We start from the raw sequence: 71,063 nt of genomic DNA on the forward strand, positions 1-71,063 counted from the left end.
AGTGTTTTATTGTGCCAAGTAAAGTCGTTGATAGTAAAGTTCATACTAGATTTGGATTACTGCGCAGAAACAGATTTCTTTGCTGTCACGAATCTGGGCTGTTTTCTCTGTAGGTAACTCAGAAAATTATGCCAATTTACGTGAGTGATCCTCAGATATGTACGCAACTTTCATTCAATTTGAGCATTTTCATTTGAGCAAGTCTGGTGCCTCAATAAAATTCGTCAATACGAACTGTTCTGTTTTGACAGATTCTGCCTTTTATTTCGCATTGCCGGTTTTGTTATGTTCGATGGATATTTCGATTCCATTGACTTTCAGTAGCTTTGTGCAATGTCCAGAAGTATTAAGAATGATTATGTCACCTCTGAACATGTATATTTTGATTGTGCACTAACCCTCTAATGAGTTGTTCTAAGTTTGGTGTGGAGGAAGTTTTCAAGGATCAAGAGAGGAGATGATACAACATGATCAAGGAGAGTGAAAGCTCTAAGCTTGGGGATGACCCGGTGGTTCACCCCTGCATATATCAAGAAGACTCAAGCGTCTAAGCTTGGGGATGCCCAAGGCATCCCCTTCTTCATCGACAATATTATCAGGTTCCTCCCCTGAAACTATATTTTTATTCCATCACAGCTTATGTGCTTTGCTTGGAGCGTCGGTTTGTTTTCATTTTTGTTTTGTTTGAATAAAATGGATCCTAGCATTCATCGTGTGGGAGAGAGACACGCTCCGCTGTAGCATATGGACAAATATGTCCTTAGGCTTTACTCATAGTATTCATGGCGAAGTTTCTTCTTCGTTAAATTGTTATATGGTTGGAATTGGAAAATGATACATGTAGTAATTGCTATAATGTCTTGGATAATGTGATACTTGGCAATTGTTGTGCTCATGTTTAAGCTCTTGCATCATATACTTTGGACCCATTAATGAAGAAATACATAGAGCATGCTAAAATTTGGTTTGCATATTTGGTCTCTCTAAAGTCTAGATAATTTTTAGTATTGAGTTTGAACAACAAGGAAGACGGTGTAGAGTCTTATAATGTTTTCAATATGTCTTTTATGTGAGTTTTGCTGCACCGCTTCATCCTTGTGTTTGTTTCAAATAGCCTTGCTAGCCTAAACCTTGTATCGAGAGGGATTACTTCTCATGCATCCAAATACTTGAGCCAACCACTATGCCATTTGTGTCCACCATACCGACCTACTACATGGTATTTCTCCGCCATTCCAAAGTAAATTGCTTGAGTGCTACCTTAAAATGTCCATTCTCTACCTTTACAATATATAGCTCATGGGACAAATAGCTTAAAAACTATTGTGGTATTGAATATGTACTTATGCACTTTATCTCTTATTAAGTTGCTCGTTGTGCGATAATCATGTTCACTGGGGACGCCATCAACTACTCTTTGTTGAATTTCATGTGAGTTGCTATGCATGTTCGTCTTGTCTGAAGTAAGAGCGATCTACCACCTTATGGTTAGAGCATGCATATTGTTAGAGAAGAACATTGGGCCGCTAACTAAAGCCATGATCCATGGTGGAAGTTTCAGTTTTGGACATACATCCTCAATCTCATATGAGAAAATTAATTGTTGTTACATGCTTATGCATAAAAGAGGAGTCCATTATCTGTTGTCTATGTTGTCCCGGTATGGATGTCTAAGTTGAGAATAATCAATAGCGAGAAATCCAATGCGAGCTTTCTCCTTAGACCTTTGTACGAGCGGCATAGAGGTACCCCTTTGTGACACTTGGTTAAAACATGTGCATTGCGATGATCCCGGTAGTCCAAGCTAATTAGGACAAGGTGCGGGCACTATTAGTATACTATGCATGAGGCTTGCAACTTGTAAGATATAATTTACATGATACATATGCTTTATTACTACCGTTGACAAAATTGTTTCTTGTTTTCAAAATCAAAGCTCTAGCACAAATATAGCAATCGATGCTTTCCTCTTTGAAGGACCATTCTTTTACTTTTATTGTTGAGTCAGTTCACCTATCTCTCTCCACCTCAAGAAGCAAACACTTGTGTGAACTGTGCATTGATTCCTACATATTTGCATATTGCACTTGTTATATTACTCTATGTTGACAATATCCATGAGATATACATGTTACAAGTTGAAAGCAACCGCTGAAACTTAATCTTCCTTTGTGTTGCTTCAATGCTTTTACTATGAATTATTGCTTTATGAGTTAACTCTTATGCAAGACTTATTGATGCTTGTCTTGAAGTACTATTCATGAAAAGTCTTTGCCATATGATTCATTTGTTTACTCATGTCATATACATTGTTTTGATCGCTGCATTCACTACATATGCTTTACAAATAGTATGATCAAGGTTATGATGGCATGTCACTCTAGAAATTATCTTTGTTTATCGTTTACCTGCTCGGGACGAGCAGAAACTAAGCTTGGGGATGCTGATACGTCTCCGACGTATCGATAATTTCTTATGTTCCATGCCACATTATTGATGATATCTACATGTTTTATGCACACTTTATGTCATATTCGTGCATTTTCTCGGAACTAACCTATTAACAAGATGCCGAAGTGCCGCTTGCTATTTTCTGCTGTTTTTGGTTTCGTAAATCCTAGTAAGGAAATATTCTCGGAATTGGACGAAATCAACGCCCAGGGTCCTATTTTGCCACGAAGCTTCCAGAAGACCGAAGAGGAGATGAAGTGGGGCCACGAGGTGGCCACACCCTAGGGCGGCGCGGCCCAGCCCTGGCCGCGCCGACCTGTAGTGTGGGGCCCTCGTGCCGCCTCCTCGACCTGCCCTTCCGCCTACTAAATAGCCTTCATCGCGAAACCCCCGCACCGAGAGCCACGATACGGAAAACCTTCCAGAGACGCCGCCGCCGCCAATCCCATCTCGGGGGATTCAGGAGATCGCCTCCGGCACCCTGCCGGAGAGGGGAATCATCTCCCGGAGGACTCTACGCCGCCATGGTCACCTCCGGAGTGATGTGTGAGTAGTCTACCCCTGGACTATGGGTCCATAGCAGTAGCTAGATGGTTGTCTTCTCCTCATTGTGCAATCAATTGTCGGATCTTGTGAGCTGCCGAACATGATCAAGATCATATATCCGTAATTCTATATGTTGCGTTTGTTGGGATCAGATGAATAGAGAATACCATGTTATGTTGATTATCAAAGTTATATCTATGTGTTGTTTATGATCTTGCATGCTCTCCGTTACTAGTAGATGCTCCGGCCAAGTAGATGCTTGTAACTCCAAGAGGGAGTATTTATGCTCGATAGTGGGTTCATGTCTCGCATTGACATCCGGGACAGTGACGAAAGTCTCTAAGATTATGGATGTGATGTTGCCACTAGGGATAAAACATTGATGCTATGTCTCGAGGATGTAGTTGTTGATTACATTACGCACCATACTTAATGCAATTGTCTCGTTGCTTTGCAACTTAATACTGGAGGGGGTTCGGATGATAACCTGAAGGTGGACTTTTTAGGCATAGATGCATGCTGGATAGCGGTCTATGTACTTTGTCGTAATGCCCAATTAAATCTCACTATACTCATCATGATATGTATGTGCATGGTCATGCCCTCTTTATTTGTCAATTGCCCAACTGTAATTTGTTCACCCAACATGCTCGTTTATCTTATGGGAGAGACACCTCTAGTGAACTGTGGACCCCGGTCCAATTCTCTATACTCGAAATACAATCTATTGCAATACTTGTTCTACTCGTTTTCTCGCAAACAATCATCATCCACACTATACAGTCTAATCCTTTGTTACAGCAAGCTCGGTGAGATTGACAACCTCACTGTTTCGTTGGGGCAAAGTACTTTGGTTTGTGTTGTGCAGGTTCCACGTTGGCGCCGGAATCCCCGGTGTTGCGCCGCACTACATCTCGCCTCCATCAACCTTCAACGTGCTTCTTGGCTCCTCCTGGTTCGATAAACCTTGGTTTCTTTCTGAGGGAAAACTTGCTGCTGTGCGCATCATACCTTCCTCTTGGGGTTCCCAACGAACGTGTGAGTTACACGCCATCAAGTACACAAGATTCAATCAAGGAGATTGCCAAATGTCAACGTGTTATTGATGATGCTAATAGAAGTCCTCAATGATTCTATGTAATTTTTTTGTTTGGGCACATTAATTGCCTTGTAATTTTCCTACCTGTTTTATTTGTGTATGTAATTGTGTGTATCATTGATATCAGATTTTAGGCTCATGAAATGTAATGCAAGTTGACTAGTCAAACAAGTAGGGCACTACAACAGATTGGGCCGGCCCACGTACAGTAGTGTGGGACCCACTTTCATTTTGGGCCATCCCACTTCTTTAGTAGGCCGGCCCGGTTACACGATAGTGGGACCCACTATCTTGTTGGGCCAGCCTATTTGCTATATGGTGGTCCCACATGGTAAATGGGCCGGCCCTTTAACAGGAAGGTGGGACCCACCTGTGTTTTTGGCCCGGCCCACTATCTTGTTGGGCCGACCCACTTGCTATATGGTGGACCCCACATACTAAATGGGCCGGCCTTTTAACTGGAAAGTGGGACCCACCCGTGTTTTTGGCCCGGCCCACTATCTTGTTGGGCCGGCCCACTTGCTATATGGTGGACCCCACATACTAAATGGGCCGGCCTTTTAACAGGAAGGTGGGACCCACCTATGCTTTTGGCCCGGCCCACTATCTTGTTGGGCCGGCCCACTTGCTATATGGTGGACCCCACATACTAAATGGGCCGGCCTTTTTACTGGAAAGTGGGACCCACCTGTGTTTTGGCCCGGCCCACTATCTTGTTGGGCCGGCCCACTTGCTATATGGTGGACCCCACATACTAAATGGGCCGACCCTTTAACCGGAAAGTGGGACCCACTCGTGTTTTTGGCCCGACCCACTTGCCATATGGTGGACCCCACACACTAAATGGGCCGGCCCTTTAACGGAAAGTGGGACCCACTCGTGTTTTGGCCCGGCCCACTTGCTTCTTGGGCCGGCCCGATTGCCGTAAGGTGGACCCCACATGTTAAATGGGCCGGCCCATTTAAGTTTTGACCGACCAACCTTAGAGGTTAGGCCCGGCCCATGTAACTAATGGACCAGCCCAGCCATATAGTTGACCTGGTCAAACTATGTCACTGGCCCGGCCCGCTTAAGACGTGGCAGGCCTCGTGTGGGCCTACCAACTACCACGGGGTTTCAGCCGGTTAACGCCGTTAACCGCCGCTAACGGCGTCTCGCCATGTGTCGGCTTGCATGACGTCGCAGATCAACGGGCTCCCGGAAACACTTGGGCAACGGTCCGATTTTCCGTGGCGGAAGGGCGCCCAAGCGCGACGGACCGAAAAAAATCGTCGTAGGACTTTGCCTGACGCAGTTTCCACAACAGAACCCATATCGTCGGGTTAGGCCCATAGGCGACGAAAAATACCCCTTAGCGGACGATTTTGAGACGTTGTCTATCAGAACTTTTCTTGTAGTGAAACTCGTCTACCAAATTATACTGTGTTAAGTGAATCAAACGAGAGCGAAGCCTTGAAACAAAGTGCCTTCAAATGTATCTCTATTTGCGGCACACTTCCGTATTTGATAGTTTCTACCACACTAGCCATGCCGCTGTCAGCGCATAGCTTAAGCACGGTGCTAAAATTGTGTGAGAGATATCGAGCAACCCAAAGTGTCATGAAAAAGTAGTTTGGATAGCACACTTTCCATTACAAACTTTCGCTGGTCGGAGCCTGTAAAATGCTATCCAAACTACTTTTGCAGCACTTAACCATCTAATCCTGTGAATTTAAGTATCGTCTATACCTATAGTTTTAGTAGATAGATATTTATATAGCAAAAAACTTTCCTATAATGACCTAAAAAGAAGGATTCGTCTCGTCATGTTGGTCCAATTTCATCCCACCTGAACAACCAAAAAAAGAATCATAAAAAAGAATCGGGAGAGAAGTTTCCCCTACTGAATTTCGAACAAGATTCCCTTAAGCGGAAGCTATTGATGAGCTAGCTCACTTTGGTAAACTCTTCATGAAGACAGTACCTGGTGCCATTATCTCTATGGAAAAATGGGCTGGTGATATTCAACCAATCTCTGTGATGGAGGAAGCTTGGTTCAGAGTCAAGGGCATTCCTATGAACTTCAGGAACAGGTCCACTGTGTTTTATGTTGCCAGTCTTGTGGGTAAGCCTCTTGCCCTTGATAAGAATTTCTTGAGGAATTTTTTATATGTGAGAGTAAGAATTGGTAGCCAGGATTTGTCCCTGGTCCCAAACACACGTATTGGTGAGATCAAAGTGGGTTCTATGAATTCCAGTATACCAGGGAGCTGTGTGAACCAACTCCTAACCCTGGCACCAGAATTATAGTTGCTGATTCTACTCAAGGTGGGTTGGGTGATCATGGGACCCCAAAGAGACAGAGGACTGGCAAAAATGATTCTGATGCAGGATCCTAGTCTGCTCCTCCAAAGATGAATAATAACTCTGACAGGTATAATGGTTCAACCAGGCAGACAGCTGCTGCCATATATGTTGCTGCTGGCAGGGACAATGGTAAGAGGAAGTTATTTGAAATGTGTAGAGATTCGTTGCATAGAAAACAAAAAATTTCCTACCGCAAGAACGCAATCCAAGCCAAGATGCAATCTAGAAGATGGGAGCAACGAGGGGATGATCAAGACTAACCCTTGAAGATTTCCAAAGCCTATAAGAGTAGGCTCTTATTGCTGCGGTAGACGATCACTTGCCGCTTGCAAAAGCGCGTAGAAGATCTTGATCACGGTGTCACGAACGGGCAGCACCTCCGTACTCGGTCACACGTTCGGTGTTGATGAAGACGACGTCCTTCTCCCCGTTCCAGCGGGCAGCGGAAGTAGTAGCTCCTCCTTGAATCCGGCAGCACGACGGCGTGGTGGCGGTGGCGATGGAGAACTCCGGCGGAGCTTCGCTAAGCGTGCGGGAGAGGTGGAGGAGAGAGGGGGCGGCTAGGGTTTGGGAGAGGGGGTGGCCGGCCTCAAGGGGTGCGGCCAAGCTATGGCTCCGTGGTGGCCGGCCCCCTCCCCTATGCCCCTCATTATATAGGTGGAAGCCCCAAGTGTTGTAGTCCAAGTCTTCGAATAAGACCCCAACACCAAAACTTCCCAAAGGTGGGAAACCTACTCAAGGAGGGAGTCCTACCCAAGGTGGGACTCCCACCTTTTCCTTAGGTGGGGTGGCCGGCCACCATGGGTGGAATCCACCTGGGATTCCTTCCCCTTAGGGCTAGCCGGTCATGCTAGTGGAGTCCCTCCGGGACTCCACCTTCCATAGTGCCATTCTTCCGGACTTTTCTAGAACCTTCTAGAACCTGCCATAAATGCACCGGATCATTTCCAAACTTGGAATATGACTTCCTATATATGAATCTTATTCTCCGGACCATTCCGAACTCCTCGTGATGTCCGGGATCCCATCCGGGACTTCGAACAAAACTTCGAACTCCATTCCATATTCAAGTTCTACCATTTCAACATCAAACCTTAAGTGTGTCACCCTACGGTTCGCGAACTATGTGGACATGGTTGAGTACTCTCTCCAACCAATAACCAATAGCGAGATCTGGAGATCCATAATGGCTCCCACATATTCAACGATGACTTCAGTGATCGAATGAACCATTCACATACGATACCAATTCCCTTTGTCACGCGATATTTTACTTGTCCGAGGTTTGATCATCGGTATCACTCTATACCTTGTTCAACCTCGTCTCCGACAAGTACTCTTTACTCGTACCGTGGTATGTGGTCTCTTATGAACTTATTCATATGCTTGCAAGACATTAGACGACATTCCACCGAGAGGGCCCAGAGTATATCTATCCGTCATCGGGATGGACAAATCCCACTCGTTAATCCATATGCCTCAACTCATACTTTCCGGATACTTAATCCCATCTTTATAACCACCCATTTACGCAGAGTGGCGTTTGATGTAATCAAAGTACCTTTCCGGTATAAGTGATTTATATGATCTCATGGTCATAAGGACTAGGTAACTATGTATCGAAAGCTTATAGCAAATAACTTAATGACGTGATCTTATGCTACGCTTAATTGGGTGTGTCCATTACATCATTCATACAATGACATAACCTTGTTATTAATAACATCCAATGTTCATGATCACGAAACCATGATCATCTATTAATCAACAAGCTAGTTATACAAGAGGCTTACTAGGGACTCTTTGTTGTTCACATAACACACATGTATCAATGTTTCTGTTAATACAATTATAGCATGGTATGTAAACATTATCATAAACTCAAAGATATTATAATAACCATTTTATTATTGCCTCTTGGGCATATCTCCAACAGTCTCCCACTTGCACTAGAGTCAATAATCTAGTTTACATTTGTAAAGATATAACACCTTGGCCTTCCGGTGCTTTATCATGTTTTGCTCACTGGAGAGGTTTTAGTCAACGGATCTGACATGCTCAGAAACGTATGTATTTTGTAATTCATTTGCGTCTCAACGCATCACTCATTTCCAAATGAGTTGGCATTAAATATGTTTGATCTACTGGTGGAACCTTAATTCCGTGGTCTGAAATATGTCACTAATATTGTCACACACAATATAGCTTCAAAGTTCTGACTCTGTCGGAACTACACCAAGTTCTCAAAGAACCTCTTGACTTAACATCTTTTGTCATTGTCAAAACAATGACATACTCGCCTTCTTTTGTAGAATCCGTCACAATATTTAGAACTCTTCTAAATCTAGCATAGACAACTTCTAGCTCATTGTGCTACCTTTTAAACAACACTTAGTCTAATTTGAGATTTGAAATTTTATTTTCATATGTGACAAAACTAATATCGGTGCAACACCTTACAGTGATTTGTTTTGTCATTTCTCCATACAAAACTATATATATATATATATCCTTGGTTCTTCTCAAGTACTCAAGAATATTCTTACTGTTTTTCAATGATCATCACATGAATCATTCTGGTACATGCTCATAACATTTTTAAGAGCACATGACATCTGATTGTGTACATATTATTTGTGATCTATAATCACTCATGTGTTTTTACTCATTGAGTGTCAGATACACTCAAGTCTTGTTAAAACTTCACATGACAAAAACATTTTCTTAATATTTCTATATTGAACTATTTCAATATCCATTCTATGTACTTTGACTTAAACTTATTTTTGTGTTTCAATCTATCTTCATAGATTTTGACACTAGATATGTTTCAGTCCATATCCTTTCATTGAAATTAATTTCTCAATGAAACCTTTTAATCAAGTATATAATTACATCATTTATAACCAACTATATGTCACCTACATAAAGTATTATAAATATGTCTTAGCGCTCCCACTTAATTTCTTGCAAATGCAAGCCTCTTCATCATCTCTGATGAAATCAAAAACTCTTTGACTATTTTATCTGGTGAAGATTTCAACTCCGCGATACTTACTTCATCCAATTGAAGTTCGTATACCTATCTAGTATTCCACGGACCAGCAAAACTCTTGGTTGTATCTTGTATACACCTTTAATACACACTTCTGATAAGTAATGTATTTTGCCATCCTACTAACATATCTCATAAAAGAAATATGTAGTGATTACTAGAATAATCCACATAGACTATAAGCATTGCTACAGAAGATCTAATCTTATCGTAGTCAAGTCTTTGAACTTTGTCGTAAACAACTTTTCGACAAGTTGAACTTCTTCAAGGATATTTCATCCAAGTCCATCAATTTTATAGATCCATTTACTTTCAAAAAGTATTCATCTATCTTGGATTTCATGGCGTATAGCCATTTTAACGGAGTCAGGGCCCATCATAACTTCTTTGTTTGTAGTTGGTTTATCATTGTTGAAAATCAATCCTTTGTCCACAAATCATTTATTTGATCACAAAGTAAACCATACCTACAAGGTTCAATATGTACTTCGATCTCCATGGCTAAAACACTTTGTAGTCATGGGAGCCATGATCGTCGTGGCCGCTTCCGAAACAAATTCCGATGCTGCGCTACTCTGATCATTATGCTCAGGTTCATAAATCTTATCAAATTATATTGTCCTCCCACTCAAATACTTCACTAGAAACAATTTCTCGGAAATAAGAAACATTGACAAACACTTTTGTCTTTGTCTCGTGGGAAGAATTCCCAATTAAATCTCCGGGATAACCAACAAAGACATTCATCCGATTTTGGTTGTAAACTCTTAGACCAAAATTTAAAGAAAAGACTATTAGGGTTTATACCCATACCATAACTTGTATGGTGTCATTTCAACGGATCATGATGATGCTCTATTCAGTGTAAAAGCGGTAGTCACTAAAGCATAATCCACAAAAATATAATGGCGTCATAATATTTTATCTCATCATTAATCCAACAAGGTTTGGATACATCTCTCGGATATTATATCATCATTATGATGCTCCAAGAAATGTGAGTTGTAGAACAATTTCATGACTCTCTTAGATGTTCGCTAAAATTCGTAATTCAAATATTTTCACCATGATCCAATCACAGATATTTGACTTTTCTATTACGATGATTTCCACTTCATGCTGAAATTTATTTGAATCCATTCAAATGTTTCAAACTTCTTCCTTATTGAATATATCCACATATATACTCAACTCATTGTTGAAAGTTTTCATGAAGTAGAAGAATCTCCCGCACACAACTATGCCTAGTGAACCACATACATCATCATGTACTTTTTCACTAAGTTTGTTGCCCGTTCAACTCTTGGCCTATGAACGGTATTTTAATCATTCTCTTTAGAAAAGATTTGCAAGCGCCAAATGATTCAAAAATGACTCCAAAAATCCATTTGCATGGAGTTCCTTCATGCGTTCCTTTCTAACATGACCTTAATGGCGGTTCCACAAATAAGTGGAATTCAAATCATTTGCCTTATGGCATTTTAGCGTCAGTGTTATGTATGTGTGTTTCACCATTAAGATTTATAATAACTTATCCATCGTACATGGAGTAATGTCATAATTTGAACAACTCATTGTTTTCATTTGACCAGAGCAAAATAACAATTATTAAGTTCTTTATTATAAATTCTAAGGGCTAGATAGAATGCTAACGACGAACATAATAACAATTTATTTTGTTCCAGACGTGCATTCTTATCATATTCCTTGTCAGTCACTTAGGCCATTGTATTCTTTTATTGTGTTGTTTTGTATGACACTTCATACCAACCAATATAGTACTAATACCCAAGAATTTCATAGTGTGACTTAACTAGGAATACAACCATAACATGTATATCATTTATATACACCCGAGCTAGACTTTCTAGTCTTTTCTTTTCTTTTTGCCAAAATATCTTTTGCGGTTTCTCTTTTAGCTTTCCTCATTATTCAGAAAACACTTTAACATTATTAACTTCTAGGTTTGTTGGTCAAATACCAATAACCTTGAGGTTCTTACTTTAAGTTAATCATCATATGACAAGTGTTTCAGATTTCACTATTAGTAATTTTGTAATATGATGAACAATTTCACTCATAATTTTATCCATTGTATCATGATGACTTTCTGAGACCATGTCTGTACATGCTAGGCTCATAAAGTTTAACCTTAGTATTCGCATGTGCAAATCTGGCTTGCACCCGTTGTATGCACACGTAGAATCTATCACACCCGATCATCACGTGATGCTTCGAAACGACGAGTCTTAGCAACGGTGCATACTAAGGACGATTACTTCATGGATATGCGAATATTGTTAGTGCCCCAATAGTTGGAGGATTGGTACGCCTTGCGTCTTCAACCTTCGTACATTCCCATAAAACTTATGAGTTTATGTAGTCTCACTAAATTATATTCTATCATCTTGTAATAAGGTCTTAGATATCACATATATCTCATACCTTGATTATTTCTGAAAACTAAATTTTCAGCTCCTTACTTTTCAAACAGATTTGAACTTCAAGTTTCACGGAGACAAGATAACTTTAGGTACTAATTGAAATCATAGCTCTTTGAATCAACAATGTGAGGTTTACTAAAAGTTTGCAATAGGACTTAAACAATTCTTGATTCTTTAACAATACGGTACCAAACCGTAAAGTTTCTTGTCAGATTTTAACAGTATTTCTATCTCAGTAACAAGACTAGCGCATGGTAGAAAAATGGATGCCAATACTACAAAAATTAATTCAAAATACTACTCAGACTATGTTTATGATAATTAGTTCATGTTTTAATCTAATTACTAATGAACTCCCACTTAATACAACATCCCTCATAGTTGTTAAGTGGAACACGATCCAAATTCACTACACCAAAACCGATCATCACGTGAGATGATGTAGCTTCAATGGTGAACATCAACATGTTGATCATATCATCCATATGACTCGTGTTCAACCTTTCGGTTTCTGTTGTCCCGAGGCCATGTCTGTACATGCTAGGCTCATCAAGCAAACCCAAGTATTCCGCGTGTGCAACATGGCTTACACCCGTTGTATATGAACGTTGAATCTATCACATCCGATCATCACGAGATGCTTTGAAACGACGAACTTTGGCAACGGTGCATACGAGGGGAGAACACTTTATTATCTTGATATTAATGTGAGGGGTCATCTTATAATGCTACCGCCGCGTTCTAAGCAAAATAAGATGCATAAAGGATTAACATCACATGCAATTCATATGTGATATGATATGGCCCTTTTGTCTTTGCGCCTTTGATCTTCATCTCCAAAGCACGGACATGATCTCCATCATCAACGGGCATGATCTCCATCATCGTCGGCGTAGCTTCAACGTCCATGGCGCCGTCTTCATGGTTGTTCACCTCATGTAGCAACTATTACAACTACTTTGAAATACTACTCAACATGAAATTTAAAGACAACCATAAGGCTCCTGCCGGTTGCCACAATACAATAATGATCATCTCATACATATTCATCATCACATTATGGCCATATCACATCACCAAACCCCGCAAAAACAAGTTAGACGTCTCTAATTTGGTTTGCATATTTTACGTGGTTTAGGGTTTTCGAGAGAGATCTAATCTACCTACGAACATGAACCACAACGTTGATACTAGTGTTTTCAATAGAAGAGTAAATTGAATATTCACTATAGTAGGAGAGACAGACACCCGCAAAGCCTCTTATGCAATACAAGTTGCATGTCGAACGAGGAACAAGTCTCATGAACGCGGTCATGTAAAGTTAGTCCGAGCCGCTTCATCCCACTATGCCACAAAGATGCAAAGTACTCAAACTAAAGATGAAAAGAGCATCAACGCCCACAAAACCATTGTGTTTTACTCGTGCAACCATCTATGCATAGACACGGCTCTGATACCACTGTAGAGATTCGTTGCATAGAAAACAAAAAATTTCCTACCGCAAGAACGCAATCCAAGCCAAGATGCAATCTAGAAGATGGGAGCAACGAGGGGATGATCAAGACTAACCCTTGAAGATTTCCAAAGCCTATAAGAGTAGGCTCTTATTGCTGCGGTAGACGATCACTTGCTGCTTGCAAAAGCGCGTAGAAGATCTTGATCACGGTGTCACGAACGGGCAGCACCTCCGTACTCGGTCACACGTTCGGTGTTGATGAAGACGACGTCCTTCTCCCCGTTCCAGCCGGGCAGCGGAAGTAGTAGCTTCTCCTTGAATCCGGCAGCACGACGGCGTGGTGGCGGTGGTGATGGAGAACTCCGGCGGAGCTTCGCTAAGCGTGCGGGAGAGGTGGAGGAGAGAGGGGGCGGCTAGGGTTTGGGAGAGGGGGTGGCCGGCCTCAAGGGGTGCGGCCAAGCTATGGCTCTGTGGTGGCCGGCCCCCTCCCCTATGCCCCTCATTATATAGGTGGAAGCCCCAAGAGTTGTAGTCCAAGTCTTCGAATAAGACCCCAACACCAAAACTTCCCAAAGGTGGGAAACCTACTCAAGGAGGGAGTCCTACCCAAGGTGGGACTCCCACCTTTTCCTTAGGTGGGGTGGCCGGCCACCATGGGTGGAATCCACCTGGGATTCCTTCCCCTTAGGGCTGGCCGGCCATGCTAGTGGAGTCCCTCCGGGACTCCACCTTCCATAGTGCCATTCTTCCGGACTTTTCTAGAACCTTCTAGAACCTGCCATAAATGCACCGGATCATTTCCAAACTTGGAATATGACTTCCTATATATGAATCTTATTCTCCGGACCATTCCGGAACTCCTCGTGATGTCCGGGATCCCATCCGGGACTTCGAACAAAACTTTGAACTCCATTCCATATTCAAGTTCTACCATTTCAACATCAAACCTTAAGTGTGTCACCCTACGGTTCGCGAACTATGTGGACATGGTTGAGTACTCTCTCCAACCAATAACCAATAGCGAGATCCGGAGATCCATAATGGCTCCCACATATTCAACGATGACTTCGGTGATCGAATGAACCATTCACATACGATACCAATTCCCTTTGTCACGCGATATTTTACTTGTCCGAGGTTTGATCATCGGTATCACTCTATACCTTGTTCAACCTCGTCTCCGACAAGTACTCTTTACTCGTACCGTGGTATGTGGTCTCTTATGAACTTATTCATATGCTTGCAAGACATTAGATGACATTCCACCGAGAGGGCCCGGAGTATATCTATCCGTCATCGGGATGGACAAATCCCATCGTTGATCCATATGCCTCAACTCATACTTTCCGGATACTTAATCCCATCTTTATAACCACCCATTTACGCAGTGGCGTTTGATATAATCAAAGTACCTTTCCGGTATAAGTGATTTATATGATCTCATGGTCATAAGGACTAGGTAACTATGTATTGAAAGCTTATAGCAAATAACTTAATGACGTGATCTTATGCTACGCTTAATTGGGTGTGTCCATTACATCATTCATACAATGACATAACCTTGTTATTAATAACATCCAATGTTCATGATCACGAAACCATGATCATCTATTAATCAACAAGCTAGTTATACAAGAGGCTTACTAGGGACTCTTTGTTGTTCACATAACACACATGTATCAATGTTTCGGTTAATACAATTATAGCATGGTATGTAAACATTATCATAAACTCAAAGATATTATAATAACCATTTTATTATTGCCTCTTGGGCATATCTCCAACAAAATGGACTCTCTAGATGCAACTGAGAAGGATTTAGCTGCTGGGACTTCTAGTTCTCCTCCTCCTCAAAGTAAAAATGTTATTTCTGGATCTCTGTCTGATGTGCACAAGTTAGTGACTGATGCTTTTGCCCCATCTGTTTTATCCCCTGGGCAAGCTTCTTCCAGTGCCTCTGCTTCTCCTTCATACACTCAGTTTCTTCACACCCTAGCTAAATCTGGTAGTGACAAGGCTTACATGTTTCAGAAGAAATACAAGAAAGAGCTAGGACCCATTCTAGAAGTTGTTAATGAAGATGATATCTCTGAAGAACAGGTTGATTATGACACTACTGATTCTGAGAGTGCTGCAACCTCTAAGAGGTATATTAATCCTGGTACAGGTATAATGGCTTTAGCTGCCCCCTCTAGGCAAGCAAGGGATGCTGCTAACTTGATGGCTGAAGGCTCTCAACCTGAGATTGATGGCACACAAGATCCTCTTTCTCAAGTTGATAATCCTACTGACATGGAGATTAATGTTGGTGTTGATATTAATGAGAATATACATCAAGTAGGTGGTGGCCCTCAGAATGTCAGGATGAGCTCCAGGATTATTTCCCAAGACTTACACTCTACAAGAATTCCTGAGAGGGCAAGCAGATCTGCAGCTGCAAGAGATGTTACAGGTACTAACCTTACCTCCCATAATTCCTTTGCTTTACTTGATGATGATTCTATTCATAATAGGGCCCTTGAAATGGGGGTAAATCCTGAAACTTTCACCATGGAAAAAATTAATTACCTGAAAGATCTTGAACAAGGTAGACATGCTATTACTATAGCTCGGAATTCCCATGAGAATGAAGTGGAATCAGATTCAGAGAGAGTTTTGCTTTTGGGCTTTGGGAGAGATCAAGATCTGTAGGATGAGAATGAGTTTACTATGGTTGTGTCTAGAAGGAGCGGGAAGAAAAAGAGGAGTGCTGGTAAATCTGGAAGATGGAGAGAGACACCAACAAAATAAGGTGGTTCTCTCAGAGGGGCACAATCAAAATCATGTGCTGCCTCGGTGAAAGTATGCAATAATCACCCTTTGAGTGATATTGTTATTGGAACTAGGTGTAGGCAAAAAAACCAAAGATATTTATGATAGGAGCCACTTTTAATTGCAGAGGTGTGGGCAAGAAAGGCATGAGCAAATTTCTGTCAGACTTTATCAGTGAGTAGGATGTTGATTTATTGGGTTTGCAAGAGACTATCAAGAAAGAATATTCTCCTGCCTTTTTCAGGACCATTGATCCCCAAGGGCATTTTGATTGGAAATGTATTAGTTCCATTGGTAGAAGTGGGGGAATTCTCGGTGGTTTTAGGCTATCCAGATTTTCCATTACTGATACTGTGGTTGGTAATTTTTTTATCAAAGTTTCCTCGCTGGATTTGAAACTTAAGCTGAATTGGTGCTTGGTGATTGTATATGGTGCTGCTCAGATATGTGATAAGGATGATTTCCTGACAGAACTTGGTATGGTCTGCAATGATCAGAGACTCCCCCTTCTTATTGGTGGTGATTTCAATATTTTGAGATTTTCCTCTGAGAAAAATAAAGGGATGAGAAACAATAGATGGTCAGATATGTTCAATGCTATTATTAATACTTATGCTCTCATGGAAATTCACATGTCTGGTGGCCAATACACATGGACAAATAGTCAGAATGTTCCTACACTTGAGAAATTGGACAGATTCCTGATGAGTAGTGCCTGGGAAGAGCTTTTTCCCTTGACAACTGTACACAAGTTGAATAGAGACATTTCTGATCATAATCCCCTCATTCTGGACACCATGGAGAACAAACCAAAGAAGACGCATGAATTCAAATTCAAGAAGAGTTGGATTAAAGAAGAAGTTTTCCTTGCTAGGGTGGGCAGAGCATGGAAACAAAATGTTAGAGCTACCAACAGCCTTGATAGACTGCAAAAGAAGCTAAAAATGTTAAGAATTGCTTGAAAGGGTGGGGCCACAATTTAAGAGGGAAGAATTAAAAAAAGAAAGTGTGAGATTTCTCTCTTTCTAGCTGAGCTGGAAATGAAAGAAGAACTTGCCCCTTTATCCCCTGCAGACATTCAGAAGAAGACATAATTACAGCAGGAAATGTTTGGTATCCTTGACAAGGAAGAGAGCTTCTAGAGGCAGAGATATAGATATAATTGGTTGCCGCTTGGAGATTGTAATACAGCCTATTTCCATAGAATAGCAAATGGTTGTAGAGAAAATCTAATTTTTTTTCTTTGAAAATGGAGATTCTGTGATTCAAGGGGATGAAGACTTGTTACAACATGCTACATATTTTTACAAAAATTTGTTTGGTCCAGTTGAGGACAGAGGTGTAAGACTAAGGGAAGATGTGTGGAACAAGGATGAGACGTTGGATGACAATGAAAGAGAAAACCTAGACAGCAGATTTACAATGGAAGAAGTAAAAAGTGTTGTTGATCAAATGGAAAAAAATAAAGCTACATGTCCTGATGGAATTCCTATTGAATTCTATCAAGTGTGTTGGGAGATAATTAAGTTTGATATCATGGCTGTGTTTGATGATTTATTTGATCATAAGATTGATGTGGCCAGAATCAATTATGTCATTATCACTTTGATTCCAAAAGGAGAGGGGGCAGATAGAATACAAAAATTCAGACCTATTTTCCTATTGCAAGTTCTGTTTAAAATTTTCACCAAAACACTAACTGTCAGAGCTGCTCCAGTCATGGAAAAACTATTAGCCCAATGTCAAATAGCTTACATCAAAGGCAAATACATCACTGATGGAGTAATGTTGTGATACGTCTCCAACGTATCCATAATTTCTGATGTTCCATGCTTGTTTTATGACAATACTTACATGTTTTGCTTGCACTTTATAATGATTTCATGCATTTTCCGGAACTAACCTATTAACAAGATGCCACAGTGCCAGTTCCTGTTTTCTGCTGTTTTTGGTTCCGAAAAGGCTGTTCGGGCAATATTCTCGGAATTGGACGAAATCAACGCCAAAGATCTTATTTTTCCCGGAAGGCTCCAGAACACCGAAGGAGAGTCGGAGGCGGGCCAGGGGGCCACCACACGCCAGGGCTGCGCGGGCTCCACCCTGGTCGCGCCGGCCTATGGGGAGGAGGCCCCAGGCGCCCTCCTGCGCCGCCTCTTCACCTATATAAGCCCTTTCGACCTAAAAACGCAATACCAATTGACGAAACTCGAGAAAGACTCCAGGGGCGCCGCCGCCATCGCGAAACTCCAATTCGGGGGACAGAACTCTCTTTTCCGGCACCCTGCCGGGACGGGGAAGTGCCCCCGGAAGCCATCTCCATCGACGCCACCGCCTCCATCATGCTCCGTGAGTAGTTCCCCCATGGACTACGGGTTCTAGCAGTAGCTAGTTGGTATTCTCTCCTCCATGTACTTCAATACAATGATCTCATGAGCTGCCTTACATGATTGAGATTCATCTGATGTAATCAGTGTTGTGTTTGTTGGGATCCGATGGATGATACATTATGATAGTCTATCTATAAAGTTTGTGAAGTTATTGTTGCTGCAATCTTGTTGTGTTTAATGCTTGTCACTAGGGCCTGAGTGGCATGATCTTAGATTTAAGCTCTATACTTATTGCTTAGATTGTATCTACAAGTTGTATGCACATGTCACTGTCCGGAACCAAAGGCCCCGAAGTGACAGAAATCGGGACAACCGGAGGGGATGGCGGTGATGTGAGGATTACATGTTTTCACGGAGTGTTAATGCTTTGCTCCGGTACTCTATTAAAAGGAGTACCTTAATATCCAGTAGATTCCCTCGAGGCCCGGCTGCCACCGGTCGGTAGGACAAAAGATGTTGTACAAGTTTCTCATTGCGAGCACGTATGACTATATATGGAAAACATGCCTACATGATTAATGAATTGATATTCTTTCTTAATGCTTTGAATCCTATCAATTGCCCAACTGTAATTTGTTCACCCAACACTTGTCACTTATTGGAGAGTTACCACTAGAGTAGATCACTGGGAACCCCGGTCCATCTCTCATCATCATATATTCGTTCTATATGTCATTGGAAGTAGTATCAACTATTTTCCGGTGCCATTGCTCATGTGTTACCGATATCGCTGTCTGCGTTCATTGTTACTATTGCTCTCATATTACTGCTACTTTCACATCACCCTCGTTGCTAGTGCTTTTCCAGGTGCAGCTGAATTGACAACTCAGTTGTTAAGGCTTATAAGTATTCTTTACCTCCCCTTGTGTTGAATCAATAAATTTGGGTTTTACTTCCCTCGAAGACTGCCGCGATCCCCTATACTTGTGGGTTATCAAGACTGTTTTCTGGCGCCGTTGCCAGGGAGGCATAGCTCTACTCATAAGTTCACCTGGGGAGTACACTCTACCTCTCTCTCTGTTTTGTTTTATTTTATTTTGTTTTTCTTAGTTTACTTTTGTTTAGTTTATTTGTGCTTAGTTTACTTCTGTCTAGTATTACTTTGCTTAGTTTCTTTTTGTCTTATTTTACTTTTCTCATATACCCAAAAATCCATAAAAATTTGAAAAACCAAAAAATTAAAAACTGCTGTTATGGGAGAACCTACGACCTATTTGGAGCTTATAGAATATTATAATAATTATAGAGAATCAAGAACTGGTAAAGTAATGAGTGTTGTGATAGAAAAAGTGAATACAATTGCTAAAATTTTGCTTAAACGCCATGATATAAATTGTTGCTCTCAACAGGATACTAAACATCTGAAATTTCAATGTCGCTTTAGTGAAGAAGTTTTAATTAAGAACTATAATTGGAATAGCTATATTCATCTTGGGTTCGAAAAAGTAGAATAATTTGTCATATTTATGGGAGCCTCTGAGATAGAATCCTTCATGGCTAAAAATTATGAAACTTGTGTTGTTTGTAAGGACCTTAAAGATTATGTCTCTTCTATCCTTAATTTTTGCAATGAAAGTTACATTGATAATCCTTATATCATTGACTATAAAGAGAGACTCATTAATGCACAAGAATGCACTCACAATTTGCAGGAACTAGTGGAAGAAGAAATTGATGAACCTGAAAGCTCATTGGATGAAAAAGAGGAGGAAATTGATGAACCTGAAAGCTCATTGGATGAAAAAGAAGAGGAGAGTGATGAACAAAAGGAGGAAGAATGGATTAGCTACCCATGCCAACCTTCTAATGAGAGTAACTCTTTATCTCTTACACTATTTGATTGTCCTCCATGCTTACCGAAAGAGGTTGAATGTTATGTTCATGTGGATTCTCTTGAAATAGTACCTATGAGTAATACTTGTGAGAATAATTATGCTACTGTTATTTATGATAATCCATGCTACTTTGATAAATCTTATGATAATGCTTTGTTTGTGCTTGATGTCGAAATGCATGGTACTAAAGAGTTTTGCGTAGCAAATGTTTATGATAAGGCTCTAGATGATGGTCCTATGTTACTTGATAATATTAATTGTAGTACTAATGAAAATGGGATTGGAGAATTCTTGACTTCATGTATGAGTCCCATATCTCTTGAGATTGATCAATCATCCTGTTATATTATTGATAAAAGTGGATTTGAATGTTTTAATCCCACTATTTTTGAGCTTGATAAGAATTATGTGTTTATGGATCATGAGAAACATGCTTTATGTGATAGTTATATTGTTGAGTTTGTTCATGAAGCTACTGAAAATTATTATGAGAGAGGAAAATATGGTTGTAGAAATTTGCATGGTACTAAAATACCTCTCTACATGCTGAAAATTTTGAAGTTACACTTGTTCTATCTTCCTATGCTTGTTACTTTGCTTTTCATGAACTTGTTTATTTACAAGATTCCTATGCATAGGAAGCATGTTAGACTTAAATGTGTTATGGATTTGCCTTTTGATGCCCTCTTTTGCTTCAACTCTTATTTCTTGCGAGTGCATCATTAAAACTGCTGAGCCCATCTTAATGGCTATAAAGAAAGAACTTCTTGGGAGATAACCCATGTGTTTATTTTGCTACTGTTTTGTTGTGTCTTGGAAGTTGTTACTACTGTAGCGACCTCTCCTTATCTTTATTTTATTGCATTGTTGTGCCAAGTGAAGCCTCTAATCGAAGGTTGATACTAGATTTGGATTTCTGCGCAGAAATAGATTTCTATCTGTCACGAATCTGGGCTGTTTTCTCTGTAGGTAACTCAGAAAAATATGAAAATTTACGTGCGTGTTCCCCAGATATGTACGCAACTTTCATTAGTTTTGAGTTTTCTGATTTGAGCAACGGAAGTACCTTTTTAAAATTCGTCTTTACTGGCTGTTCTGTTTTGGCAGATTCTGTCTCTGTTTTTTGCATTGTCTCTTGTGGACTTTAAGCAAGGCTTTCTAGACGTGGAGAGCTGTAGCTAATGTTTTATTGAGTTCTTGCAATGTGTCACTACAGGACCAAGGTGAATTCAAGTTTTTTGAGTACTAACCCCTCTAATGAAGTTTATAAGAAGTTTGGTGTGAAGGAAGTTTTCAAGGGTCAAGAGAGGAGGATGATATATGATCAAGAAGAGTGAAAAGTCTAAGCTTGGGGATGCCCCCGTGGTTCATCCCTGCATATTTCAAGAAGACTCAAGCGTCTAAGCTTGGGGATGCCCAAGGCATCCCCTTCTTCATCAACTTATCAGGTTTCTTCTATTGAAACTATATTTTTATTCGGTCACATCTTATGTCCTTTACTTGGAGTGTCTGTGTGCTTTTATTTTTGTTTTTGTTTGAATAAGATCGGATCCTAGCAATCCTTTTTTGGGAGAGAGACACGCTCCGCTTTTTCATATGAACACTTGTTCTTCGTTTTACTTTTAATGTTCAATGACAAAAGTTGGAAGCTACAACACTTATGGTTATTTGGTTGGAAACAGAAAATGCCTCATAATGACTTGGATAATTTGACATTTGGCAATTGTTTTGAGCTCTCAAGTAGATTAGGATTAAGTTTTTTCATGTAGTTTAAACCTATTATTGGAGAACTACCGTAGAGCTTGTTAAAATTGGTTTGCATGATTGGTCTCTCTTAAGGTCTAGATATTTTCTGGTAAAAGTGTTTGAGCAACAAGGAAGACAGTGTAGAGTATCATAATGCTTGCAATATGTTCTTATGTAAGTTTTGCTGTACCGGTTCATACTTGTGTTTGCTTCAAATAGCCTTGCTAGCCTAAGCCTTGTATCGAGAGGGAATACTTCTCATGCATCCAAAATCCTTGAACCAACCACTATGCCATTTGTGTCCATCATACCTACCTACTACATGGTATTTATCCGCCATTCCAAAGTAAATTGCTTGATTGCTACCTTTAAATAATTCAAAATTTATTACCTCTGATTTGTGTCAATGTTTTATAGCTCATGAGGAAGTATGTGGTGTTTATCTTTCAATCTTTCTTGGGCAACTTTCACCAATGGACTAGTGGCTTCATCCGCTTATCCAATAATTTTGCAAAAAGAGCTAGCAATGGGATTCCCAGTCCCAAATTAATTAACCAAAATAGACACTCCTCCATGGTATGTGATTGTTGGATGGCACCCGAAGGATTCGGTTAGCCATGGCTTGAGAAAGCAAAGGTGGGGAGGAGTGTCATCATAATAAAACTAAAATAAAAGGGCACTCCTTCATGGTATGAGATTGTTGGCAGGCACCCGAGGATTCGGTTAGCCATGGTTTGTGAAAGAAAGGTTGGAAGGAGTGCCACCCAAAAATAAAATAAAATGGGAGCCGCTCTTTGAAGGTTTGTCTGGCAAGGGGGTTAGAGTGCCCACTACCATTCGTTGACAACAACAAACACCTCTCAAAACTTTACTTTTATGCTCTCTTTATGTTTTCAAAACCAAAGCTCTAGCACAAATATAGCAATCAATGCTTCCTCTGCGAAGGGCCTTTCTTTTACTTTATGTTGAGTCAGGTTTACCTACTTCCTTCCATCTTAGAAGCAAACACTTGTGTCAACTGTGCATTGATTCTTACATACTTGCTTATTTGCATTCATCATATTACTTTATGTTGACAATTATCCATGAGATATGCATGTTGAAAGTTGAAAGCAACTGCTGAAACTTATATCTTCATTTGTGTTGCTTCGATGTCTTTACTTTGAATTTATTGCTTTATGAGTTAACTCTTGTGCAAGACTTTTGATGCTTGTCTTGAAAGTACTCTTCATGAAAAGTTTTGCTATATGTTATCTATTTGTTAGCAACTATAGATCATTGCCTTGAGTCACTTCATTCATTTCATATGCTTTGTAATAGTATGATCAAGGTTATGTAAGTAGCATGTCACTACAGAAATTATTCTTTTTATCGTTTACCTACTCGAGGACGAGTAGGAACTAAGCTTGGGGATGCTGATACGTCTCCAACGTATCCATAATTTCTGATGTTCCATGCTTGTTTTATGACAATACTTACATGTTTTGCTTGCACTTTATAATGATTTCATGCATTTTCCGGAACTAACCTATTAACAAGATGCCACGATGCCAGTTCCTCGTTTTCTCGCTGTTTTTGGTTCCAGAAAGGCTGTTCGGGCAATATTCTCGGAATTGGACGAAATCAACGCCAAAGATCTTATTTTTCCCGGAAGGCTCCAGAACACCGAAGGAGAGTCGGAGGCGGGCCAGGGGGCCACCACACGCCAGGGCCGCGCGGGCTCCACCCTGGCCGCGCCGGCCTATGGGGAGGAGGCCCCAGGCGCCCTCCTGCGCCGCCTCTTCGCCTATATAAGCCCTTTCGACCTAAAAACGCAATACCAATTGACGAAACTCGAGAAAGACTCCAGGGGCACCGCCGCCATCGCGAAACTCCAATTCGGGGACGGAACTCTCGTTCAGGCACCCGCCGGGACGGGGAAGTGCCCCCGGAAGCCATCTCCATCGACGCCACCGCCTCCATCATGCTCCGTGAGTAGTTCCCCCATGGACTACGGGTTCTAGCAGTAGCTAGTTGGTATTCTCTCCTCCATGTACTTCAATACAATGATCTCATGAGCTGCCTTACATGATTGAGATTCATCTGATGTAATCGGTGTTGTGTTTGTTGGGATCCGATGGATGATACATTATGATAGTCTATCTATAAAGTTTGTGAAGTTATTGTTGCTGCAATCTTGTTGTGTTTAATGCTTGTCACTAGGGCCCGAGTGGCATGATCTTAGATTTAAGCTCTATACTTATTGCTTAGATTGTATCTACAAGTTGTATGCACATGTCACTGTCCGGAACCAAAGGCCCCGAAGTGACGAAATCGGGACAACCGGAGGGGATGGCGGTGATGTGAGGATTACATGTTTTCACGGAGTGTTAATGCTTTGCTTCGGTACTCTATTAAAAGGAGTACCTTAATATCCAGTAGATTCCCTCGAGGCCCGGCTGCCACCGGCTGGTAGGACAAAAGATGTTGTACAAGTTTCTCATTGCGAGCACGTATGACTATATATGGAAAACATGCCTACATGATTAATGAATTGATATTCTTTCTTAATGCTTTGAATCCTATCAATTGCCCAACTGTAATTTGTTCACCCAACACTTGTCACTTATTGGAGAGTTACCACTAGTGTAGATCGCTGGGAACCCCGGTCCATCTCTCATCATCATATATTCGTTCTATATGTCATTGGAAGTAGTATCAACTATTTTCCGGTGCCATTGCTCATGTGTTACTGATATCGCTGCTGCGTTACTGTTACTATTGCTCTCATATTACTGCTACTTTCACATCACCCCTGTTGCTAGTGCTTTTCCAGGTGCAGCTGAATTGACAACTCAGTTGTTAAGGCTTATAAGTATTCTTTACCTCCCCTTGTGTCGAATCAATAAATTTGGGTTTTACTTCCCTCGAAGACTGCCGCGATCCCCTATACTTGTGGGTTATCATGTTGCTGCAAGATGTCCTGAGAGAGAGCAAATTCAGGAAACAACAGGGGGTAGTGTTGAAGATAGATTTTGAGAAAGCATATGACAAAGTTAACTGGAATTTTCTGTTTGACTGCTGCTCCCAGAAAGGCTTCAGTGATAACTGGATGGTTTGGATAAAAAAAATTGGTAACCAATGGTACTCTGAGTGTGAAAGTTAATGATAAAATTGGTCCTTATTTCTCTAGCCACAAAGGTGTTAGGCAAGGTGATCCATTTGCTCCTTTTCTGTTCAACATGGCTGCAAACAGTTTGTCCAAAATGGTTACCCTAGCACTGCAAAGTGGTCTCATCACAGGTTTGGCTAGTAATGTGGTGGAAAATGGTATTGCTATCCTCCAATATGCTGATGACACTATCCTTCTCATCCAAGATAATGAAGAACAAGCTGTGAATCTGAAACTTATCCGGTACATTTTTGAATCAATGTCTGGCTTGAAGATTAACTTTGAAAAGAATGAGGTTATGATGATTCTAGAGGATGATTTGAAAGAACATAATTTTGCCTCCCTGTTCAATTGTCAGCAAGGGAGTTGGCCTATAAAATATCTAGGCACTCCTGTGTGTGCCTGGAAACCATCTGTTGCTGAAATGAGATTTCTGGGGGATAAAACAAAGAAAAAATGGGTGGATGGATGGGAAATACAATGTCCATTGGTGGGAGAGTGATTAATATTGATGCATGTCTATCAAGCATTGCTGTTTATCAGATGTGAATGAGATTGCTCCATAACACAAATATTGAACAGATGGATAAGCCCATTAGAACTTTCTTTTGGGCTGGGAGTGCAGAGAAAAAGAAATATCACTTTGTGAAGTGGAAATGGATCTGTAAACCCAAGCAAAAAGGTGGTTTGGGTATAAAAAATGTTCACAAGTTCAATATTAGTTTGATGTGAAAATGGTGGTGGAAATTGGAGAATGGCTCAAGCCGTTGGCAAAAATTAATGAAAGCAAAATATTTGACACATGGTGGTGTTTTCTTCACAAAAAGAAGACCTGGAGATTCTCCTCTGTGGACTGATATGCTACAGGTCAAACAAATCTATCTGGCTGGTAGAAGGATGAATGTGGGGAATGGTAGAGATACAAGTTTCTGGTGTGATTCTTGGTGTGATCAGGTACCACTAAAAGATAGATTTCCAGTCATTTATGATATCTGTAATGAACTGGAGGTATCTGTGGCTGAGGTAGCTGCCATGCATTGGAACTTCTCCTTCAGGAGATGGATGACCCCTGACCTGGCTTGGCAAATTCATAGGTTGCATCAAATTATGGCTCCCACCATACTCACAGATGCACATGACAGAGCTATCTGGAAATGGACAAAAAGTGGAAAGTTTTCTGTTAAGTCTATTTATAATCATTTGTTTGGAGCAGGCCTGGACAGATCCTTTAAACACCTCTGGAAGAGTAAGATCCCTTTGAAAATTAAAATTTGGCTTTGGATGATCTGGCATAATACCATTGCTACAAAGGACAACCTGCTGAAGAGGAACTGGCAAGGAGGAGAAACTTGTCAATTTTGCGCTTGCGATGAAACCATTTCTCATCTATTCTTTTCCTGCCCAGCTGCTAAGTTTGTGTGGAGTGCTGTGGGGGAATTGATTGGGGCCCCTTCCAGACCTGGGTTCTTCACACAATTTTTCTGGTGGCTCCCCCAATTCTTGCCTGCTAGCAGAAACACGCAAATTCCGGGGTTGGCTGCAATCTGTTGGGCCATTTGGAAACTCCGAAATCGTGCTTGTTTTGAGCATAAACTGATCAGTAATCCTGGGGAGTTAATCAGTTACTCTACTGTCTTCATGAAATATTGGGCAGGTCTACATGGGGAGAAAGATGTTGATGATCTACAGGCGGGTGCAGATGGTCTGTTGCGGCTTGCTAGCGTGACCACCTATGGCGCTGCTGCTCCTCAAGATGGCCCTCGATGTGTGCAACGCCCGCTGCGAATCAATGATGCAAACCTGGAAACTAGCGCTGTCGATATGGACCTGAAAGAACAAGATTGATGGCATCTTCCCCCTCTTTACCTGGAATGGTTTTAGTTTATAGCTAGTCTTTCGTTTTGTGCTGCTGGTGCTGTGCCTCCGGGGCAGTCTTTATATTTCTATATTGTGTGTCGTTAGCATTAGCGGTGACTGTAATAGTTTAAACTTTAGCTGTTCTTGCTTTCTCATGCGTGGCATGATACTCTGTTTCGTTATCCTTGGGTAATGAAATCCGGCCAATTTGGTCGTTTGGAAAAAAAAAGAATCGGGAGCAAGTAAGAAGCGTGAAAGTTCAATGTCCCACCACACGAAACACTGGTGCATCCTAGCTTACTGAGACAAATTCCGTCAAGTAACAATGAAACATAGGCATCCAACGGCGAATAAAGAAACTTTTCCATGAATTAAAAACAAGCACAATAGCATGTAGACTGTATATAAATACATATGTGTATGTGTAGCCTGTGGTAGAATTGACATATAAATGTTCCTCGACCCAGGTGATATAGGTAAGTACATACATGCACAATTATGTGGAAGCACAAGTAAAGCCCCGAAAGCAGAGTCGTCAGCATAAATAGTAACATGCCTTGCATAGGCTGTTTATTCCTGGGTCGCATCTTATGCCTTGCCAGACTCCTCGCAGCCTGGTGGCTTGAAGGCGATGAAGCTGACGCACTGCACCTGACGGATGTTGTCAAAACCGATGATGCGGACATAGGCGTCAGGGTACTCCTTCTTGACCTCGTCCACCTCCTTGAGGACCTGGGCGGCGTCAGTGCAGCCGAACATGGGCAGCTTCCACATTGTCCAGTACCTGCCGTCATAGTATCCGGGAGTGCTGCCGAACTCACGGAAGATGAAGCCAACCTTGCTGAACTCCAAGCAGGGAACCCATTTGGAGCGGATCAAAAAGTCGATCTGCTTCAGGAGGGCCTCGGGCGAGAGCGGTGGCAGGTAAGATAGGGTCTCGAATTTCTTGATGCCCTCAATCGGCCACACCTGAATTGTTGAAAAACACACGCTCAACTCAATACTTGATGCTAAGTGAATTTTTTTCTTTTGAGGGAACAGCAACCATTTGCTGCTCTTTTAATAAAGTGAATTCCAGTTTAAACCTCTACTCGTGCATTTGTGACACTAATTACACTATCTCGTCTAGATTACAAATTTTGGAGTCTATTATGCAAGGTGTGAAGTGATGATTAAGACTTCAAAATATTAGGACAAAGACAATTAATTGAACATATGGTGAAGAAAAGGTTGGACAAGATCATGCCAGCCTTATCTAACAGAACATACATAATGCTAAAATGGAGATAAACCCATGTTCGAAGTTTTCTAGGAGGTGAACTTCGGTAAAATGTTCACTAAAGAGGATAATATGTATGTTTCACTAATGCAGAATTATGGAATAAAAAGTGAAGTTCACTTTTTTTTATACATTTTCAGTCCTATAATATACAGAGCTGTCTTAGTACAGTATTTACAAATTGAGAGGTTTAAACAAAGGGAGTCACTCAAACCTTGCAATGCTAAGTGAAATGGACGGACGAGAAAACTCATGTGTTTCGTTTAAAAATTTCCATACCTGCATGCATCTGATCCTTCCACCATTGCTGACGCTGCTGAGGCTGGCGGCGCTGCGGCGGCTGACTGGGAGGCCCGCGGTGGACTTGAGGCCCTGGAAGGGTGCGACGGTGGTGGCCGAGGAAGCCATCACGGTGGGAGCCATGGTGTTGGAGGGGAGCAGGAGGCAGGCTGTTGAGGCCCCCATTACCGGGTCACCCAGGGTATATATAACCATGTGTTCAACCCCGTTTCTTTCTTACAGGATGTGGAAGGGGTGGTTGTCGTTCGCCTGCTGCCTTTTTTCCTTATCCCCGTGGATCAGTGGAAGAGGCATGGCCGTCGGATGCATTGTGCGTGCTGAAAGTTTCAGTCGTACATGTCACTGGTTATGGTCGCCACATATCCGTTTTTCCAACTTTGCATGTTTTTCTTTTCATTTCATCCTGCGGTAGGTAAGGCTTGAAAGATGCTTCCTGTATTTATTTGACGTTGTAACTTGAGTGGTACAGGAAAAATCGTCAACATATATCCTCCTTATCATGTAAATGAGCTTGTTAACAAATCATCCCAGCTAATTCTGATTTTAATTTAGTGTACCTTTGATTCTCCTTGTAAAAAAAATTGTTGTCTGTTTTCCCATCTGACTCGAAGACAAAGTTGCTAATAATACATGTTTTTTAACTTGGTTTTAAAAACTTACTCGACCTTGGTAGGTTTTTATTTATAACCGACCTCGATAATGTCTACTGGAGAGTAAGCTTGGAATATGAACCGACAATGAACCCATTTTATCTGTGTCAGGCCACTCCGGCTAAAGACTTTCAGAAATGCGGATGGTCCAAAATTTTCAAGATATTGTTGATATAAGGAAGTGTGGTTTTCAATTTACTTGACTAGGCCACTGCAGTTAGCTAATTTACGGAAATTGACAGCTAGATCAGTGGGGTCTTGATTTTTCCGCTCTTAATAATTATGGCGTTGGAGACGGTTTAGAAAAGCGACTCTAGTTTGACCCCAGGATTTTCTAGAGTGCTGGTTTTTTGTCAAACCTTCCAGGTTTTTCTAGCCCTCCAGATTTTGTCCAACTAGATTTTTTGGACCTCCATTTTTTGCTAATTTCAGCTTGCGCTTTTTCTGAGCAGTCTAGGTGTTCATGCACCGCTCGGACATCTCCGTAGTATCACAGACTGTTGGGGGGATGGCCCCCCGGTAGGCCAAATGCTTGGTAATTTTTCCCTATTTTAGCTATCAAGATACCGGTTTAAAGATTAATCCGGATAGCCAAGTTAAGCTGGCTAGCGCCAAGTGAAAGCATACCGGTATCCCTGGAGGGGTATACCGGAATGCGGTTAACTGGAGAAGAGGCCGGAGTACCGGCAGGGGCTCAACTGTAGCATGTTGGCATTCTGGTCAAAGATTCCATAAGGACAAGAGGACAAAGATGAGCGAAGCACATCAGCCTTTAATCAAAGCTCTGAAGCCAAAGCAGAAGGTGATGTAAAAGCTACCGGACGAGGTCATCGCTCCCTGATTAAAGATAGAACTGGTGTCATTGAGACTAAAGAAGCTTTATAAAGTAGCTTAGCTCATCAAAGATGCCATTAGGGTTTCTTCCCTTGTAAGCCACCCTCTCCCCTATATAAGGAGAGGATGGATCGACGGTTCACCAGTTTACAGTCGAGCATGATAGAGGTGTTCACCTTGTAGTCTATACGTTCTTCAACCTCTAGCCAAGGGCCAAGTTCAATAATCTATACTGGAATTTCTTCCCATATCCTTTCCCTTGTTACCAAAACCCCCCCTCGAATCCTCTAGCGCACATTCGGCTTCAACTTAAGCCATCCTATGGCATCTGTTTGTTCACCATGATGACACAGACATATCAATAACTCTCGCTTCATTTCTTTAACATGGACCACATAATTATCACAATTACAAACAGACAAAAATGCATCCACAACAGTCCATAAACCGATCTGGTTACAAAATGTGCAGGATTGGAATAAACAACGATTTCAAGATTTTGAATTAAGATGAATAAAAATGTTAAGAAATCACGAGACTCTAACATCATCGATGTATTGGAATTATCCGTTGGCATTCAACACATATTAGATGGACTTGAAATTGATCCAATAAGCGTCTTTAGGTTAGTTTGGAACAAGGCAACCAATTTGCTCGACCACCATAGGCCTCTTTTCTCTCATCCCTCACCAGCTAGCACCCTCGCCCCCATTCTTTTATCGTGTTCCTAGTCAGGAAAGATTGCCCAGGGTGCATGCTTTTGGGAACCCGCAAAGAAGGGATCTAGCAACGAGCTGCATGAGAACATGTTGAATGATCTAGAACCTCATAGAATTTCCCATATCCATGATCCTCGGAGATAGTCAACAAGACATGGGTGGTATTTCGAGTCGGGTTGGCCTCGTCGGTTCACCCGCGTGGTGGGACTCACTGGTAGTCAACTTTTGCGTTGGAAGGATAGATCGCTCCCTTTCAGGCGGTGAGATCTAGGGTGATTTTCATGTCTCGTTTAGGGTCTAGATGCCTTCAACACTGCCATAATGAACCATTTGTGTTCCTAACTTTGAGTCGGTTGATACGTCCAAAACGTATATACTTTCCCGAACACTTTTGCTATTGTTTTGCCTCTAATTTGTGTATTTTGGATATAACTAACACAGACTAACGCTGTTTTCAGCAGAATTGCCCTGGTGTCTCGTTTTTGTGCAGAAATTCAACTTTCAGGAAAATCCCCGGAATTTATGTCAAAGGGCTTATTTTTTTAGAAGATTCACGGAGCCAGAAGGGCAGACCAGGGGGGCCCACGGCCCCCACACCATGGGCCAGCGCGGCCTAGGAGGGGGGCGCGCCGCCCTATGGTGAGGCCGCCTCGGCCAGCCTCTGACGCCCCCCTCTAGACTATTTAAGGGTTTCGATCTAAAAACGCGAGACGGGAAGTCGAAGTCGCCAGAAGCCATCCAGAACGCCGCCACCATCGCGAAACTCCGTCTCGGGACCAGAAACTCCGTTCTGGCACTCCACCGGGACGGGGAATTGGAGGAGATCATCGCCATCATCACCACCGACGCCTCTCCATCGACCAGCCATGTTTTCCCCATCCATGTGTGAGTAATTCCCCGCTGTAGGCTGAAGGGGATGGTAGGGATTGGATGAGATTGGTCATGTAATAGCATAAGATTGTTAGGGCATAGTGTCTAGTGTCCGTAATTGGTACTTTGATGATATTGTTGCAACTTGTTATGCTTAATGCTTGTCACTAGGGCCCGAGTGACATGATCTCAGATCTGAACATGTTATTGTTTCATGATGATATTCATTATTTTATGATCTTACCTGCAAGTTGTATACACATGTCGCTGTCCGGAACCCGAGGTCCCAAAGTGACAGAAATTGGGACAACCGGAGGGGAAGGCAGTGATGTGAGGATCACATGTGTTCACGGAGTGTTAATGCTTTGCTCCGGTGCTCTACTAAAAGGAGTACCTTAATTTCCAGTAGATTCCCTAGAGGCCCGGCTGTCACCGGCTGGTAGGACAAAAGATGTTGTGCAAGTTTCTCATTGCGAGCACGTACGACTAAATATGGAACACATGCCTATGGATTGCTTAGTACTTGGATACCGTTTTATTTCTATCTGCAAATGCCCTACTTTGATTGTTACATGAGTTTCTCTCATCCATGCAACGCCCGTCATCCATCCCTGTGCCTACAGTATTTTAATCCTGTTGTTTACTGTAATCACTACTGCTGTCTTTGTTACACTGCTTGTCGATATTTCACTACGCTACTTGCTATAAAACTATTACTATCGATAAACTCTTGCGAGCAAGTTTGTTTCCAGTGCGAGCTGAATTGACAACTCCGATGTTAAGGCTTTCAAGTATTCTTTGGCTCCCCTTGTGTCGAATCAATAAATTGGGTTTTACTTCCCACGAAGACTGTTGCGATCCCCTATACTTGTGGGTCATCAAGACTATTTTCTGGCGCCGTTGCCGGGGAGCGTAGCTTTATTTGGAAGTTCACTTGGATTGATATTGTTCGCTGCAAATTCTCCATCATGGGTAAATCTCGCGATCCTAAAGTTGCCATATTACCATCCACTACAAGAAAAGGTACAACTCTGAGTACCTCTGCTGCTCTTGATTCACCTTCTGTGATAAGTCAACTTGTTTCACCACCACAAGCTTCACATGCTGGTACTTCTGCTGAATCTGAAAACTCCTATAATTTTGATGATGCTTCTGTTGTGCTTGATGATAGTGGTTCATTGGGATCTTTTCTAGATGCTACAATTGCTAGGTCTAGACAAATTGAAAATACTGAAACTCGTAATGAAAATATTGCTACACATGTTAATTCACCCGAGTCTGTTGAATACTCTAGTGATGATCCTGATGAGGATTATGTGGAACTTGATGATGATTTTATAGATAAATGCAATGCTACTACTGATGCAAGAAAAATTAAAAAGTTTCTTGCACAACATACTGTTAGATATAAGCTATCTCCTGATCCTAAATTTGCCACATCTCCTATAAACATAAAGGATAAGGATTATGATTTTTCTCTTGATCTATCTCATATAGCTATTGTTGAGAAAACACCCTTTTGTGTGGTACTGAAAAAGAAAGTGTTGTGGAACACATGAATGAACTTTCTACTTTGAGTAGCTTGTTTTCTGATGATGTCAAGATGCGTACTTATTTTGTTGCTAAATTTTTTCCTTTCTCATTAAAGGATGATGCTAAAACTTGGTATAATAGTTTGCCTCCTGGTTCTATTGATAGTCCAAGTGGTTTGCTTGATGTTTTCTTTCGGAAATACTTTCCTGCTAGTGCTCAACATATTGCTTTGCAGAAAATTTATAGCTTTGACCAGGATGATGGAGAGAAATTGCCTGAAGCATGGGCAAGATTTTGTTCTCTTATCAGAGCTCGACCTGGACATGAATTGGAAAAGCATGATTTACTTGATATATTTTATAGTGGACTAACCATTGAGTCTAGGGCATACCTGGATAGTTGTGCTGGTTGTGTTTTCAGGAATAGAACTCCAGACGAAGCTGAAGAATTATTGGCTAAAATAGGCCGGAATCATGATGATTGGACTACACACGAACCAGACCCGACGCCAATATTGAAGAAGAGGGGTTTGATTAAATTAAATGATGAAGATATGAGGGAAGCCAAGAAATCTCTTAAGGAGAAAGGTATTAAATCTGAAGATGTGAAGAACTTACCTCCCATAGAAGATTTATGCAAGATAATTCCCCCTTCACCCATGATTGAGGTAAATTCTCTTCAACTCTTTACTAGGGAAGATATTTCGTATTCAAAACCTCCTGCTCAATGCTTAGATGAGTTTGATAATTATATTGTTAAGCAAGAAAATTTTAATATGAGAGTAGATAATCATTTAATGGAAAATTCTCAAGCTATTAGTAATTTGCATGATATTGTGGAGAGAACCTCCAATGATGTTAAGATGTTTGTTAAACATTTTCATATGGTTCAAACTCAAATTGATCAACTCACTAAAGTGCAAAATTACTTGTTAAAAAATAGTTCTAAAGAAAAACATGCTTATGAAGTAACAACTAGAGGCGGTGTTTCTACTCAGGATCCTCTATATCCTGAGGGGCATCCCAAAAGAGTTGAACAAAATTCTCAACGAATTGAACCTAGTGCTCCTTCTAAGAAAAAAGAAGAAACATAAAAATGTTGTAGAATCCTCTAAACCTATTAATGATCCTAATAGTATTTCTATTTCTGATGCTGAAACTGAAAGTGGTAATGAACATGATAAGGATAAGGATAATAATGATGCTGCTGATAAAGAAGAGATTGAAGATGAACCTGAAAAGCATGCTAAAAATAAAAAGTATACTAAAAAGATTTTACTGCTAAGAAACATGGTAATGAAAGAGAACCGTGGGTTCAAAAGCAAATGCCTTTTCCTGCTAAGAAACTAAAATCAAAGGAAGAAGAACACTATAATAAATTTTGTGATTGGATGAAACCTTTATTCTTGCAAATCCCTTTGACTGTTGCTATTAAATTGCCTCCTTATTCAAAGTATATGAAAGATATTGTTTCTAACAAAAGGAAAATTTCTAATGAGGAGATTTCCACTATGCTTGCTAATTACTCTTTCAATGGCAAAGTTCCAAAGAAGTTGGGCGACCCAGGTATACCGACTATTCCTTGTTTTATCGAGAACAATTATGTTAGAACTGCTCTATGTGATTTGGGAGCAGGTGTTAGTGTTATGCCTTTTTCTCTTTACAAGAGACTTTATTTAGATAAGTTGATACCGACTGATATATCTTTGCAAATGGCTGATAAATCTACCGCTATTCCTGTTGGTATATGTGAGGATGTTCCTGTTCAAGTTACTAATAACTGCTTGATATTAACTGATTTTGTTGTGTTGGAAATGCCTGAAGATGATAATATGTCTATTATTCTTGGGAGACCTTTTCTTAACACCGCAGGGGCTGTTATTGATTGAAATAAAGAAAAAGTTACTTTCAATGTTGATGACAAGGAGCATACCGTTTATTTTCCCAAGTGGATTGATAAAGTGTGTGGAGTTAATACAATTTCTAATGTGAGAACTATCAAAGTGGGAGCTATTGATTGTCCTATATATGAGCCTAAAGAAGGATATCAAAATATTATGATTGGATCCATATCAATACAATTCAAGGTAACATGATTGATTTGAGGTTTATTTCTTCTTATGCTATGTAAGATTTATTTGGTGGCAAGACTTGATCAACCTTGTTAACAAATACATTTTATATGCATAGAGGAACTAAACAACATTTCTTTCTTCCTCCACTTGTTCTACTTGCCGTAGCACTAATTGTTTTGCAAAGTTCTTTAGTCAATTAGAGATTTCAAAATCTTTTTCTGCCCAGTAATAATAAATTTAATACCCTGAAATGTGCATTTTTCAAAGTTTTCAAAAATTCACAAAAATTATACCGTTGGTCTTATTTTTCGAAGAGGCACCTGGGAGCACCTGGGGATGACCAGTGGGGCACCCCAGGGCTGCACCCCACCAGCCGGCGCGGCCAGCAAGGGGGGCACGCCACCCTGTTGTGTGGGCCCCTCCTTGCCCCACTAAGTCATCTCTTCCTCCCATCTCACTCTCTCTCCCGAAAAAAATCGCACCAGCTTTCTCTCACTCGCATTTTTGCTCAAGAGCTCAGGATTTCTCGATCTCTTTGCTCAGCCCAGATTTCTGTCTGAAAATTGGCACATTTGCTCTTCGGTATGTGACTCCTCCGATTATCCAAGTAGAATTTTGTTTGGTTGAGTATATCTTAAATATTTTGCTGCTGTAGGTAACATGTTTAGTGAGCTTGCATGCTTGTTCTAAGTTGTAAGAATTAGTTTTGATGCATGTTTAGTACTCTAGCAAGTTCCTATAGTAGTTTCCCTCAATTATATGTCACCAAATCAAATTTTATAATGTTTGTTGAAAAATTTCAGAAAAGGAAGATGGATAACTATAACTTTGGAGAAGTGTTTGAAAGAGAGACGACAAGCACGGGGAGGCCCTCAAGGTCATCCACTCGGATTAGACGATCCTATAATGAGGATGTCATCGCACCGAGCTTCGAAGCCGAAGAGGACAATGGAGTCCCTAACGCTTCATCTTTTCCATGTTATATCTTTTTGAGTAATGCAGGGTTGCTGGATGATTTCTTGGTCCTCGTCGGTAATGTGGGCTTAACCGCCTATATGGAAGATGAGAGGGATCAATACTACATGCTAACTAAAATCTTTGTTGAGAGCTTTCAGTTTAACAACAAGCACTATCAACCATCAGTTGCATTCAGGATTTATGGTAATCCTATTACTATGAAGTTGAAGGATTTTTGTACTGCATTGGATATTGCCCCTGTAGGTACAGCGAAGAAGATCGAGAATAATCTCAATGCTTTGCTGGAGCTCTATCGAGGAGTCACCAATGATGATTGCCGCACCATTCAGCGCGGCAAGATAAGAAACATTAAACTTCCTGCCATTAGATATTTTGCTTATTACCTTGCTACTAGCATTCTTGGTAGGGAGAACACTAGCAATATTTCTAGTTATCATCTTGCTTTCCTAGTTGCTGCACTTACTGGAGAGACACCTTATCATCTTGGTGCTCTTGTTTCTCGCCGTTTGTCTAACAAGGGGCCTATTTTTGGAGGAATTGTTGCATCACACATTTTAGCATATCTAGATCTTCCTCTTGACCCTACTGATGTGAAATTAACTCCTATAAGGCTTGATATTGCTGCTATGAAGAGTCATCAATTTGTTACAACTGACTCTAGTTTAGATAATATGGTCTATAGAATGTTGTTTGCTGACGGGGATGAGAGGGAAATCCCTTTGCCGCAGCCAGATTTGTTCAGTATTCACAGGAAACCGTGGTCGCGCTCTAAGGAGGAGGTGGATGAGCAACTGAAGATACATGGCTTCCACCAGCAGCATGACTCCGAGGACACCGAGCCCTCCTACGACTACACCGTCACGTATCCTGGTGCTTCTTCCAGCACATACCCAGAACAGGATCCATCTTCGTCGTACTACGGAGGTGCTACTTCATGGGCACCATGGGATTGAACTCCACTTAGGCCAAAAGCCTAAGCTTGGGGGGAGGTATACCGGCATCACTCATTCTTTGCATATTATGATTGCTGGATACTTGTACATACTTGTTTAGCTTCTTAAAGTGGTTTTCTAATAAGAGGGAGATGATATTTGGGGAAGTGCTGCCCGAAAACAGATTCTGGACTGATACCAAAAAAATTCTCAAAAACAGCCTGTACGTTATTTTGCGAAGCCAATTTTTTTGCATGTTCCCCAGGTTGTTATCTAACTTTCATTAGTTGAACACTTTTCGAGCTGAGCAGCGGAAGAATTTCTTAAAAATTTATTACTGTACTGCTGTCAAGTTTGACGAATTCCTGCTGGTTTGTGTTTATGTGGCTCTTCTAGTTTTCATTTTCTTGCTCTTGCTTTGTTTCTTTCCTAAAACACAAAAAGACCAAAAATATTTTTGTTGTTTCGTTTCTTGCTCTTATTTTTCTTAATTTGCTATCATTGGTTTGCTATAAGAAAATCCAAAAAGATTTTGCTTTGTTTGCTTGTTTTCTTTTGTTCTTGTTTCCAATTCAAAAACACCAAAAATATTTGCTGTTCTTCTTTGGTTTTGTAAAGTTCATTATGGAGTTCAATGGTCTTCGGTGGCTGGAGCGTGGTTTTCATTTCATATTATAAGCTACACAAGTGAAAGGCAATAATGACGATCTACGACAATTCGACTGTGGTGAGAGGCTGGTATGAACTCTATTTGTTTTCATTTTTGTACATATACTCATCCATGTGAGCATGCTTAGTTGGTTCATGTGAGTTATATGTCATTTAAGAAAGTCTAGTAGTTCATGATCTCTCATGTTTAGCTCCAGTTTATTAATATGAGTAGCATGTCATAGATGTTTGCTTGCATTGTTTTATTCATAAATAGGTATGACATTGTGGTATCCTCCTCTGAATAATTCATTTGAATCGACTTGGCACATGCTCACGCATGCAATGACTGAACAAAAGTCAATTAAGCCTCGATAATTTACTTTGCCTCAGAGTTCTTGTATCACTCTTATGCCTCCGTTAATTTATTTTGCCGCAAGCATGATTATGACAGTTACTGCTCTCTTGATTGTCGCTCCCCAATCTATTGCTAGCCTTCACTTGTACTGAGTGGGAACGCTACTCGTGCTTCCAAACCCCTGAAAACCAAGTTATTCCAAAGTGTCCACCATAAATACCTATGCATGGCATTTCAAACCATTCCAAGTAAATTCATGCGCTACCTTTAAACCTTCAAAATGCTTCTCAATTTGTGTCAATGTTTTATAGCTCATGAGGAAGTATGTGGTGTTTATCTTTCAACCTTGTCATTTACTTTTGATAGACTTTCATAATAAGAGCTGGCAACGGGGTTCCCAGCCCCAATTAATCAAACTTCATTCTCTTCACATGTTTTGCCCTGAATCATCAGTAAGCAACTTAATTTTGCAAATAGACACTCCTCCATGGTATGAGATTGATGGAAGGCACCCAAGGATTCGGTTAGCCATGGCTTGTGTAAGCAAAGGTTGGGGGGAGTGTCACCTATAATAAAACTAAAGTACGTGTGTAAACAAAAGAGAAGAGAGATGATCTACCTTGCTGGTAGAAATAACGTCCTTCATGGGAGCCGCTCTTGAAAGTCTGGTTGACGAGGTAGTTGGAGTACCCATTACCATTCGTTGACAACAACAAACACCTCTCAAAACAATTTTACTCCTGTTTTAAAAATGAAAAGCTCTAGCGCATGTTAATCCCTGCTTCCCTCTGCGAAGGGTCAATCTTTTACTTTTATGTTGAGTCACCATCCTTTCTTTGAGCACTTTCTTGAGAGCACAACTGTCATTCTTAGTATAACATGCTTGTCCCAAAATGTGATTAACTATGGTATAACTTTGATGCTTTTATCTTTGACAATCTCTACTTCTAGTCTTTCCATGAACTTCGAAGGTGTCCGAGCATTTATATTTTGCTGTACAAATACGGGCAAGCGAGATACCACTTTATCATAACCTTTTATGAACATTGCAATCCTGCTGATAGACATGGTTCATGATGCTTATTATTAATTTTTTGGTACCTTTTCCATGATTGACATAGCTATTGGATGATTTTATTTGCATGTATCTTATTATGAATTGCCTAAGTACTTGTCCATATCATGAGAATATTTACATCATATGAACAAATGTGTTCGTGAAAGTTCTTTTATCGCACTCGGTTGTTAATCGAATTGCTTGAGGACAAGCAATAAGCTAAGCTTGGGGGGAGTTGATACGTCCAAAACGTATCTACTTTCCCGAACACTTTTGCTATTGTTTTGCCTCTAATTTGTGTATTTTGGATACAACTAACACGGACTAACGCTGTTTTCAGCGGAATTGCCCTGGTGTCTCGTTTTTGTGCAGAAATTCAACTTTCAGGAAAATCCCCGGAATTTATGTCAAAGGGCTTATTTTTCCAGAAGATTCACGGAGCCAGAAGGGCAGGCCAGGGGGGCCCACGGCCCCCACACCATGGGCCGGCGCGGCCTAGGAGGGGGGCGCGCCGCCCTATGGTGAGGCCGCCTCGGCCAGCCTCTGACGCCCCCCTCTAGACTATTTAAGGGTTTCGATCTAAAAACGCGAGACGGGAAGTCGAAGTCGCCAGAAGCCATCCAGAATGCCGCCACCATCGCGAAACTCCGTCTCGGGACCAGAAACTCCGTTCTGGCACTCCACCGGGATGGGGAATTGGAGGAGATCATCGCCATCACCACCACCGACGCCTCTCCATCGACCAACCATGTTTCCCCCATCCATGTGTGAGTAATTCCCCCCTGTAGGCTGAAGGGGATGGTAGGGATTGGATGAGATTGGTCATGTAATAGCATAAGATTGTTAGGGCATAGTGCCTAGTGTCCGTAATTGGTACTTTGATGATATTGTTGCAACTTGTTATGCTTAATGCTTGTCACTAGGGCCCGAGTGCCATGATCTCAGATCTGAACATGTTATTGTTTCATGATGATATTCATTGTTTTATGATCTTACCTGCAAGTTGTATACACATATCGCTGGCCGGAATCCGAGGCCCCAAAGTGACAGAAATTGGGACAACCGGAGGGGAAGGCAGTGATGTGAGGATCACATGTGTTCACGGAGTGTTAATGCTTTGCTCCGGTGCTCTATTAAAAGGGGTACCTTAATTTCCAGTAGATTCCCTAGAGGCCCGGCTGCCACCGGCTGGTAGGACAAAAGATGTTGTGCAAGTTTCTCATTGCGAGCACGTACGACTAAATATGGAACACATGCCTATGAATTGCTTAGTACTTGGATACCGTTTTATTACTATCTGCAAATGACCTACTTTGATTGTTACATGAGTTTATCTCATCCATGCAACGCCCGTCATCCATCCCTGTGCCTACAGTATTTTAATCCTGATGTTTACTGTAATCACTACTGCTGTCTTTGTTACACTACTGCTGATATTTCACTACTGCTACTGCTATAAAACTATTACTACTGATAAACTCTTGCGAGCAAGTTTGTTTTTAGGTGCAGCTGAATTGACAACTCCGCTGTTAAGGCTTTCAAGTATTCTTTGGCTCCCCTTGTGTCGAATCAATAAATTGGGTTTTACTTCCCGCGAAGACCGTTGCGATGCCCTATACTTGTGGGTCATCATCGGTCTCCATGACGTATGTGCCACCATATCGACCACACAGGTTACAGAAAAAAATCGAGATGCAACATGGCCTTGTCTTCAACGAAGGACCTGGGTCAAGCCCACTGGCTTGACATGGTCCATTTTGACATGCTCCTAAGGCCTTTGGGCTAGTTTGTATGATAGAGGCCCGTACCAACACCTATCATTTGGGCTCCTTTTTGGTAGATGGCTATCATGTGCCCCCTATTAGCTCCAATGGTTACTCAGCCTAGTCCTTGACCGCCTCCCTCCTTTTGCTTTGAGTCCAACACAACTTTCTCCCACCCCGCATAACTCTTGTGCCGATATAAACAAGCGGCTCTATGTTCCAGTGGAAACCCTAGGCTCCTTGCAAGGCTTTCCTACCTCTACGGGTGATATGTAATGGAGCGGTTTCATATCTAGACCAATCTTGTTCCACACTCCGCTCACCTCTCCATCTCATTCTCTCGCACAAATCCCATGTGTATCGTGGCTGGAATAAAAAGCGGGCGGTGGGAAAGCGCACGTACGATCAGTATAATATCAACATGGAGAGGCATATGGAAGCACATCTATGCCAAAGAAGGGACAAAGACCATGATGCCCATTCGTTGGGCGGGATTCAAAGCACGAGCACACACCAGATGGGTGGCTCAAGGCGAGCAACGTCCCAAAGAAGATGCAGCATGCAAGACTCCAGCTCCATTTGGCTCGTAAGCCCACGAATTCGGGAGAATGTAGCCTAGACGCAAGAACGAATCCATGAAGAAGCATACTAAGAATGACAAGGATGGCCTGAGCATAAACCGGCCTTGTCTCATGTTGTGATAATGTATATAGTCTAAAGCCACATACCTTTATTGAGTTGGTAATTCTCTTGGGTAGAATACTTCACTTTCCTACACATGACACACTATCAATCCACTTGCAAGTTCATGTGTGGCATGTGATTTGTAATACGGAAGGATATACCTCTATGACGTGCCTAGTGACCAAAAAACATTAGACCGACAACGGATGGGTTATGGAATTTAGGGGGAAGGGTTCTCTTATTGTTTCTGATTCTCAGAAGTAAAAAAGGTGAAATGGGTCAAGAAATCTGCAGTTGCCATGGTTGATGAATCGAAGATTTCTCTACATGTCATTTGTAGAGGGTCTTAAGAGCATGATGGTACGAACTGGGACTAGAACGTGAGCCATCTTAACGAGACTAATGTATTAGTTGTCCTCCCTGCAAAAGAATGATTAAAACTATGCATGTGTTTTGGTTATACCTCACCCTGTCGATATATTAGATTGTTGTAATTGTCCCTTAAGTTGTTGTGAGTCCAAAATCATCAAAGTTCGTCACTAAATTGTGGATCCAACTCTCAAGTGTGAAAACACAACTTCACCATTGAAAAGCTTATGGCTGGAATAACAAAATTTGATGCCAAGATGCACGATGAACTCTTTCACATTTCATACCGTCCTGTTAGGATGTAGTTCTAATGTTGCTAGATTCTAAGATTCTTGGCTCTATCCATCCCTTTTCCAATAGGGGAGGTTTCCATATTTGTGATGACTGTGAATTGTGGCAAATAAGGGGCTGCAAGGGCTCCCATGTCTTAAGACTCAATGGAATACACAAAGATAAAGATAATTTAAAGATGTGTTTAGTAAGCCTAGTCCTAATCAACAACTAGAGAAGTCAACTTTCCAATGGAAAGTTCCAAGAAGGAAACAATATTATGTCGCTCTCTTCCTCCAAGACTCGCATTGTTGATACAAATTTTGGTCCTAGCTTCTACACCCAATTTGATCTTGCAGCTAACCTTGTTCAACCAGTACGGGTCGAAGCTAACCTACTTTGGTGAAATTTTCCCAGAGCTGGCTCAAATCCTCCCAACACCCAAGATACAAGTATCAATACTTGAAAATTATAAGCCACTTGCCTCTACGATAAAAGTTTTTTTCCCAAGGGTACACTGGCTAGGAAGTGACCCTAGATATTTTTCCATAAAATCCTACAAGTTTTTGGCGAATCAAAGACATGTGAGCTCGGATGGGTGGCTAAAACTCAAAGGCCGAAGATTGGAGGGAGATAGGTCACAGAAGCTAAGGATAAAATAAGGAGTGAAGGGGGAGATTGGATTTTGTTCCTATAAAGAAGGAAGGACCAAATTTTTTATCAACCATTGCACCTCCGTAGGTGGAAAACGCGTGGGTGAGTAGAGTCTGTGCTTTGCTTTGGGGGGCACCAGTGTCAGGACACCTCATCTAGGGTACTTATCAAGAAAGCCATGTCCTTAGCTGCACTTGCCAATTTATCTAGAAGGCTTTGAAGAAGACAACCTAAAATATTATTAAAGGAATAAAATAATGTAGTAATCATTGGACTTACTATAGTAGTCTGTCAGGCTGCTCCTTAGAGCAAGACAAAGGCCGTATAATAGCCTAGTTTGATGTCGTTAAAGTCACCGCGGGTATAAGAAAGGCTAAAAGCAACGACCCTTGTTACCAGAAATGTGAAGCGTGCTATCACAACTAGACCTAAAGAAAGATGTGTGCATGATGGGTATGATTTCCCAAGCCAGGTATTCCAAAGTAACTCAAATTTCTGGCACTCGGAAGGTAAGCGGGGTAAAGGAGTTGCCTACGAATTAATCCTCCAATGTATGGTCAACAATATCGACAAAACAAACACTGAATATACCCATACCTTCAATTATGTTTTACTATTTGTTGATGTCTCACAAGATGACCATTTGCGTATGATATCTAGGTATTTATATCTTTTTTATGTGGTTGCTGGTTCTTGAAAGAGGATCTTTCTCTGGCACATGGTAAAGCGATCACTCAAGATACTTTAGTTGAAAGGCTTCAAAGTAATGACTCGGAAAATTCTAAGCCAGACCACACACCTATTGCTACTCGGGTAGCTAGGGCTAAGCGACCAGGAACCAAGCACCTTACAATTTGGAGAGTACTACACGGTGGCCTTGTTCACCGCCATGACATGTGACTAATGTTGCATTCTCTCTACGTGGACGGTTCTTGTTGGCATCCAAGATCTTCTCCTTCACAAGTGGTACATCCCGGGTGGTATCAATGTGGCTAGCGGTGCAGTCTTGGATCTGGTGGAGAGGACCAAGGACTCTATTGCTTTTCCCTTATTTTAGTGTCTAGTATGCAATTGTGTGCGTAGGATTGTGTTGCATCCTTTTTATTTCTTTTGGAGTCATGTGTGTAAAATGTACCCCGCCGACGATGATACAAATGCAGCAATCAGGGTCCTTCGAGACCCCTCCTCCCATCCAACAAATTGAGTGTTCATTTAGAAGGGCCATCGAACCCGATTGAAAGATTGCCTTCACGTCGTAAAGAGGTAATAAGGTAATCTAGGGAAGCAACATCGGCATAGCATATGTAGCACTCCATGGCAGTTAGTTACTCCGGTCTGGTCTTGTGTTGCCCTTCGCGTCGGGCATCCTAGCTTTGATCTCGGATTCTGGGACCCGTGTTGTCTTTTTTTTCCCTCGTGGGCTCGTGAGGCTGATTTAGCAATAGACCTTTTTTTTCTCATGTTGATTATGATTCCACTGTTGAAGAAAATCATGGAGAATAATATACTTGCCATATGTGAAACTTTGGACCAGAGCGTATCATGTTGGACGTGTACCAAGCAAGTTTTTTCCGCTTACTTGATTTGAATGAAAGAGTATGAAAAAGTCTGCCACAAAAAAAAGTGCAGCGAGACCTGGAGCATCGCACCGACGAACTTTAATTCGACCGTTGCGAAGCGCCTCCGACTTAAAAGCCCACTCTTGGCTCGCCCATCCACTCCCAACTTCCAAAACAAAACGAAACTAGCCGTTGCTCTGCTTCTCCTCCGATGGAGTCGTCGGCCGCGTCCCTGGTGCTCTGCAGCCCCTCCTCCGACGACCGCTTCTGGGACGGCCTCCGCACCCGCGTCGACACCATCCTCGAGGACCGCCGCCTCGTCGTCTCCTCCGCCGCCGTCACGGTACGTACTGCTCGCCCATCCATCCCCACCGTTCGCCGGACGGATCTTGACGTCTGCTCTGCTCGATGCAGTGCGGCGCGGCGTCCGAGCGGCCCAAGCGCCTCCGGGAGGACTCGCTGATGCTGGTCCGGGGCCTCGACTCCGTCGCCGCCTCCCTCGCTCAGCTCTCCGACACGCTCACCGCCGCCCAGAAGGTTCAACATTCCTCCTTTCTTTGTCCCTTACGATCCGATGAAATTGTGATGAATCTGACACTCTGTGTCTCAGGGAGTGAGCGCTCTGGCCACCTGCTCGTCCCAGGCAAGGGAGTGCGAGGAGCCCCACGCGAAGCGGCAGTGCGGCGTCTCCACGGAGCTCGCGGCCCTCGATGACGCCCAGAAAGACGTCGGCGAAGGTTCCACCGCCGACGCGCAGCCGCGTGACGAGACCAACAGCGGGGATGTCCGGGCCTCCTCCGAGGTCGCGCAGAGCACCAATCTGAAGCGAGCGCGCAGCGTGGGTGCCTGCAAACAAACAAAAAAAAACTCTGATTTTCGCACCAATTTCGTGGAAGGTCTTACTGATTTCATCAACGTTGTGTCCCGCAGCTGGCGGTCTCGATGGCGGGCAGGGCGGCCAATCTGGCGAGGGAGCTCAAGACCATCAAGTCGGAGCTGCACTTCATGCAGGAGCGCTGCGGCCTGCTGGAGGAGGAGAACAGGAGGCTCAGAGACGGGTACGACAACGGAGGAGCCGCCCCCGAAGAAGACGACCTGGTAAGAATCACCACCACATCACGCCTCCCTTTCTCATCTCTCACAACCACATCCCGCATTCAGACACGATGCGCTCCAGAAATGAAATTCTAGAATTGCTCACTGGCTCTGTTCAGTTAAAGACCATTCCCCTTCTGATGTCTTCGTGTTGTGCAACGATTTCAGGTGAGGCTGCAGCTCGAGGCTCTGCTCGCCGAGAAGTCCCGGCTGGCGCAGGACAACGCCAACCTCGCCCGGGAGAACCAGAGCCTCATCCAGCTCGTGGAGTACCACCAGCTCACCTCCCAGGAGGACCTCGGTGCGTCCTACGACGACGTCATGGAGGGGATGCGCCTTGACTTCGACGGCGAAGAAGACGAGTTTGACGGCGACGGTGTCCCGGTCACCCCAGGCAACAAATTGAGCGTGCTGGCGTCGCCTGATGCCTAGATGATTGTGTGGGAGAATAAGCTAAGCTGATGGGTGTGGTGTGGTGTGGTTTGTTCCAATGGTGGAATGACTTCTACTGTTGTTTCGGTTGCGTGCTTCAGTTTGAGCACTCTTCAGTACGCGGCCGTATGGCCGAGATTCTTTAGATTCTCTCAGATGGCATGGATTTCAAGGTCTAGCTTACAAATTCAATTGTTTTGTTATTCATTATTTAGAGTGTTCCAAACTTCTTAAGCTCCTCAGGAGCGTACAAACTGTTTTGTAACTACATTTATTAAATATATCGATAGTGTGTTCCAGCATTACATTTGCAAGCACTGTAGTGTTGTCCCATCACTATTGGATTTCTCTGAAAAATTTATGCCGAGCTACTTTTTCGAAGCTACGCTTTCAAAAAAAAAAATTACAAGCATCCAAAGTGGTCACATGTTACTGTTGTTAGTGTTGTGATGATCAGTTGAATTTCTCTGAAAATTTTATGTCGAGCTACTTTTTCGAAGTTGCACTTTCAAAAAAAACCAAAAAATTACAAGCATCCAAAGTGGTCACATGTCGTTTGTCCTTGATCATTTTTTGTGAATGCTATCAACTGACAATAATTCTTCCCGGAAGAAAACAAAAAAAAAAAACAAGCATCCAAAGTGGTTACATGTTGTCTGTCCTTAATCATTCTTGTGAATGCCATCAAGTGACAAGAATTCTTCATGGAAGAAAATAGGGGGAAAAAGTGAGCCACAAAAAACCGGCCATCACAATTTTACTTTCTCGATCTCGACAAAATAGGCAATTTACAGGACATGTAAGTGGTGCTGTTCTCTATGCTGTACTAACTACCACCTAGTCATTCCCTAGTTTATCTACATGGTAACAGTGAGAACTAATTTACAACCATGTCATTACAGAACCAATTAGAAGACCAGAAAGTTGAGGAACAGAAACATCAGGAGTAAACTATTACTATGCCACATTACATGAGGGGAGCTGCTAAGGGGCCTCAACTGGGTAACGCCGGCAGGGTTTTTTGTCTTCTCAGGAGAGTAATTCTCAGGTGTTGAACCTGATGAATTCCGTGAGTTGATGGAGAGAGGGTTTGAACTATCAGTGTCATAACCTGTATCAGTAGAACATGTCATAAGCAAACAACTTTTTGTGAAGAAACAAAGCACGTACTGATTTACTTACAGTTGAATTTCTTCCAACCAAGTATTTTCCTTTCTCGGTCGAACACAACACGAATACCGGTCATGAAATTTTCTGCACCACAAAAATGTAGAGTCGTATTATTAACTGTTCTTACTATTAAGTAAAAAAAACTGTTCTTAACATTGAATGTGCTATGCAGAAAGAAATTGCATGAGGAAAATTAGACTACCTATTTAGGTGTCAAGACTGATCCATTGTGATCACTCTTTAATTTTATGCTTAAATATTAGTAAGCCTTATTTTTTCTTGTTTCTAGATTATTTTATTTAGCCAAACTTTGCATAGTCTTGTACATAGGCTTTCGTAGCACCAATATTTCTGTCTTGCTGAGCTTCATTATGCCTAAATAAAACAGGCACTGCAATTTTTGTACCCAGTTATATTATTTATATTGGTGTTTGTGCCATGCGGTGTAATTTATTTTAGTGTTTAGCTGCGAATATGAGTACTATGTTAATGCCCTTGTAACCATGCTATTGTGTGTTAGTGGCTGACTAGTTCTTTACCACTCCCTCCGTCCCATAATAGAAAATGTTATTACATCTAATTCACTCATGCATTGGATGTTATTACATCTTATATTTGGGATAGAGGGAGTACTATTCTTTGACACAATCCATAAGAACAAAAGCAGCTATTCTATATGTCTCATGGAAGAAAACAAACAAAATCCAGTACCATAGGTACGGTTAAGCAGCAAAACAAAGTTGTATCATACTACATCAGAAACCTCAGATCTTAAATATGAGATATTTTACATTCTTGGGAGAAGATAATATATTTAGATAACTTGGACAAGCAACTGTATGTCCACTAGAAAGATATACAACTGTCAATATTGACAGTCACAGCAAAAGAAAGAACATGAAATGCATATATGAGTTTCCTCTTCTGTTACCCGCATCAGTGAACATAATTCACTAATGTTAAAAAAATCACGATGACTTTGGTTCTGAGTGGCAAGGTTAATTTGTCGTGGGATGAAATCACTACAAACATGATCGCATTGCTCATCAGAAAAGATAAAAATGAGACAAAAAACTAAACACAGTAGCCAGAAAATTGGCATGTTTGGTTCTCATGAATGATCTTGGCATATATAAAAAGTTCAAAAACAACATTGTGAAACTTCATACACTAGTGTTAATAATCTAATGCACCAGAACAGGTTCCAAAGCAATAGTTCTGCGGTAAACTTACGTCCAATTATATTTAGTTTTGTGCTCTTGACAATCGCCAAGCAATAGACATACTCATGTTGCTGCAAATATCAAAGAAAACAGCATGGTTAAATAAACATGATCCCAGTGTTACAAGAATTGCAGAATATGAGGCTTGCAATACCTGAATAGAGATAACCTGCCCTGGATCAATAGCAGGGAACAGACTTCCACCAAGAGTTCTAAGACTAATACCAGGAGTTTGGATCCTTGCCTCATTAGAGCTGTAAGTTAACCTTGGTCATTTTATCATTGATTGATAAAAGATACAGCACAGAAGTTCAGACAGAATTTATTTGTGATAAAAAATAACCTTAGATCATAACAATATTCAAAAGGAATTCTTGAGTCAGCGGCATGGCGATTTGCTTGAACTTGACTATGGAACTGAAAAAGGAGAAATAACTACGACATGAATTATTCCCCTCTTGAAGAAAGGCTAAACAAAGTCAGATAGTTTACTTACACTCTCTGTTATATCTGTATATGCTGGATCTGCCAAGTATGTGAAGGATGTCCCTGTGTCAAAAATTGTACTAAACTCCAAATCCATTGCATTATTTCCAACAGAAATCCCAGTGATAGTGATGGCATACGTAGGGCTGGAAAATAACAAATTATCCCAGATGGGCCAAATTATCAGGAGCAGACAAAAATGTACTAGGCGGAAAAATACAATACCTAATTGTAAGCCTGGTAAATGAAAAAAAAATGCTCACTGTTTCTGGTTGATATCGAGTGGTGTCTCCTGTTGGTCCGAGCTGCCTTGGTCTCCGAAACTGATCCTCCCAATACCATCACGGCCAAAACACATTGAGAAGGAATTAGTTGTAAGACCTTTCTGTGCAAGAATGCTAGGAACTGATATCATGTCTACCCCAAGTCCAAAAAGACCATTTGGAGCAGCAGCATCCAGAAATGACCCTGTCTGAACCTGTCCGCATCTGATAAAAATAAAATACTTCATAGTTCATAGTTCATCAAAACTGGGAAAAGAATATCTTCATCTCACTAGATCGAGAATAAATATTACCCAAACGTTATTTGTGCCTTGAGAATTTGAGGGCGGGTATCCTCTGTTGATAGGTAAAGCACGTCCTCCACGAGAAATCCGGAAGATGATGTGTCCGCAGAGACATACACCATCTTGTATGGACAACTTGATGTTCCAGAACATTCTTTTCTAAGACCACAAAAGTCACTGTTGCAAGGAACTCCTTGGCTTGTTGATGACAAGCTAGGAATGTACAAAGAAGCCTGAAATCTCAGATAATTAACAAACTATAAGTAGGAAAATTTGAAACTATCAAAGAGAACATATAAATACAATGCAGGCATGTAGTAAACTACCAGCAAAAAGAATATCAAAAAAGAAATAAAATGATAGAGAAAATTCTTTATAATGAGAAAATCTTAAAATATGAAGGAATAAGAACAGAGCAGTGGGATAGGAACAGTGATGTGGTGACATCAGAAGGTGTTCTATCCAAACTATTGCCTCAGTCATTTATATGAAGTGTGAAATGATCAAACTATAGGATCAACAAGCCTAAATTGAGCTTCGTATTTACACTTCTATTTCACCACCATGTTAAGAAATTATTGTGAAAGTTTCTGTGGTATATTTCAAATGCTTGAATACAGCTAAAATCCTAACCCTCTGCTAAAAATCCACCAAAAGAAAGATATCAAACATGTTCGGTCACTGAACTGCATGAACACAAGAGGCCAGAGCCATAAAAAATTGTGCCTAACCAATGAGCTTGTGTTGTACATATCCAACAGCCCAATTTTTTTTTTTTTGACAGAATACCCAATGTTGATCAGATACACACCAAGTAATCTTCCTGTTGTATATGATGATATAGGATAGCTGGTAGCCAAAATCCCAGTACGAAACAGTTTGTAAGTAAATGGGGCAACAATTATTGTAAAACAAAATGCAGCGTGTACGGGCGTTTAGCTCTGATTTATGCAGAAACGTCCTCTTGATCCAAGGATCCAGCAAAATTATGAATAGAACAGAGGTCTTACTGCTCCGGAAGTGCCCGAGGCCGGCGGCGTGCAGCCGTCGCACTGGCAAGGAAGCCAGAAGAGGTCGCTGCCGGTGTCCAGCGCCACCATGAAAGTGTGGCCCGGCGTGCCCACCGTGACAAGAGCATAGTGCAAGCTACAACAAGAAACACAGATCGAGCACCAACATCAAAAGTGCACACAGATAATTGGGAGAAGAGGAAAGTAGCAAGAGGCCTTACAATCCGAGGTTGCTGACCTTCAGCGTGGCGTTCCCCTCGGAGAAGGTGAGAGGCGGAGGGTGATCTGCGGCGGCCGACAGCACGCGGTGGCGGTCGTGCCCGGCGAGGGCGGCGACGTACGCGGCCCCGCCGGGCGCCGGCCAGCCGCCGGGGAGCTGGTGCCCGCGGGCGTCCGCCCACCGCCGCACGGGCGCGGAGAACCGGTGGTGGAACTCCAGCGACGGCGCCCTGGTCCATTGGCCTCTGCCGCCGCTGGTACCGCCCGCGACGCCGGCGAAGAGCAGGACCGGGAGCAGCGCGCGGAGGAGCTGGGGCGTCATCAGAGATGTCGCCGCCGCATGTGATGGATCCGATAGGTGTAGTTAAATCGACGATCGGGCGTCGCTCTTGAGGCTCTGGCACGGCATAGGCGGGGTGGCGGCGGCGGAGGTCGGTCGGCGACGGGATTTCCGGCCGGTGTGGCGTGTGACAGTGTCAGTGGGTGCGGCGTCGAGTAGCTTTGCTTTGCTTTGGAATTATTTTGAGCGGCTTCTAGTACAGAACCAAATAATTGGAGTTGCTTTTTACTCGTGGGCTGTAAAATTAAAGGAACGCGGCATGCTTTAGCTCAGGAGCACACCTTTCTCTCTACTCACCATTCCGGGGGCGTATCTGAATGGAAACAGTACATGTACAACAGCACCGGCCACCGATTTGAATTTAGGTTTGTCAAGCTCGGAGTGATTTTAGATTTGAAAATTGTGGTCTCGTAGATGTGCAATGTGCGTGCCTATGCCAATGAAATGTTTTCAACAAATCCGTAACCCGTTTCTATGCCATGAAATGTTTTCAGCAAATCCATAAACCGTTTCTATTTCATGAATGTTTTCAACAAATCCGTAACCCAGCCGTTTCTATTTCGTGAAATATTTTCAACAAGTTCATACCCTTTAGGTGTATTTTTCATCTTGTAATTATGTGTGCTGCTAGGGTTCTTTTACTCTAGCGGCGAATTTTGGCCAACAACAAAATATATGTCATTTGCGATCTCCCCTCTCTTTGGGTCGTATTAGGGATCGGGCTCGAAGGAGGTCTTATCCTGCTCTCAGCCTCATCGCTTTCTCTCATGGTTATATATACCTTTCTCGAGCATTAGTATGTCATATTTCAGACTAGCACGACCACGCCCGCAGTGCATAAGGGACCCATTAACATTGGGCACATGAAAGAGCATCCAAATCGGCAAAGATTGGATCAATGTTTGAGATGCTTGATCCGAAGGATGATGGATCTGATTATTGATTTTGTTGGATGATGATGATACGGCGATTAAGGAAAGCACTAGATGGCTAGCAGTAGCCAACATATGTTGTCTGGAGAATTTTTTGCCGTGAAATGTTTTCAACAAATCCATAACATTTAGGTGTATTTTTCATCTTGTAATTATGCATGCCGCTAGGGTTTTTTTTTTTTACTCCTGGGGGAGCCATGTTGGTCGTGAATTACCACACAACCACCACATCTGCCTGAAGCAGAGGAAGCTCCATCAGTGTTAACCTTCAGTCGAAAACAATATGTGTCCTTCGCGATCTCCCCTCTCTTTGGGCTGCATTAGGGATTGGGCTCGGACGAGGTCTTATCCCTCTCTCTGTATGTTCTCTTTCTCTCGAGCTATGGTGCTATAGAGGGTTACATATTTTCGAGCGTTAGTATGTCGGACTAGCAGGAGCATAGCTGCAATGCATAAGGGACACGGTAACATTGGTGCACATGAAAGTGCATTGAAATTGGCATATCAGATCGATTTTTGAGATGCTTGATCTAGAGAATGGAGGATTTGATTATTTTATGTTGTCGGATGATGATACGATAGATAAGGAAACCGTTGGATCGATGGCTAAGTTTAGCATGTGTAAGTTGAGGAAACCGCTGGATCGATGGCTAAGTTCAGCATGTGTATGTTGTCCAAAGAATTTTAGCCATGAAACATTCTTCCAGCATATGCTTTATAAATAGAATACGTCAAGTGGGCTTAGGGTTCATGTTTTTGGAGGCAATAGATTCATCATACAGTGTTTCAATTAAGGGGACCGGGAGAAAGTTAAAGAGAGAGGACAATGATTGTTTTTTGCCTTTGTTGATAGTTATGGGCAATGGTTTCTCGATAGAGTTGAATCATATGCCAATCTAGCTTCAGGTGAACAAGCTATTAGGAGGCACGGTCAACCGGCGACGAGATTTCCGGTGTGGTGTGTCATAGTGTCTATTTGTGCAGTGTCAAGTTGGTTTCCTTTGGAATTGTTTTTGCTTTTTTATTCATAGGTTGTAAAATTGAAGGAATGTGGCTAATGGCATCCTTAAGAGCAAGAGCTCTACCACCATTACCTACTTACCATTCTAGGGCATGTCTGAATGTGATGGTATCTGCCACATATTTGAATTTAGTAGTATATTTTTGTTTGTCACGAAATGGATTGGTTTTAGATTTGAAAATTTACGATCTTGTGGATGTGTATTGTGTCTATGTCATGAAATGTTTCAAAAATCCATAGCTTTTATATATAGTTTTCAACATTCTAGTGCGCTAGATATTACACCTAGTGCTTCCTATGCATCACATGTTTTAATCAACATCATTGTCCATGTATTTCCCATCAGTCTTGTAAATCGCATGAGCATTTGTCTCTACTAAGAAGGTATTAACGAAAATGGCACGTGCTTCTAAACCTAAAATTCTTGTTTCTAGCATGGTTTTGTGAAGGTGGCAATCAGTTGTTTATATTATGTTTGAAAGTGATGGGTAATGGGAAAATAAATAGGTAGTAGAGAGATCAATGCATATGCAAGAGTAAATTGTGTGACATGTTGCCTAGAGTGTACAATTTTGTATCTTGTCTATCATAAACATAATATTAAGGTTGCTAGGGTGTTTACAAAATGTTGGTGCCTAAGTTTCGTAAGGGTATTATGGGGGGACTAAACCTCGTAACGCTTTCGGGCCAATATATGTTGTCTTGAACAAGGTGCAAGATATAATCAAATGGTTGCTCACCAATGAGGGAATTCCTCTATGTATTCCATGTACGCTCATACTAAAGGCTCGGGAGGTTAATTGTTCTTTTAAGTTATTTCTAATGTGGCTCTCAATATATAGTCTTCTTCTGGTGAAATATTAGAAAATATGGTATCATAAGCAAAGAATTGCGCTAAGGGTGGTTATTGATGACAAGTGAATGTCTTTTATTGTTATTGTTTATGTACACTGAATTTTTAAAAATACAAGGATGGGTCCAATGATCATTTGGCTAGATGATTGGTGACAAGGCATGACCAAAAGGGATGCAGTTGGTAAGGGGTTGTTCTTTTGTGTATGGTGTTCGGTTGAGTCTTTGTAGGATGTTTCAAAGTCTGCTTGGAAACTTGTTGTGGTGATGTATAGTCATGGTTCTGGGATTGTAATGTTATTACGGCGAGTACCAGTTTGTTCATCACATTTTTTAATCTATCTCTCCAGAGAAACAAAGGCAAAAGGAAAGGAAATAAATTGTCTTTACTATTGAAGGGAAGTTTCTCGGGGTCATTCATCTCACCTCCTCTTACTCATTCCCTCCAAAGAGGAGGCTAGAAAGAAATAAAAAACCATTATACTGCAAAAAAAAAGCGTGATTCATTTTCTCTATGGGAAAGGAAGAATTGATCAGTAAAGTTTCAAAACATCAATAAAAATGAAGGTTTATTTGGGCGAGAAACTTGCAAAACATGCATATGCATACTATGGTGGTCGATCAATTCTCTCGACATGCAAGCTGCATACATACATAACGTATTTAAATGTCTCTAGGTATCTTTCTTTTTTGTAATCAATGTGCCGAGTAACTTTTTATTTTCATAGAAACACATAGGTATTTAGTTGCTATTAAAACATTCACGTAAGCACAGACTATGTGGCAAAGACCCCTAATACCAACTATATTTTTTGTGATTCCACTATTAACCGAATATCAACAAATATCTCCACCTCCTCAAGAGTATGATTTCTAGATCAAATCATATTTCAACAAATACCAGAACTCTCAATTGTACACAAATAAAGACAAAATTATGAAGTTGTCAATCCTTTGTTGATGAGTGGCTAAACTAGCAAACTTTTCCACGGCCTTCAAGAAAATTACAAGCTCAACTTACATAAATTATTTGTGATGGTTTGTGTAGTTCCATCAACACTCCTTTACTTCATACATTATTCAGCAATTTTCAACCTTACTTGCAGTGAGATATAACTCCCTAACTCTTGCCGACCAATGGATCAAGGGTGGATATCCACTTGTTGTAGTCAACAGGAGAACCAGAGTCGCAGAGTGGTATGCCGTTCACAAAGAAGTAGGGTGTCCCGGTCACTCCTCGTGCACAGCCATACTACAATAATAGAGAAATTTAGTGAATATCATGGCCAGAACAAGAGGATATAAATACACATGCGATTGAGAAACAAAGTTTAACAAACCTTGAAAGAAATCCGTGTGGCCTGATCTGATTGTGAGTCATTGAAACCAGATTTGTATGCTGCCAAATTGGCTTCACCAATAACAGGTGCGACAAGGTTGTTTGTTATTTCAGCGACAACAGTCGCTCTTGATTTTGTGTATGTCGGTTGGTTGTAATAACCCTCCTGAAATATTGTCAATGTTTAGTTCCTCAATATCTCATTGTGTATGATATCGGTATGTCATGATTAAATCCAGTGGTATTTCTTCCTTATAACAATACAAATGTCATATTATGTTTGATGTATGCACTAAGTCATGGTGAATGTTGTGGAATATAAGCTTTTTTTTTTCTACGCAAAAAAATATAAGCTTTTGCAAATATATTTTTACGGGGAGCTTTTGTTTCTATATTATCGTCACCACACTTGGCCTCTTTTTTTATTAAACTTCCACACTTTGCCTCTTAAAATATGCACTGTGTCCTATCAGTTTGGAGGGCATCTCCACACTATAGGCACTACCAAACATTTAAATATTTTCTTCTGAGAATTATTCAAATTATCGTGTTTACTTGTTAAGTAGGTTAACTCATTCCTCCTTTTCTCCTGTTTCACATAATTTGTTGATACAGTGGGTGATAAAGAAGCAGACAACACATAACCTGGTATTTGAAGAAATTCTCAAGTAGTGGATACACAGCTGACGAATTTAGCTTGTGGACCGTGTGAATTGACCGGCAAGCAATGAAGGCGTTGCTGTGGTAACTGTACATTTGAGAGAGAAAATTACATCACTAAGCCAATACATATTTTATCGACTTATTCTTACCATTGCTGAAAAGAGCACTTACATTTCCAACCAACAAATAGGTTGTAATTTTTGCAAGACAAGATCGATGGCATCACGTAAGAAAATAGAAATGAATATAATTAGTGGATATGTTAGGTTGATTTTGGCATCTGTGGTGAATTTTAGAGAAGTTGTGAATAAGCTAGGGTTATACCTACACCTACTAATTTTGGGGAGATTAATTTATGTAGCGACGATTGACCAAATAATTAGGAAACGATATGAGCAGTACAACATTAGACATTGTCACACAAAAAAGAATCAGAGGAAAAACTTGTAGTATGTGACCTGTCCAAAATTAACAAGTGGTAGCAAATATATCTGAATATAAACTCATTGAGTTTTCTCATTATTTGTTTCTCCCAAGTGGCATAACATATTAACTTCAAACTTTCTAGGCCAACATATATAACATTAATACTACAATGTATACTTTCTTTCAAAAAAATAAAAGCTAAGCCGAAAATATCTAAAAGAAATTGAAGGTGTAGGTACACCCTAGATCATAAAATTCATACTCTAAATTTTATCTTTATTTGGTCATGTGCTTTATCATAATCTACAGAAAACAAACCTAGAATCTCTCGTCATTAACTGAATATAAGATTATGTAATAAATATATTGCATTCTTAGTTTATTGTATTTTAGAGTTATGTATATCATAATCTGGTGCCAAAAAATTCCAACTTTTTCACACCTATTTTCAATGAAAAAGTTGACATTTTTTATGAAGTGTGAAGTGTGTGATGCCAAAAAATAAGTTCAACACATCACACTTCAACAAAGTTAAATTGAGTTGTAGTTTATGCATTTTTTTCAAATGCATTACACCGCATAGGATTTAAAAGATGAAGTCTGACAGTGATAGTGTCTCCAAATTCAAACACGACCTACATAAAAAATCGAATTTAAATGATTTTTCCTTGGCCTTGCCAGTTGATTTTCTTTTTTGTTCGTAACTTTTCGCAGTGTTTTTCAGGAGTAGGTAGCATGGAGGCATCATATATAAGAAGAGGAAGCACTTTAGGAAGTCTTTTTTGTTTTCTGTTTTCCTTTCTTTTTGAGTGGAGGCTGAGGGAATTGGCATGAGACGAAAGAAGGTATTATTCTCGTCCAGGAAATACGCAGAAGATCTGCACAGTACTCCCATCGACTCCTAGTTGGAGAAGTAGGTGAGGATGGAAGAGATTCCAAAACTTTATAACATTGGAGGCTCAGTCCATCCGTCTAGAAGTGTGTGTTCCGCTAGTCCTGAGCCCTGACCGGACCGCATCCTACTACGGTGACAACTTCAATGTCCTGACGAACTCATTTTTGTCTTAAACTGGCTGGTGTGACAACCAAGCTGTGGCCAGAAGCTAGCTAGCGACGTTTGCTACTTGGAATTTTAGGAGTTTGCTACGCGCGCGCGCATGTAATTTACAAAAACTCATTTCCCAACACGAGCTGGATATGTTGAAAAATCATGAAACGAATTCGTCATGGAACGATGGAAAACTATTACTGGTTGTTTGCGCCGCCAAAACACACACCAAGCAAGAGAGAAGAACACGCGCGCGGAGAGCGTGGAACGATCGAACGGGGTTGAGGCACTCACGGGAGCGGGAAGAGGTGCACGACGACGGCGACGCGGCCGGCGCCGTAGTGCTGGACGGCCTTCTGGAGCGGCGGCCAGGCGTCGCGGCTGTCGGGGCAGACGGGGTCGAAGAAGGCCTCCACCACCACCGCCCCGCCCCACGCCGGCGCCGGCGCCGTCCCCCACACGAACCCGTCCGTCCTCGCCGGGATGGGCAGCTGCGCGCCGCACCGGCCGCAGCACCCGGCGATGACGATCACCACCGCCACTATCACCGCCACCGGCAGCGACAAGCTGCGGCGTCCGGTCTTCATATTCTCACTGCTCTGGTCACTAGATTTTCTTGCTCACTCTGTGTTCAAATAGCTAATCAAACACTTCGTGCACGGCGCGCTGGTGCATATATGCATGCGTGTTCTCCAGGGGAGGATAGGATAATCAAGAGCCGGAGAATATACGATTGATTGAGCTGAGGACTTTCAGGATGGGCAAGAGACGAGATGACTCAGATGAGTGCAGGGTGTAGCTGAGGTGCGGAGACACTTCGCAGAAAGTGAAGGATACCTGTGACGGCTACCTCGCAACGACTTCATGGGCATCCCAGCAAAGCTAGGGAAACTGATCGATTGACAATAGTGGCGGCCCTGGCCAGGTGATGACGCAATAGATGATGGTGTGATGATGGAGAGCGATCGAGTGAGACTAACGCACACACAAATTTATATGGGGTTTTTCACGGGAATTTGTCACGTATAACTAAATAAGCCTTTGCCTGGATTTAATTACTTCTCGGTGGATTCTGCCACAAGAAGAGTTTTCAACATCAAAGTCCGCCGAGGAGTTCCGGCAACGGATTTAATGGTCGCTAGGACGATCAGACCTGGGTGTACTGTGCACGGTAAAAGCATCTCCAGTTGCGTCGTCAAAAGTGATGATGTGATTATGAAGAGGAGTCATGTTAAGATATTCTTCTTTTCTTGGGAATTTGTCTCGTATCAACAGGAGCGCTTGGATGTCTCTTCGTCGATTCCGGAAGCAAGGAACAAGAGAATTTTCAACAATAAAACGACGTCGACGTTCTCAATGCTCCCATCTAGTCGATGGGACGATCGGACCTGGATACACCGTGCATAGCGTGCTAAAGGCCTGCCACGGGTTTGGGTTGCTCTGTCACGGCAAGGTCTCAAAAAAGTTATTCAGGTCTGGGTAGCTCCTAAGCCCGGAGTTGTTAAAGCAAATGTTGATGCAAGTTGGGATGCGCGCTCTGGGAAAGCTGGTTTTGGTCTAATCATCAGAGATCATCTAGGCCAAGCTGTCATCTCAGAATGGAGGCCACTATTTGGTTGTATTAGTGCGGAAGAGGCGGAAGTTCACGCAGTTCTGGCAGGCTTAAAACAGTTAATCTCTGTGGGTCGCTGGCCTGCTATACTCGAAACAGACTGCCAACGTATTGTTCAAACGAGCTTGCATGCATTCATATGGACTGATCGGCCTCTTGGTGCCTTTTAGAGGAAGCAAGGGAACTACTGAAGATTTTCTCGTTAATCTCTGTTTACAAGGTAGATAGAAGGTGCAATGGTGAAGCTCACAACCTAGCTCAGTTAGGAAGGTCTGGGGATTCTGGTATCTGCTTTGATGCAACTCCAAACTGCGTTTTGGATCCTGTTGCAAACCTCCTGAATATGTAACCTCTGTTTGTACTGTTTTCAGCGGGCAAGTTTTCAGACGCACTCTTTTCCTTCCAGGGTACCGAAGGGGACTGGAAGGTTTTTAATGAGGCGGGCTTGCTCTGCTTAATATAAGTGGTTTACAGTTTCAAAAAAAAAAAGATAGTTATTCAGGCAATATCACTGTTAAGAGTACTGGCCAGTGGGCCAGTAAGAAAATATCAGTAGCTAACAACATAGTAAAAAAAACGAGCTCAATTTGACAAACAGTAATTCCAGACCAAAAACAACCGGTCAAATCGATGTTAACAGACTAAAAACGAGTACTGCTAATGTTCAGATGCTTCAAACTGTCTAAGAGAAAACCTGTTACACCTATCGCTGTAACCTGCACCAGCAGCTTGGGCCCGTTATTTCTTCACCTACCAGCTTCTGAATATTTTGTACATTATACAACTGTGCCATTGAACAACCAACAAGAGGCAATATTTTGTAGTTACAAACAATGTAGCGCCACCATGGCAACAGCCAAAGCTGGGTCAATAAACATGAGATCAGCCTGCCAAATTGGTAACCGGATCACCAAATGGAACAAAGAGGAGCTTTGAGACCATAATTTTCCAACCTTCCCAACAAATGTATTCATGGTGAACCGACACAGAAGCATCACAGCCAAGCCAACCAACTGCTCACCTTATTCTCATCTGTTTCTTGCATCAGCCCCACTAACTGGGGGTGTGCATGCCTTTGCAGAAATGCAACAGCAAAATCACCGCGAAAAATTAGAATCATCTGTGTAAGTACGCTTCTAGTCCTCCGAGCTCAAATCGCCCCATCTGACGTTGTACTTTGCGGCAAGGTAGTGAGCGCCTACTGGTCCACGGCTTCCGTAAGGGTATAGCTCGGGCGCAGTCCGCTTCTGTTCCAGTTCCTTCAGAAGGGGTGTGAAGAGCTCCCATGCGGCATCCAACTCGTCAGAACGGATGAAGAGTCTTCGCTCGCCTTCTATGGCATCGAGCAAGAGCCTCTCATAAGCATCCGGTATCTCCTTCGAGTACCTATAGCAAGTTTGTGTAACACTTTAGAGATAATGAGAAAGTAGCTGCAAGTTGGTACTCCAATTACTACCATGCAAATCGCAAAAAGTAGTGTCTCACAAAGCCTAAACAGTAGCGCACATCTCCAATAAGGAAATGGCAAAATATCACTCAAAAAACTACTATTATGTACACGTCAAAGCACCAACACAAAAGGCGCTATTCTGATGGAGATAGATAAAGCAAAAGCTTTTGCAAAGTGCTGCAATTTGCATCCACGATGATGTGTAGTGGCATACCTTGTAAGACATTATATTATTATCAGTTACAGCTTAGCATACTTAAGTAATTGAATGGGAAGGACTTCTATAATCAAGCATAATATGAGTGAATCAAAGCCCCTGTTGTGGCATATTTCACTTGGTCAACTGTTGTACATCTGTTCCTCCCCAATTAATGCCCACCTTCAATTATACCCTATTTTAGGTTATCACTGTCTGATCTCTCCGACATAGTAACCTACTCCACTTGTTACTTTGTGTACTAGATTCACATTGCATAAGTTCAAAATATATTGAGACACATCTCATACTACATCTCACTCATGGCTACAACTACACAGGCAGCCTAAGGCCTAAACAAGCAAATGCTAGAGGTACAATGTTTGTATAAGCTTGTCTACATGTAAAGAGATGAGCATTTTAGGTACAGCATCAAGACCAGTATGTTGGTTCTTCCAAAAAAAGCAAACCTCTATGCGCAAGCGCAAATATAATTTGTTGGAAACTTCATCTTACCTTGCTGCATAGTGAAGATTCAAGTTACTTCTATCCAATCTCATACCAAGACCAGGAATCTTGTTGTTAATTTTTAGGTAAATAGCTTCATCCGGTTGCACACGTATCACAAGCTCATTAGTAGCCCTGTCAAGATCGGTTCCAAAAGCCCCCTTGTAGAGATTTCCAGGAACATGTCGGAACTGAACTCTAATCTCAGCCCTGAAATTTGTTTAATTTTCAAGCATAATGCAACATAAGTCAGGATCGGTGGCATAAAGATAACACCAAAAAGAAACTTTGCAATCAAACAATTTGGTGTTATTAACCCAAGATTAATACTAAGAAATATTATTTCAATTTATGTTTTGTTCATATGAGCTATAAGTTGGTCCAACTGCATAGCACTAAAAAGAAATAACATGTACAAAGAAACAACAAAAAATTCCTCCACATTAAGAGTTCGAGCATTCAACAAACCTTAACATATGAGCTAAAGTAAACATATGGTCAAGTGTTTGCATCATGTGATGTTGATAATTAATTTAAAGTGCACTTACTGTTTAGTATGCAAAGCTTTCCCAGCCTTCATGAGAAAAGGAACTCCGTCCCATCTAGCGTTATTGATAAAAAGTGCAGCTGCAGCAAATGTTGGAGCCAGACTGCCCTTGGGCACCGTCTTATCATCAGTGTATCCAGGGTATGTGATACCTCCCTTTGTATGACTTTTATACTGTCCTACAACCACATCTTCCAGTTGCAAGGGCTTCATGGAGCGCAAAACTTTAACCTGAAAGGAAAATATGGAGGCAATATTGACGACCATTAAGGTTCAAAAGAATAATATTGACAATCACTGTGTGGTGTTTTTAGAATCAGTATGCTCATCTCACATAAAACGTAGATGGAAAGATTAATGTATGCTGCATTCAAGTATGTAAAGATAAAAAAAGATTGATGTGGGTTGCTTTATGTAACAGAATATACATAAAACAGTTTTTAAATGTAAAATAAATTGACCCATTTTTTCTTCAAAATTGCAAGTATCGGTAACCTGGAACAGGCACAAACCTTCTCATTCCGTATGTCCTCTGCTTCCAAGCTAATAGGAGTTTCCATTGCAAATAGAGCTAGTATCTGAAGAAGATGATTCTGCATAATGTCTCGGATAATACCATAGCTATCAAAGTACCTGCATAATTCAACAAAAAGGTAAGAGAAATCCAAAAGGTAGTAACATGGTACCATAAATGATGTAAAATATAATTACCCTCCTCGCCCTTCAGTGCCAAAGTCTTCTGAGAATATCAGCTGCACATTTCTTATATATTGCCTTGACCACAGAGGCTCAAAAACAAGATTCGAGAAGCGGAGGACAGATAAATTCTCCACAAGTTCCTTTCCCAAGTAATGGTCAATCCTGCATAACAAATATAAGTGAGCACAACATTCTAGATATCCCAGCCTATGAAAACAGCTATCATGCATCTCATGCTCTCGAATTTCGAAGGGATCGTGTCGCCTTCCAATTGGCAGACTATTTGATGTTTACTGGGTAAGGGCCATGAGGGTTATATTTATATTAGCCATACAAGAAAACATGGGCAATTCTTGTAATTTAAGCTAGATGCTTGAATCACCTGAAGATTTGGTCCTCTACCAGATACTGCTTCAGACCTCTCGTTAGTGCAGCAGAAGACTCTGAGTCCCGGCCAAAGGGTTTTTCAACAATTACCCTTGTCCAGCCATTCTCAGACGATGCTGATCTGCTTGCACATTTTACAACATCCAGGAATATATTTGGCGGTATTGACAAGTAGAAGAGACGGTTAGAGACTCTGGGACCCTGCATATATAAAGAACAATAATTTATCAGATTATAGGTACATTAGTTTTTGAAATGGAAATGGATTGATTAAGTTGTGTAAAAAGTTGAATACTATTTCATTTATTTATACCAAAAAAAAAGAATGAGCAAGCAAATATATTAAGCACCGGAGTTTTAGAATGAAATAATGATTATCAAGAAGAGTACCAAGTGTAAGGCACTGGCAAGAAGTCGTGTAGAGATTTTATCTAGACAAGCATAAGTACTGTAACCTCAAACCTACAAATATAATAACTGACACATCCTCGGTTAGACTTGAAGTGGCATATACAAACCTCATGTTCTTTAATCTTCTTGCCAAGCTCCATGAAATCTGCCTCTGAATCATACTGGCCTGAATGGTAGAAGCATCGCTTCAGAAACTCTTCCATTTTCTCACTACAGTTCTCCCTGTGGAACAAGAGCAGTTTAGCAAGTACTACATGGGGTTTATTTACTTAAAAATGGTCATAAACTATGATCACAAGTTCTCCCTTGATAATCACCTTTTATCTATCCTGCAAGTCAGTGTTTTGCTAACCATGTCTCTCAGTTCAGCATCCGTCATTTTGCTCCGTGCATAGCCGAAGATGGAGAAATGCTACAGAAGAGAACACTTCATATTAGATTATGTTTTTGAAGTGGCTAAAATTGAGTCCTAGGTTATAGGTTGGACAGGGAGATGCACAAACCTTTGGAAGACAATCCTCGTAGTAGAGAGCAAAAAGGGCAGGGAATATCTTCTTCTTCGCGAGGTCACCAGATGCTCCAACCACAGTGATGCTAACAGAAGCCTCGTCGTCTCTCGATAGAGCGGCTAGATCTTCGAATTCCTCGACATTGATTGCTGAAGGGGTGCCGTTTTCCACCTTTGGCGGGGCAGTGTTCTCCACGGCAGTATCCATGGGACTTTTCACTGATGATGATGTGAAAATTTAGTAAGAGAAGAGCAATTGTGCATCCATTGATAGCTAACTAACTAACAAGTTTCCATCACGTGGAAGTAAACCAAAAATGAGGCAGCTACAAGATTTCTTCCTAGGAAGTGACTCTGGTTTTAATTTGGCAATAGGTAGATGGATGGAACATAGCAACTAAAAATTGATGCTAGGGGTCAGTAAGAATTGTAGGTGCTGAGGTAGCAACTCTGTGAGTTGCCGCCAGAGCTAATGAATCATCTGAGGTTTGCAGACAGACTTGCTCGGTGTTTCTTTCCCAACACTTGAGTTTAGGATTCGGAATGTTGACTGTATGGTGGAGTGCGCTAGGCGGAAAAGTCAACCCACATGGTCGAATAACCTTGGGTTCTAGGATGGATGACTAAGTTGAGCTGTGCAGGCCGCGCCCGCGCGCGCGCGATTCCCTTCCCCATCGAGCGAGCAAAGCCGTCGCCTCACCTACGGCACCCCCCGAGTTTCCGAGGGAGCGGGAGCGAGGAGGAGCGAAAAGCGCGGAGAGGGCTGAATCCCAGAGCGCGGCGAGTCGAGAAAAGAGTGATGAGCGCCCACCTCCCTTCCCGGCGACGGCGTCGATGCGCCACCCAGCGGCGGCGGCGGCCGATCTCCCGCCGCCAGCGCATCTGGCGAAGGAGAAGGCGACGGAAGACGCCGGCGGCGGACTGGCCGCCCGGCGCACGACGGCGGCGGCCGCCGGGCACCTCATGCAGGAGAGCGCCATGTGCCCTCCTCGTTCGGCCGGTGCTGCTGTCGCTGTGGCTGCAGCTTTCGTTCGGAGATGACGAGGCGGCTAGCTGAAGTGGCGATAGGACGGACGGGCGGACGGAGATGGGGCGGGGGAGAGGGAGGTTTTATCGGGGATATCGAAGGGAGACGGAGACAAGGCCAAAGTTTGGTGGAGCTCTTGAGATCGCCGAGGGCCGGGGTGGGGGAGGATGAATAAAATAGTGGGAGGCGATGGGGGCGGAAACGCAAAGAGAGAGTTGTGGCCCCTTGGCTGCGGCTGCGGGCGGGCGGGCGGCGGCCGGTCTGGTCGGGCAATGGCTGCCGCGGCGGCGGCGCAGGTGGCCGCACGTACAGTGCGGTGGTGGTGGTGGGGGTTTGAGTTGACCGGCCGGAAAGGGGAGGCTTTTGGTTTTGGCCCTCCTGGGGTGCCAAAACCCACTTCCTCACCTCACGTTTTTCCCCTCTCACAAAAAGTCAAGAGCTTCTCTAGTACTCCGTATTTTATTTTGAAGAAACCTTTTTCTGCGCCATGTTTTGAATAAAGAGTTGCAAACCCAATGAATTCATGAAATACGACGCCATGGCAAACTTTGATCGATAACAAAAACATATTAATATATACAATTATCTCCATTTCGAAATATATATACTATTACCACCGACCCAGTTGACCAAATGCCAACAGCCAGCCACACGCGCCAACCACAGACGCCTCTAATTTTAACTGCGGCCTTTGTACGGAAAAAATATGTTACGCTTACACCGTCCAAGTCCTCCACAAAGACCACCGCGCGCTTACCGACCATCGTTGCCACACGGACACACTCCACCGCATCTCCAACTCCACGAAGAGACACAGCGAAGCACGAGAGAACCCATCGGGCGCGGCAGCAACCGACTAACAAAGCACGAGCCGCGACCCAAACTCTCCTCAACGCATCGTCGGCTCGCAACGCCCACCAAGCAAGCCGTCTCAGCAGCCTGCCATCCACTAGTCCCCAAACCGAAACCTACTCCGAAACTATACCGCGGAGGAGGAGAAAAACACAAAGTCGTGCCGTCCCGAGGATCAGAGGTTTCCCTCTAGAGGCAAGACCACTGGGCGAGGAGAGGAGCCCTCAACGACGACGCTTCCAAGAAAGTCAACTTGCACCTGCAGGTGTCATCGTTGGTTCTTACCAAATCTAGGTCAAGGATTTCTCCTGGGGATCCTCCAACTCTAGCCGCTCGAGGCCGATCCGTAATTTCGGGTGCAAGGATGCATATGAGACGATATGCAACTTGACATATCTCTGAACTTTCCGGTGGGAAACTCACTTTGGCTCATAGGAGCACATTAATTCGTTGTGTGAAAATACATTTTGAAGTGTCAAAAATTCTGAAATGAGATTTTGCATGTACATGTAGACATTTTATGTTCGTACACAAGTTTCCAATTTTTTTTCTTCTGTGTCTCTTTAAAAAAAGATAAATTTTCATGTTACAACACGACTACGTACATGATTTTTTTGTTTTTTTTTTGTACATGCCATAAAATATATTGTTTTTTTCACGAAAACTTGTGTATGAACATAAAATGTCGCAATGTACACTATGAATTTTATTTCAGAATTTTTCAATATTTTTAAAATTGTTTTTAAATTATTTTGTGAAATGCTACTATGAACCAAAACACCTCCTCCTTCCCAGTGCGGTATTTAATTTCAGAATCTACAGTTTATTGTCATTGAGGAGTTTCAACATCGTTTTTTTTTTCTTCTTCTGAATACGGACTTTCTTTTAATGGATGAAAAAAAATTCCTTCTAATTTCTGTCACCTATGTTTTTTACCTTTGCTTCTCCTCGAAATAGGCTTTCGCCCCGCTATATTAATATAGCAACCAACCGATACAACAGGCACGCTGGGACTGCAGCACAACCAAGTCCAAAGGAACAGAAAAGAAAGAAAAGAGAAAACAATGCCGACGTTGGCAGCTCGACAAAAACGAAGATGACTCGCAACCGCTGCGCCCTCCCAGTAGTTCCACCACACACCTAGCCTACCGAAGCCCCGCCTATCAAACAACACCTTCAACAAGGAAAGCGACGACGACGCCGCTGCTGCCCGGACTAGTCCTAGGGTTCCCCCGATACGCGGAAGGGATTGGAGAGGAGGTACACCCGACGCCCTTCAAGAAGGCAGGGCGACACCCGCAGGCGTCTCCACGTCGGTGTCGGGCATGCCGACAAGGATTTCTCCCGCCCACCAAACCCACAACCCCGAAAGTTTCGATGTGCTCCACCTAACTTCCGCCCACCAGCACACGCCACCGCGGTCTTGAAGCCATCATCGCCATCTCGCTGTGGTCACCGGAGCAGGGCCTGGACGTAGAGAAAGCGATGAGCCGGGCCGGGGGTCGCGAGCAACTCAGCCGTGCGGGAGGGAACTACCTCCACCGCCTTCGCGGTAGCCGACCGGACATGGCAGCGAGGTCAAACCAGGCCCAGCTGGCCCGGCCGGGCCCAAATAGGCCCGTAAAGTCCCCACTGCCGAGCTGCAGCAGGCCGGCCGGAGCACCGCCAACACCCAGCCACCACCACCGCGACTTCTCCGCCTCCAGGGAGTTCCACCGGCGAGCCAGACGCGGCAGCCCGCCCAGCCCCTTCGGGCCCCGCCTGGGCCCAGATCTGGGCCTAGCAGGCCCTGCATCCCGGCCGCCGGCCTCGCTCCGCCACCAAGGACCGCGCCGCCGCTCCTCCTCCCACCCGATGAACGGAAATCACGCCGCCGCGCCGGACCATCGCCCGCCGAAGAACACCGCCGCTCGAGATCCCCGCACCCCTGCTGCGTCGCGGGTAGAGACACCCCCGCCACCGCCGGCACCGCACAGGCAAGGCCCGGCGGCGGCGGCAGGGGAGAACGCGAGAGAGAGCTAGAGGAGGCCGGAGGGAGGGCGCGGCCCGGCCGCCGCGGGGGGCGACGCGGGTCGCGAGTCGCGAGAGCGTTTGGGACTATCCACTACCTATCCTGACTTTCCCGTTCTAGCAACCTTTACCTTTGCTTCTGCAGAATCTCAGTAGCTTCTGTAGGACACTCGAGGGGAAGTTGTTTCCCCCGTGCTCCCTGGTCCTGGGTGCGCTAGGTGATAGCCGACGGAAGGCGGCGGCGGAGTAGGCAGGCCGCATACGTGGATGCGCTGTGCTAGACAACCACCGCACGATCGAGCGGGCCGTCGGCGACAGGTAGCAGCGGCCGGCGATAACACACTCGCTCAGAAGATGGGGGTGGTGGACGAGGCAAGAGCCGCTGGAAAATGGGGAGGACGACGGTAATGGCGGTGGAGACGGTAGTAGCTTGGGATGACAATGGTGGCCAGCCAGCTAAATATAACCCGTTGCTGCTCTGCGGCAAGGCTCACATTCTCCGTGTCAGTCATGGGCTTCTTCTCTTCGCCGCCACTCCATGCCACAAAATGGCCCTTTCTCTCCTCTGCCTTGTCCTACTTCGAAATTCCTAACTTGCCGACTTGAGCAAACAACCTGAATCTCAAGGAAAGCCAAAAGTCGCAGTCGTCCAGTTCCTGGCTCCCCCCTTTGCTATGCTTAAACTCCAAAATGTGCACACCTGCAATATTTGAAACTCGGGGCTCAAGGAAAGAATTTCGGGTAAAGAACCAAAATTGACAGCAACCTATCCACATTCGCTCTCAGATGCTAAAAGACTTTGCCTCAATTTGAGACATTAAAAAAAATACCACCGGTAATTTCTTTTTTTTTTTGAGGGTGAAAGCTCATACATTACACATAAACAATGTTTACAAGATCCCGTTTAGCCAAGCTAGCTATATCCTCCGGCACCGGGTCGAACCATCGACTACAGACACCTGAAACACTAGCTCGTTTGGCTAGCTCATGAGCCAATGAATTGAGCTTTCTCCTAGTATACGAAATAGAACAACTAGAAAAAACTGACTTTGCCAAACCAATTTCCTTATAGACGCTCCAGAACTGGCAGTGGTTTCTAGTCGTGGCGTTCGAAGCATCTACAGCAAGTGCACTGTCCGACTCCAGCGCCACACACTTGATCTTCAGCTCTGAGGCCATTTGGAGTCCTTCCAAAAATAGCTCTAGCTTCAGCTTCCTCAACATCGTAACAAGCGCTGATAGGAGCACTGAGAGCTGCAACCACCACCCCTTGGTCATTTCTTGCCACAACACCAATAGCAGCAGTCCCGGACATCGGAGAAAAAGCTGTACCACCGGTAATCAGCATATATAAACAGTTCTTGCGATTGTATAAGAGATACAACTATAATTTTGTATATAAGTATCAGCGAAGTGTTCAGTGTCTGTGCTTTCGTATACACACATGGCCTTCAGTATCTAGCTGCTCATCCGACTAGGTTGCTGCAATCACAAGGTTTCGACAAATGCCTCCTTGATGGCAACAATTTTGGCAAAGACATCATGCATTCCTGGTCTATCTTTGGGTGATTCCATGGAACACATCAGCCCAATGCTGACCAAAGGCATGATGTAGTTCTGCATACATAGAGAAGCTGCCACCTCATCCTCCTCCAATGGCATATTGGGATCTAAAACCTCAGCGATTCTCTCGGGGAAAGCGAGGCCAACGTACTTGTGAAGGCTGAAGGCGTTGCCACATTGTGCGTCTGTTGGTCGCACTGCAGTGAGCATTTCCAGCAGCAGTACCCCGAAACTATACACGTCGCCGCCTGTTGAGATTTTGCATCCCATTCCATATTCTGTAAAACAAGAGCAGTGCACATAAATAATGGTGAAACTAACAAAACAAGGAGATCGGAGTTAAATTCGACACGACCATTTCAAAGATAAGTAAGTTAAAGTTTCAAAAAAAAAGATAAGTAAGTTTAACTTACCAGGTGCAATGTATCCAATTGTTCCTCCAAAGCCAGCCAACCCCTCAGGTGTACCACGACATGAAGAGAGAAACTTGGCAGATCCGAAGTCACCAACACGCGAGGTCATGTCGTAGTCCAGAAGAACATTGCTTGGTTTCAAATCGCAGTGAATCATAGGAGGTGTCAACTGGTTGTGCAGATAGTCCAGAGCAGAAGCCACGTCAGCTGCTATACTTATCCGCTGACCTAAGCTTAGCAACCTCCTTGGGGTGCCTTTGTGAATCCTTGGGTGTATCCACATGTCTAGGCTACCATTTGCCATGAACTCGTATACTATAGCCTTGAACTCATTGTTATCAAAATCCACTGTTGAGCACAAGGTGATAGCTTGAACCAGATTACGATGGCGGGTGTGTTTTAGCACTTCGCACTCGGTGAAAAAACTATTTCTGGATCCTTGCTCACTAAGATGGAACGCCTTGATGGCCACTAGATCTGTTTCGAATTCAAAGCGACCAATGTAGACTGATGCTGTATGAGTTGAGCTGATTCGGTTGACCAGAGAGAACCAGTTGGTGGCTTTAAGAATGTCACTGTACGACACCCTCTTAAGTGTCTCCTTGAAGCTTTCAGATGGTTGAGTTTTGTTTCCCTTCATGATAGTGGCAACAACACAGAGAAATGAGAGGAAAGCAATAGTAACAGGAGGAGCTATTATGAGCAGCAGTCGTGTATTCATCTTCATCTTCCTTTTCCTTATTGATTTGGTGGGGCAAATGGGAAGTCCAAATATGACAGCAGCTGTTTCACACAACCCTGTGTTGCCTTGCAAGGATACTCCATTTGAATTTGCAAATATACCACCAATCGGAATTGGTCCTTCAAATTTGTTGTACGATATATTAATATAATTTAAGCTGCTGAAGTTCCCGAAAAACTGTGGAACTTGCCCTGTTAAACTGTTCTCAGACAAATCTATCAGCTGTATGACCTTCAGTGAACTGAAAGACTGAGGAATAATCCCACTAAGCATGTTCCCATCCATGTGAAGGGATACCATTGCAACACACTGGCCAAGTGCAGAAGGAAGTTCACCAGATAATTTGTTGTTGGAAACACTTAATAACCCAAGATTGATCAAGTTACCAATTTCTTGTGGTATCAATCCTGCCAGTTTATTGTTTGACAAGTCCAAACCAAGGGAAAGTGAAGAAATACTGAGGAGCTCACTCGGTATGGATCCATCAAGGTTGTTGACTGATAAGTTTAGCATAGCTAGCCTTTTACATTGTCCTATAGCTGCCGGTATGTTTCCAGACAAACTGTTGGCATTAAGATAAAGCTGGCCAAGTTGAGGAAG

General features: G+C 42.4%; 6 protein-coding genes across 6 annotated transcripts in view; 1 reads left to right on the plus strand and 5 right to left on the minus strand.

Annotated features, from left to right (window-relative positions):
- Nucleotides 1–27,571: 27,571 nt before the first annotated feature.
- LOC124678806 (ribulose bisphosphate carboxylase small subunit, chloroplastic-like) lies at nt 27,572–28,914 on the minus strand. The gene is made up of 2 exons (XM_047214659.1): nt 28,743–28,914; nt 27,572–28,153 (listed from the first exon to the last, which is right to left on the minus strand). Exons 1-2 carry the CDS (start codon nt 28,884–28,886, stop codon nt 27,773–27,775), a joined length of 525 nt encoding a protein of 174 aa, XP_047070615.1. The 5' UTR covers nt 28,887–28,914; the 3' UTR covers nt 27,572–27,772.
- Nucleotides 28,915–44,926: 16,012 nt separating this feature from the next.
- Nucleotides 44,927–46,242, plus strand: LOC124673119. The gene is made up of 5 exons (XM_047209246.1): nt 44,927–45,052; nt 45,130–45,252; nt 45,326–45,553; nt 45,646–45,813; nt 45,979–46,242. Exons 1-5 carry the CDS (start codon nt 44,927–44,929, stop codon nt 46,240–46,242), a joined length of 909 nt encoding a protein of 302 aa, XP_047065202.1.
- Nucleotides 46,243–46,981: 739 nt separating this feature from the next.
- LOC124673120 (aspartyl protease family protein 1-like) lies at nt 46,982–51,240 on the minus strand. The gene is made up of 10 exons (XM_047209247.1): nt 50,921–51,240; nt 50,700–50,835; nt 49,699–49,922; nt 49,385–49,609; nt 49,132–49,267; nt 48,979–49,052; nt 48,790–48,889; nt 48,646–48,706; nt 47,425–47,496; nt 46,982–47,353 (listed from the first exon to the last, which is right to left on the minus strand). Exons 1-10 carry the CDS (start codon nt 51,238–51,240, stop codon nt 47,151–47,153), a joined length of 1,551 nt encoding a protein of 516 aa, XP_047065203.1. The 3' UTR covers nt 46,982–47,150.
- Nucleotides 51,241–55,176: 3,936 nt separating this feature from the next.
- Nucleotides 55,177–58,126, minus strand: LOC124673121. Its single transcript, XM_047209248.1, has 4 exons — nt 57,834–58,126; nt 56,048–56,150; nt 55,404–55,568; nt 55,177–55,315 (listed from the first exon to the last, which is right to left on the minus strand). Exons 1-4 carry the CDS (start codon nt 58,124–58,126, stop codon nt 55,184–55,186), a joined length of 693 nt encoding a protein of 230 aa, XP_047065204.1. The 3' UTR covers nt 55,177–55,183.
- A 1,969-nt stretch (nt 58,127–60,095) lies between these two features.
- Nucleotides 60,096–64,836, minus strand: LOC124675229 (glucose-6-phosphate 1-dehydrogenase 2, chloroplastic-like). Its single transcript, XM_047211296.1, has 10 exons — nt 64,668–64,836; nt 63,852–64,075; nt 63,666–63,760; nt 63,456–63,570; nt 62,933–63,138; nt 62,563–62,712; nt 62,364–62,484; nt 61,853–62,082; nt 61,314–61,514; nt 60,096–60,537 (listed from the first exon to the last, which is right to left on the minus strand). Exons 1-10 carry the CDS (start codon nt 64,834–64,836, stop codon nt 60,288–60,290), a joined length of 1,761 nt encoding a protein of 586 aa, XP_047067252.1. The 3' UTR covers nt 60,096–60,287.
- Nucleotides 64,837–69,233: 4,397 nt separating this feature from the next.
- Nucleotides 69,234–71,063, minus strand: part of LOC124675113 (probable LRR receptor-like serine/threonine-protein kinase At3g47570) — a 3,412-nt gene continuing 1,582 nt past the window's right edge. Inside the window, exons 1-2 of the mRNA XM_047211184.1 lie at nt 69,722–71,063; nt 69,234–69,586 (exon numbers count right to left, since the gene is read on the minus strand). The exon at nt 69,722–71,063 is cut by the window's right edge and continues 1,582 nt beyond it. Coding sequence (XP_047067140.1) covers nt 69,234–69,586; nt 69,722–71,063 — 1,695 coding nt within the window. The remainder of the gene's footprint in view (nt 69,587–69,721) is intronic.

The sequence above is a fragment of the Lolium rigidum genome, chromosome 7 (assembly GCF_022539505.1).
Source record: "Lolium rigidum isolate FL_2022 chromosome 7, APGP_CSIRO_Lrig_0.1, whole genome shotgun sequence".
NCBI lineage: Eukaryota > Viridiplantae > Streptophyta > Magnoliopsida > Poales > Poaceae > Lolium > Lolium rigidum.

Bases quoted from the DNA above. Each gene is read 5' to 3' on its own strand.
- LOC124675229 (XM_047211296.1), bottom strand. From the start codon at position 64,836: ATGGCGCTCTCCTGCATGAGGTGCCCGGCGGCCGCCGCCGTCGTGCGC. The intron at 63,571-63,665 runs GTGATTATCAAG...CTTGTTCCACAG, and splicing joins ACTTGCAGGATAGATAAAAG to GGAGAACTGTAGTGAGAAAA. The intron at 61,515-61,852 runs GTAAGTGCACTT...AACAAATTTCAG, and splicing joins AAAGCTTTGCATACTAAACA to GGCTGAGATTAGAGTTCAGT.
- LOC124678806 (XM_047214659.1), bottom strand. From the start codon at position 28,886: ATGGCTCCCACCGTGATGGCTTCCTCGGCCACCACCGTCGCACCCTTC. The intron at 28,154-28,742 runs GTATGGAAATTT...TCAACAATTCAG, and splicing joins GAAGGATCAGATGCATGCAG to GTGTGGCCGATTGAGGGCAT.
- LOC124673120 (XM_047209247.1), bottom strand. From the start codon at position 51,240: ATGACGCCCCAGCTCCTCCGCGCGCTGCTCCCGGTCCTGCTCTTCGCC. The intron at 50,836-50,920 runs GTAAGGCCTCTT...TTCTTGTTGTAG, and splicing joins AAGGTCAGCAACCTCGGATT to CTTGCACTATGCTCTTGTCA. The intron at 47,497-48,645 runs GTAAGTTTACCG...TTTGTGGTGCAG, and splicing joins AAAACTAAATATAATTGGAC to AAAATTTCATGACCGGTATT.
- LOC124673119 (XM_047209246.1), top strand. From the start codon at position 44,927: ATGGAGTCGTCGGCCGCGTCCCTGGTGCTCTGCAGCCCCTCCTCCGAC. The intron at 45,554-45,645 runs GTGGGTGCCTGC...TGTGTCCCGCAG, and splicing joins ATCTGAAGCGAGCGCGCAGC to CTGGCGGTCTCGATGGCGGG. The intron at 45,814-45,978 runs GTAAGAATCACC...CAACGATTTCAG, and splicing joins CCCCCGAAGAAGACGACCTG to GTGAGGCTGCAGCTCGAGGC.
- LOC124673121 (XM_047209248.1), bottom strand. From the start codon at position 58,126: ATGAAGACCGGACGCCGCAGCTTGTCGCTGCCGGTGGCGGTGATAGTG. The intron at 56,151-57,833 runs GTGAGTGCCTCA...TCAAATGTACAG, and splicing joins GTGCACCTCTTCCCGCTCCC to TTACCACAGCAACGCCTTCA. The intron at 55,316-55,403 runs GTTTGTTAAACT...CTATTATTGTAG, and splicing joins CCACACGGATTTCTTTCAAG to TATGGCTGTGCACGAGGAGT.